This window comes from Ovis canadensis, chromosome 20, assembly GCF_042477335.2.
Source record: "Ovis canadensis isolate MfBH-ARS-UI-01 breed Bighorn chromosome 20, ARS-UI_OviCan_v2, whole genome shotgun sequence".
Classification (NCBI taxonomy): Eukaryota; Metazoa; Chordata; class Mammalia; order Artiodactyla; family Bovidae; genus Ovis; species Ovis canadensis.
The window spans coordinates 32689852-32757874 of record NC_091264.1 but is presented as its reverse complement, the minus strand read 5'-3'; the positions used below and the strand labels follow the sequence as shown (position 1 = coordinate 32757874).

Here is a 68023-nt window from a genome sequence, read left to right as displayed (position 1 = left end):
TATGAATACCTTTCAAGGCAGGAATGAACTAATCTGTGGCCACAGTCCCCCACTCCTCCCCAGCCACACGTCCTAGAGGCTCAGTGCATTTCTATCACTGGCTGACTCCTGTAGGATTTTTGAACTCTGGTGAGACAGCAGCAGTGCCACCTTTGGAGATTCCAGTCTGAGGGAGGAGATGGGAGGGGAGGCTCAGTGTCCGGCTGCTCAGCTCTCCCCTAGGATGTTGCTCCAGGTACCACGCTGTGATGGGGCATTCCTTGCCTTTAGCGTCCCCAGCACTGCCCATAAATGCCAACAGCGCCCTCTAGCTCTGTGACAATATTTGCATTTCCAAATGCTCCCTGGACAGGGGTGTGGTACCACCCCAACAGAGAACTACTGGGTTCCCCCTTTTTGGTGCTGAGGAAATGACTTACACCCCTGTCAGCCTCTTCCTGACGTAGAAACACAGAGACACAGAAGCCAGTGGCACGTGTTGTTCATTGTATTAATGCCCCCCACACCCAGTGAGGGGGAGGAGGGAGGGGCCGTGAAACAGGGGAGCCTGAGCAGGGTGGAAAGCGTGGACCACCTCCCCAGCTGGGGACCCTGGGGAAAGTGTCACTTAACCTGTAGTGAAATATACTTGGAGAGGGAGGAAACTGGAGTAAATCCAGCCACCGAAGTCTGGTTGGGGTAAAAGAAAAACACTTTGAGTGGGGAGGGTGGGCCCGGGAGGGTGGGCCCAGAGGCCTGCTGATGGAGTGAGCCTGGCATCCAGGGTCCATTCCATCAGCAGAGGCCGCAGAGCTGAGTGCAACGGGGTGTACACCGACCCCAGGCCAGAAGCCCTGGGGGGCTGGTGGTGGAAGGAAGTCGGGTTCCTGCAGTGACTCTAACCCCACATAGTTATCTGCAGCCACTGTGGGGTGAGAAGAACGTCAGAAGATGGGAGAGGTGGGGCACGATGTCTGTGGAGAGGGAAGGGTCAGCGGAGCCACGGGTGGGGGTGCCTGAGATCCCTTCCGTGTACCTGGTTCAGGTCCAGGGAAATCTGGCCAGTGTTCTTAGGGTCCATGGTTAGAAAGTACGCTGTTTCGGGGAGGAGGCAAAGGGAGGAGAGTTGGGAGGTGAGTCAGTGGTCACCCATTCTCAACTAGGGCAGAGGTCAGAAAGGGTATCCCTCTCTCCAGCTACATCCCCAGTCCCATAGGGAGTTAATGATAAGGACTCCTTCCTAAAGCCTTGCTCTGAACGACGGCCAGTTCTGAGTGCTCTCCAAATACTATCTCATTTAACCTCTACCGTGGTCCTATGCGGGCAGCACTACTATCTACACTTACAGGCACAGAGAGATACAGTGACTTGGTCAAGGCAACAGAGCCCGCAAGTGGCGGGCTGGGATTTGAACCCAGACTGCCTGCCCTGTGGAGGGGAGTGTTCTGGAGCAGGGCTTCTCATGCAGGTATGTGGGAGAAGGCTGGTGGGCCAATGGCCCGGGGTGGGGCGTGGGCAGGTGCCCGCCTGACTCACTGAACATGGCCTTCAGCCTCAGGAAACAGCTGATGAAGCTGTCAAACTCCATGATCAAGCTGTCATTCGAGTACCTGGCCACCAGCACCTGAGTCACCTTGTTGTTCAGTCTGATGCCTGGGAGAGAGAGGGGTGCGGAAGGAGAGAGTCCAGCCCTTTGGCCGCTGCCTCCCCTATGTTATGTGTTAGTCGCTCAGTCGTGCCCGACTCTTTGCGACCCCATGGACTGCAATCCACCAGGTTCCTCTGTCCATGAGATTTTCCAGGCAAGGATATTGGCCCAGCCCCCAAACCCTGTCCTGCCCCTAGCCCACCTGCTTTCTCAATTGCCAAGCGCATCTCATAAGAGTTCAAGGTGCCTGACTGGTCCTGGTCACACTCTCGGAAGATGTCCTGAAGGGACAGGCAGTTGTGGTAGGGCCGTGTGCAGGGCACAGTGCTTCACAAGGGGTAAAATGCTTCACAACCAGGACCCCCCGTGCCCCGTCCCCCGCTGGCCTACACCTGAGCTCCCATATTCCTATCGCCTGGTGACCGCAGAGCTGGCTCCTGGCACCTTGCTCAGGGCTCTCTGCCTGTATTCTTTATGTTAGTTGCTACCTAGACTCTGCTGGTTATTGAATTTTTTTCTTTTTTTAGCCACATTGCAAGGCAGGGACCTTAGTTTCCTGACCAAGGATCCAATCCATGGCCCCCCCACATTGGAAAATGTCCCAACCACTGAGACTGTCAGGAAAGTCCCGGGAACATTTTGACTATTTCATATGGCAGCCTGTCAACAACTCCATCCCGGGATATCTGTGTGCGTGTGTGTGTATTTGTGTACACGCACATGTCTAGTCAGGGGCTCCTGTTACAGGTTCATCTTTGTTAGACCTCCTAGTCCTCATTCCTCACAAGGACCTCTCTCACCCCCATAAACTGCCCCCTCAATGCCCTTTACCGTCCATTTCTTGATTTTTCTCCACAGGACCTGAAACTCCTGAAGCCCCAGCTTGCCAGAGCCATCTTTCTGAGAGGAGAAGCAGTCAAGGATATCAGAGGAGGAGGTGGGAAGGACATCCCGGGGGCTGGGAAGCAGAGCAGCTCACTGAGGTGCTCACTACCCCACGACTGAAGGGCCCTGTAGGTAACTGGGGTGACGGCCAGGAGAACTGGCATCTTTTGTCACCCCAGAGCCTAATCCCCATCCAGAAGGAGGGCATGGCTGGCCAGAGAGGGGGCCACCTGGGGGCAGGCTCAAGGGTAGGGGCTGGGGCAGGATAACCCTGGGCAGGATGGCCCACTGGACGGGAAGATACATCCAAGAGGTTGATCATGCGGCGGCAGACGTCCAGGCTGAAGCCCTCAGTTTTGAAGGTTTTGACTGGGAGGGAGGGGGCAGAAAGAAGGGGAGGGGTGAGCTGAGTGTTGCTGGGGTGGGGGGAGAGGCAAGTGATTAAGGGTGATTAAGGGAAGGCTTGCAGCGGGTGGAAGACTCACATCTGGAGACCACCTTGTTGAGCAGCTTCTGTAGCTCATACATGCCTATCTCCTTGCCCTAGGAAAGGGGGACTGTAAGCTCTTGCTCTGGCCCCTTCAGCCCCCAGGTACCTCCTTTCAGCACCCCCAGACCTCTGCCTCTCACCTCTCCACCTGCCACTATGTGAAACAAGCGTACGAAGTCCTGGTCTATGTCACTCTCAGAGATGCTCTCCTGGAGGGAGAGGGGTGGGAGAGGGACACGGTCCAGAGCGCTCCTTCACACTCCAACCCACACATACTGCCCCGAACCCCCAACCCCATAGCCTCCCCTCACCTCTTGGAGAAGCTCAGCGTAGTTGGCTTCATCCAGTTCCCTGGGCAGAAGTGGATGAAGGTGTGGAGTTAGCAGGGGTTCAGGGAGACAGGGACTCCAGTGGGAAGGGTGGAGAGGTCATGTGTATCTGAAGCAATAGGGAATGGGTGCCATGGGATTGGGGTTCCAATTCTGACTCTGCTACTACTTTGGACTTCCCTGCCTCGTGCCTCAGTTTCCTTGACTGTAAAATTAGGGACAGAGTGTTGGTGTCGGTGGGGGCTACCGGATGACTGATCCCTGAGCATGACATCCTACAGCTCAGGGTGGGGGGCAGGTGGCCTTGGAGCAGTGAGGTGGGGCCCCTCACCAGGACTCGCTGTGCTTCTCGGTGAAGACCCGCAGCAGGAAGTCGGCGTCCTTGTGCGGCTCGAAGGTGGAGGGGATGATGATGTATTCCCCTGGGGGCAGCTGGAACTGGCTGCTCACCTCCCGTGAATTGGTGAAGATCTCTGAGAAACCCAGGTCCTGGTACTTGACGAAGAAGTCCTTTTTCAAGTGCACATCCTGGAGGTTCTGAAACTGTACGTGCCCTGCAAGTGGGTCTAGGGTCCTCCGGGGGAGGGCAAGGAGAGAGGGACCCCCACAGTGAGGCCCAGCTGGGCAAGGTTAGGGGGACGCTGTCCGGCTGGCAGGTAACTCCAGTGTGGTCGTTTCCTTCCCTGACTCCCACCCAGGGCCCAAGGGGGCTGGAACCCTGACCCAGTGGCCCCCAGACCCTTCACCGAATTCCACCCCTGGCCCATCTACACGAAGCCAGGGATGGGGTGGGTGTCTGCCGGGCATCAAGCCCCTCGTCTTCGGTACCTCCTTTGGGATCTGGGAAGGGAAGAAAGAGGAAGGTCAGATCCCCAGGATGGCTAAGGGGCTCAGGTCCATGGAAGTCAGGCTGTGTGTGTGTTGGTGTTGGGGGGGCGGGGTACTGCTAATAAGGGCCCTGGGACACCAGTGTGGGGAGGCGCGTGGGATCTAAGAGCTGTTAAGTCCCAGCTTTAATAACCTTTCCTTTTGCTTTGGACAGCAAAGTATGGTTTACATCAAGTTTTGCGAAGAGGATATTTTATCACTTCGGGTTAAGGATGGAAAGGAAATCCCCCAGAGGTGGTGAACTAACTCACCCAGTCTCACGCTGCTGAGCAGTTGGAGAACTGGGAAAAAACATGGGGAGAGCATTTTCCATGGAGTGCTAATTTTTCCCAGGAAATTCATAGAAACCCAGGAATGAGCGCAAAGGTGCTCATTAAAAAGGTGCTCTATAAAAAGGTGACTTAAACCAAGATAAATACATTGCTCTCCTGCAGAAATATAGGTTCCTGCAGAACCTTTAATATACTAATGGCCCAGGGGAGCTCTGGGTGGGTGTAGAAAAGGCAGCCTTTCCGGGAGGGGTCGCATCTAACCTTAGAAATGGTTTTGGGTGTGTCTGTTAACCTGAGGGACACACAGCCTAGGAGGAGGGCAGGGCTCAAGTCTGCTTTTGTTCATGATTGAGCATATAGAAGGTGCTCCATGGATACTGTTGACTATGTAAGTGAAAGGACAAATGGGCGTTTCTAGGATTTTGCAAGGCACAGTTTGGGAAACACTTGTCAAGGGTTTTTCCTGGCCAGACTCCATGCCCTTGGTGGGGTGGCTCTGCGGAGGTTTGGGGGCTGTGGGGAAATCTCTGAGCTTGTTGAAACCGGGATGAGTTTGGACATGACCTTGCCTCTGGCTCCCAGTCTCCTTCCTTTTTATTAAAGGCGTTACTATTTGAAAGGCCCTTTGAACAATGCCTGGCACAGAGGAAGTGCTCCTTAAGTGTTTTTTTTTTTTTTTCCTTTTTGTTTACACCTTGAGGCATGTGGGATCTTTGTTCCCAACCGGGAATAGAACCGGTGCCCCCTGCGCTGGACCACTAGGGAAGTTCCTCCTTAAGAGTTTTCTATTTAAAAAATTTGGAAAGAAAACTGTCAGCCCTGCCTTAAAAGCTCAACACACCACTCAAGAAAAGGCCAGGGCAGGGGGTTGAGGGGGGAGGGATAAACTGGGAGATTGGGATTGATATACACACACTACTGTAAATACAATAGGTAACTAATAAGGACCTGGCTTCCCCAGTGCCTCAGCCATAAAGAACCTGCCAGTAATGCAGGAGAGAAGGCAGGAGTAACGGGTTGGATTCCTGGTTCAGGGAAGATTCCCTGGAGAAGGAAATGGCAACCCATGCCAGTACTCTTGCCTGGGAAATCCCATGGACTGTCCACAGGGTTGCAGAAGAGTCAGACAGGACTTAGCAACTAAACACCACCACCAATAAGGATCTCCTGCTCAGCACAGGGAACTCTACTCAATACTATGTAATGACCTATGTGGGAAAAGAGTGGGTGTGTGTCTATATACCACTGATCCACTTTTTTGTATACCTGAAACTAACACAACGTTGTGGGGAGCAAAGAAGAAAGAGCGAGCTAGGGGTGTGGGGGTGGTTGAAGGGAGGGTGTCCTAGTCCTGGGGCTGTGGGGTGGGCAGTGGTCCCGGGGGTGAGGCCACTGCAGGAGCAAGAGTGGCCAGGGCAGCAGCTGGGCGCCCACCGAGTAGATGACGAAGCCGATGGTCTCCAGCTGGGCTCCGTGGGGCCTTGTCCGCCTCCAGTTCTTCTGCATCAGGGCCACCAGGCAGGTGCAGACGGCTTCATCGTCCTCTATGTCGTCATCCTCCTCGGGGAGACAGATCTTAAACTGGGGGTTGGTCCAGAATGTGTCTGTGGAGGAAGCAGGTCAGGATGGCCCTGCCCTTCCAGGGGTGGATGGGCTTCCAGGCCACGTGCCCGCCTCCTCAGCAGGGCCCAGTGGCATCTGATGGACCTTGCCCCTGGGCCCCTGGGCCCGGTTGTGCAGTGGGTCAGTGGCCCATCACCCATTCCCTGCCCCGAGTTCCACCCTCACCCTCGCACAGCCCACCCAGGTAGCTCCGGCAGCCCCCTGCAGTGCTGCCCCTCCGCCAGCTGCCCTCGTAGAAGGTGGTGTGCCAACAGCTCTTGGAGTCCCCAGAGACCGTGTCGGGTATCACGTTGCAGATTTCCAGGAGGGTGAAGTTGCCAAGGAAATCTTGGTAGGACATCCTGTGGTGGGGGGTGCGCAGAGCCATCAGTGGCACACCCACACACACAGACCCCCCCAGAACCTCCCCGTCCAAGGCTCGGGTGCGATGGGCGGCAGGAGGATGACGGGGGCGGGTATGGGACTGACCAGAACTCCCCGTCCTCCTTCCTGTGCAGCAGCTGCCTCTGGACGTCTGGGGCCACCTCCTCCCACTCCTTGGCGCTGGAGCAGAGACAGGTGGGGGAGCAGAGCTCGTTCCTCCCCCAGGGCTCCCCTCACCCCTGAGCTACTTGAGAGTCCTGGTTAGATGGAGAATCTCTCGGTGGCATGGCCTTGCTCCGTGGGGGTGGGGCCTGCGGTGTGCTCTGCCCCTCCCCCCAGAGTGCTGGCGGGCCACCTACTTGTCACTCCAGGCTCCATTCCACTCAATCCGGCCCCAGGGATTCCGGACTCGGATCAGCGTTTCTGTCCTGCCTTGGTAGGAGACCTGGGTGGGTTGTGGGCAGAGGTCAGGGGCATAGGGTCAGAGAAGCTCGCCTTCTCGAGCCTCTCTGGGTGGGGTTACAGGGATCAGACTCACATCCTGGAGGCCGGTCACTGAGTAAGCATGTCCTTTCACCAGCATACCCTGGGTCAAGGACTCCAGTTCATGTTCATTGGTGACCTGCAGAACACAGAGGGCTCGAGAGGAACTCAGGAGCTGGTCAGGGGGACGGGGGGCACCTGAAGACAGGTGACAACTCTCTGAACTCCCTGTTTTAAAACTTATTTTTATTGGAGAAGAGTTGCTTTACAATAAATGTCATGTTCGTTTCAGAGGTACGGCAAAGTGAATTGGCTAGACGTGTACACATTATCCCCCCTTTTTAGGATTTTGTTCTTATTTAGATCTGGGTTCACTTTTCTTTTTTTAATTAAACTTTGCCTTTTCAGGTGCTTGCAGACTCACAAGCAATTTTAAGAAATGATACAGAGAGATCCTGTGTGCCCCACGTCCAACACCCTACAGCAGTGACATCTTCCAAAACTATAGCGCAGGGACATCCCTGGTGGTCAGGTGGTTAAAAACGCGCCTTCCACAGCCCGGGACCAAGGTTCAAACCCTGGTTGTGGAACTGAGACCCCACATACTGTGGGGCAACTAAGCCCACACACCGCAATGAAGACCCAGTGCTGTCCAGATAAAAATAAGTAATTAGTTTTTAAAAACTGCTAAAAAAAAAAAAAAAGCTATACCATGATATCAAGGTTTTTTGTTCTGTTTTATTTTTTTAGCTATGCCATACAGCATACAGGATCTTAGTTCCCCAGCAGGGATTGAACCTGTGTCCCCTGCAGCGGAAGCGTGGAAGTCCCTATAGCACAATATAAAAACCAGAATGAATATGTTGACACAATCTGTTGATCTAACACAGACGCCTCCACTTTTACTAGTATTCATTTGTGTATGTTTTATGTATTGTTATCATATGTATAGTGTTCTGTATCTACCACCATCGTCGCAATACAGAATATTTCCATCACCGCTAACATCCCACATGCTGCCCTATTACAGCCAACAATCACCTCTTATGACCGTCTTGTCTTGCCTAAACTCTGACAACTCCTAATCTGTTCCCCATTTTTCAAGAATTTTGTCATTTCAAGGCCTTCCCTAGGTGGCTCAGTGGTAAAGAATCCATCTGCCAAAGCAGGAGACACGGTTCCATCCCTGATCTGGGAAGATCCCAAACGCCTTGGGGCAACTAAGCCCGCAGCCACAACTATGAAGCCTGTGCTCTAGCGCTGCAGCTACTGAAGCCTGGGAACCCTGAGCTCATGCTCTGCAACAAAGAGAAGCCTCAGTGAGGACTAGAGTGTAGCCCCTGCTTGCTGCAACCAGAGAGTAACTTGCACAGCAATGGAGACCCAGCGCAGCCAAAAATAAATAGATTAAAAAAATTTTTTTTGTCATTTTAACACTGTCATATAAGCAATCATACAGTATGGAACCTTTGGGGATTGGCTTTTTTCATTCAGCAGAATTTCCTTGAGACTCATCCAAGCTGTTGTGTGTGTCAATAGTTCACGTCTTTCTATTGCTGAGTAGCATCCCCTGAAATGAGTTCACTGCAGTCTGTTCAACTGTTCACCCGTTGAAAGACATCTAAGTCATTTCCAGGTTCTGGTTATTACAAATAGACCTGCTTTGAACATTTAGGCACAGACTTTTGTGTGGACCTAAGTTTTCATTTCTCTGGGATAAATGCCCAAGAATGCCACTGCTGGGTCTCACAGTGACCCTCTTGTGTTCAGTCACTCAGTCATGTCTGACTTTTTGTGACACTTTGGACTGTAGCCTGCCAGGCTCCTCTGTCCGTGGGGTTTTCCAGGCAAGGATACTGGAATGGCTTGTCATTTCCTCTTCCAGGGGATCTTCCCCACCCAGGGATTGAACCGAGTCTTTTGCGTCTCCTGCCTTGCAGGCAGATTCTTTACCACTGAGCCATGGGGAACCCTCACAGTGGCACTCTGGGTTTATTTGTTTATTTGAACAAATAGGTGTTGGGAATCTATTGTATGCCAAGTATCACCTGGGACAGCTGTCCCAGGAACAGCTGTCAAAGAGACAAATGAGGTCGCTGCCTTCATGGAAGGGATTCCCTAGCGGCTCAGATGGGAAAGAATCTCCCTGCAGGGCAGAAGACCTGGGTTTGATCCCCCACTCCAGTATCCACTCCAGTGTTCGTGCCTGGGAAATCCCATGGACAGAGGAGCCTGGCGGGTTACAGTACATGGGGTTGCAAAGAGTTGGACACGCCTTCATGGAATATGGAAACTGGAGAAGTTTGGTTATGAATATACACATTAACAAGTATGACAGTTTGTGACTGTGATAAACGTTGGGGGGGAAAATCAAAACAAAGTAGAGAGGAAATCAGGGGTAGGAACAGCTAACAGATTGAGAGGCAGGGAAGACTAGCCTGAGGGAGGAGCACTGAAGTGGAAATGTGAATGAGAAGGGGCTAGTTATGCAGGTATCTGGAGAAAGAACTTTCTAGGTGAAAGCAACAACAGACGCAAATGCCCTGAAGCGAAACCCAGATTGGTTTACCTCGATGGAGCAGCCCATGAGGGAAGACCGCTCTACGGCCTTCCTGAGCATCCTCTGCAGGTTCCTAGGGGGATTCTGGAGTTGGAAGCTCTGTGTCACGCCCCCCGTGAAGTCCTCAAAGCCCTCCACCGTGTTGCCCCCCGACAGAGCTTCATACGATCCGTTCAGCCTGTGGGCACAGAGAAGGCACTGTCTGGGCTCTGTCTGGTTGTAAGCTTCGACCTCAGAGGGGGCAGGGAGGGAAGTGAGGGATGCCCCGCGGTCCCCCTGCCTCTTCCCCTGGTTCCAGGTGCTTCCATCTCTGCCAACGGTCAGGGCAGGCTTGGAGGCCAGGCCAGTCGCTTGGCTAGGCACTCACTTGGCGTATGCCTTCTCCAGCAGGGCACTCCAGAACTCAGTGCGCTCCGCTGAGTGCACAAATACCAGCTTGCCATTCTTTGTGGGCAGCCGGTCATCCACCACTACGTCCATCCACTCCCCAAACTGCCAGATCTGGGGGTAGCAAGGTGGGTGTCAGTGAGGTGTGGGCATCTGTCTGCCCCAGGCCCCTTTCCAAACGTGAGCGCGCGCGCGCACACACACACACACACACACACACACACACACTCCCCTCTCCTTGCAAGAGGACTGTTACACACGTGCCCCCTGGTGGCCAATTCAATGACACACCAGTGACAGAGAGCCCACCCACCTCCAGAAAAGCAATGAAAGATCTGAAAGGCCCTCCAGCCTCTAGTCAGGTTCTGCCATGGCCTCCAGAGGGATCCACCCGCCTTTGGACTTTGGCTGGTCTTTTATATCTGAGGTCTTGTGATTCAGAAAAACTCTTGTGACTTTCAGAAATGTTTTTATGACCTGAGGAATTTGTCCACATGATGCATAAAGAGAAGATTACAAAAATTATGCGAAACTCCCGTGTCATAGATGTTGACAGACAAACACACACATATACATGCATATATTGATACATATATGTGTGTTTCTATTAAGAGAAAGAGAGACAGAGACACAGCGAGAAGCAGGAGACAGAGATAAGAGGTGGAGAATCACAAACCATTACAACTATTTTCTTTGGGGCTTTAAAAGCTTAGCTTACACAATTTCTTTAGTGAGAGGATATTTCTCTAATAATTAGGCAAAAATCTACCCTAATAAATATGTTTGGTTTTTTTTCAAAAGGAAAGAGAAAATGTAAGCTTCAAAGCATGTACTAATTCTCACGCAGCCTCCACACACACATGCACATGCCTCAAACACAAATCAACTCTGGCTTTCAAATCATCCTTCACCTGAAAATGGAAGATGCCAGCATAGTTCTTCTTGAAGCTCTGCCCCTTGGGCACCACGCGGAACAGCAGTTTGGGGTATGCGGTGAGGGAGCCAATGGCGGCCAGCAGCCAGCAATCTCCTGAAAAGACAGCAGGACTGCCCAGCTGCGCATTTCCATGTGTGTGGCCCCGGAGCCCAAGCTGAGGATGGGAACCGGCGGTGGGAGCCCGCACGAGAGAGGCTCTCCTTCACCTAATACCTTAGACTGAGGAAGTCGGAGCACCTGCAGGGACTTTAAAAAATGTGTCCACCAGTCCTTCTACAGCCCTCCCCCCAAGAGCAGAAGGCTAGCTCCCCTTCCCTTCCATGGGAGTTGGATTGTACGCACGCATGCTTTTTTTTTTCTTGGCTGAGTGGCACGTGGGATCTTAGTTTCTGGACCAGGGATTGAACCCATGCCTCTCTGCAGGAGAAGCACAGAGTCTTAACCACTGGACCACCAGGGAAGTCCCTGCAGGTTTGTTTGCTTTTAACAGCAGAACCTGGGGGAGGTCACTGCCTGTTTCTCCTGAGACCAGCTGGGGAAGTCAATCTAGCCTCCCCCTTGTTCTGTCTCAGGCCACTCACTCTGGGGGATGCCAGCTACCACGTGGGGATGCTCGAGTGTCCTACGGAGAAGCTACGTGGCAAGGACCCAAGGCCTCCTGCCCGTGAGCATGCCATCTTGGAAGGGGACTCTCCAGCTCCCGTGAAACCTCATGAGAGACCCTGAGCCAGACCCACCCAGCTCTATTGCTTCCTAATTTCTGCCCCGGAGAAACTGTGAGATGATAGATGTTTGTTGTTGCTTTAAGTCACTGAGTCTTGGAGCAATTAATAACTAATATGTTGCTGTTTAGTCGTTAAATCGTGTTGGACTCTGTGACCCCATGGTCTGTAGCCTACCAGGCTCCTCTGTCCATGGGATTTCCCAGTCAAGAAAACTGGAGTGAGTTGCCATTTCCTTCTCCAGGGGATTTTTCCCAACCTGGGATTGAACTTGTGTCTTCTGCAGGCAGGTTCTTTACTGCTGAACCACCTGGAAACCCCAATAAATAATATAGCACCCTGCTTATTCCCAGACCCAGATGGCAGCAGGTGGGGGTGGAATCTGGCTTAGGGGAGGAGCAGGGAAACAGAAGAGCTGTCTGAGCCTTGGGGTCCCAGTTCCCCAGCCTTAGAAGACACCCCAGGCTTTCCTGCTCTGCACTCACCAAGCACCCCCTGGCAGATGTCAGTTGGGCTGACCCCATTCACGATGAATTGAGGATTGCTTGTGATTTGCTGCAGAGAAGGAAGAAAGGTTTCAGAGAGCCCAAGCCATCCCCTCTTAACCTCCATCCTACCTCCTTGGGGAATGCTGCCTGCTTCTTGGATTCTAGGGGAAACATGGATGGGGGAGATGGGGTGGAGGGGAGAAGCTGGCATAGGTGTAAGCTGTGACAGCAAAAGTCCGTGAGTGACCTTCCCAGGGTCATCTGAGAGATTTTACTTAAGCACTTCCAGAACTGTCCTTAACCCGAATGGAGGTGGAATCCAGGGCAGAGCCAAGAGAGGGCGATGAGGGATTGGAAATTGTGCAAGCAACTGGGGCGTCACTACACGTCCCATCCCCCAGGAGTCCACGCCTCCTCTCCCGGTGCCCACACTGGGCCGTTGCCAGCTGATGTTCTGCACATGCTTGGAGTTGGGTGCCAGTTCCTTGAAGCCTAGTGAAGTGGGTTCTGCAGGGAAAAAGGGGTCCTCGAACAGCTCTCCCCTCCGTAGGCAGAGTGCTCGCAGTTCCTCAAAGCTCTGGTTGTTGTAGTTCTGGGCGTTGTGGTGCTGGCCTACGCCCTTGGCCTTGAGTCGGTTCTGGCTTATGTGGGCCGCAATCCCTCTGTCAAAAACGGTCTCTGCTTAATAATCAAAGGACAAATAACCCATTAAAAATGGACAAAGGAGTCCAACGCTCCAATCTGCTCCAGCCCAGTTGCCTGTCCCGGATCTGGCGCCACCATACCCAGGTGCCCCGTGTGCAACAAGGAGGTGTACTTTGCTGAACGGGTGACATCCACGGGGAAGGACTGGCATTGGCCTGGCCTGAAGCACGAGAATTGTGGAAAGACGCCTACCTTGGGGCGGGGATCAGGTGGAACATGAAGGCAGGCCCTGCTATGCAGCCATGCTCAGACCCAAAGGTTTTGGGCATGGTGGAGCCGAAAGCCACACTTTCAAGTAAACCCAGGTTTTGGAGACCCCTCTCTCCAGCTGCCTGCCAGGCCGCTGCCCTACAGACTGACAGCAGGCCTTCCCCACAGGTACTGGGCTTCTCTGTTGACCCCCATGCCCTCAATAAACCTGGACCCTTGGGAGAAAAAAAATGGACAAAGGATCTGAATCGGGGTCTCTCTGAAGAAGATATACAAATGACCAATAATCACATGAAAAATGCTCAGTATCATTCGTCACTAGACAAATGCAGGTCAAGGTCAGTTCACACCCACTGAAAGTTAAGTGTTAGTTGCTGACTAACTAACTGACTGACTCTTTGGAACCCCATGGACTATAACCTGCCAGGCTCCTCTGTCCATGGAATTCTGTAGGTAAAAATACTGGAGTGGGTTCCCATTCCTTTCTCCAGGGGATCTCTCCAACCCAGGAATCGAACCTGGGTTTCCCACATTGCAGGCAGATTCTTTACCGTCTCAGCTATCAGGGAAGCCTGCTGCTGCCACTACTGCTGCTAAGTCACTTCAGTCGTGTCCAATTCTGCGCAACCCCGTAGATGGCAGCCCACCAGGCTCCCCTGTCCCTGAGATTCTCTAGGCAAGAATACTGGAGTGGGCTGCCATTTCCTTCTCCAATGCATGAAAGTGAAAAGTGAAAGTGAAGTTGCTCAGTCGTGTCCGACTCTTAGCGACCCCATGGACTGCAGCCCACCAGGCTCCTCCATCCATGGGATTTTCCAGGCAAGAGTACTGGAGTGGGTTGCCATTGCCTTCTCCAGGGAAGCCTGCTAGGACAGCTCTAATCCAAAAGATTGGTAATGAGATGTGTTGGTGAGGATGTGGGGAAGTTGGCGTTCTCAGACACTCCTGGTGGGGATGTGAAAGGGTGCAGCTATTTCAGAAAATAGTCTGGCAGCTCCTCAGTTAAACACAGAATTACCACATGATCCAGAAATTTCACCTCTAGATATATATACCCAAGAGAGATGAAAGTATGTTAATATGTCCAGGACTTCCCTGGTGGTCCAGAGGTTATGAATCACCTGCCAACGCAGAGGACATGAGTTCAGTGCCTGGTTCTGGAAGACTCCACATGAGTTGGAGCAACTAAGACTGTGCGGCACAACTAGCGAGCCCGCGCTCCGCAACAAGAGAATCCACTGCAGTGAGAAGCCTGTGTACTGAAACTAGAGACGTGCCCCACTCATCAAAACCAGGGAAAGCCTGCGTGCAGCAACAAAGACTCAGTGCAGCCAAAAATAAATATGTAAATAAAATGAAAAAAATCTGTCCATACAAAAACCTGTGCACAAATGTTTATAGCAGCAGAATTAGTCACAATAGTCAAAACGTGGGGGGAAAAACCCAAATGTTCATCAGCTGATGAATGGGCAAGCAAAATGAGGAATATATAGACGATGAAAAGAAATGAAGCACTGAGATGAACCTTAAAAACACTTGGCTAAGTGAAGACAGCGGTCACAAAGGACTACATATAATATGATTCCAATTATACAAAGTGCTCCAAATGGGCCAATTCATATAGAGACAGGAAATATAATCATGGTTGCCTAGGGCTTAGGGGGTTGCAGGGTTGGAAATTGATGGCTACAGGGTATGGGATTTCTTTGGGGGGGAGAATGAAAAGTTTCTAAAATTGATTGTGGCAATGGTTGCACAACTCTGTGAGTGTACTGAAAGCCATTGACTCCTACACTTTAAATGGGTGAATTATACGGTGTGTGTGTGAATCACAGTTCAATAGAGCTGCTTTTTTTTTTTTTTTTTTTTTAATGATCTCCAGACTGTGCAAACAGACACTGCCTTTTGGGGAGAGGGGAAATAACGGAGAGTCGAGGGCAGGAGGGCAGAAGGAAAGGAGCATCTCAGGGGAGAGAGCCAGTTAGGGAATGGCCCCACGGCTGAGTCTCTGAGAGGAAAAGTCAGGCCGGCTGACAGACCCTGGGTCAGCAGCAGTGGGGGTACCCAGGATCCGTCCTCCTGCACAGGGACTGCAGGCTCTTACCCGCTTCCTGAGGCTTTCCTAACCGTGGACTGATTGCCCTCTGCCACCATCAGTGAACCCCAGGGCAGAGCACGGAGGAGGGGCAAGAGGAACTGAGACCACAGTGCAAGACCCACTCTGAATCTCCAGTCCTACCCCCCGGGCGCCCAGGGATGGTCCTCCCATCTCCCCATATTCTCAGCTGTTTCTGAAATAAGGAAGCACTTAGCGGGAAGGCTGGAAGGATGTGGTCTAAGTTAAACAGAGCCCAGTGGGGCCCGGGGTGAGGGAGGAGCCCAGAGTGAGGAAAAGAAGAGGGCAGCTGCAGAGAGGGGCAGGGGTCCTGGGCTGTCTAGAGGGGAGACCAGATTGGGCCCCCGAAGGGGCACTGCGCTCCTCAGAGGCAGGAGCTGGGGGCTCAGCTGTGCTTCCTCCCTCAAACTGGTCAGGAAGAATTAGAGCAGCTGAGCTGAAAGGCCTGAGCGCCTGCTCTGCCGGGCACACCAGGCCCAAGAGAGGGCTGTGCTTTACCCACAGTTACCAGAACAGGAAGCCGCAGCGCCAAGGTCAGGGGTTGGCCCAAGGTCACAGAGTCAGGGTTGAGGTGGATTCAGTCTGACCGCAGAGCCCAGGCTAGGCTCGTGACCTTCTCGCCACACTGCCCTGGAGGGAGGCCAGGGGACCCAGCACCACCTCCCCTTGCTCGTCAACTAGGGAGGCCACAGGCCATTTGTGGCTGAACTTACCTGATGCCCCCTTACTCTTCCCACCTCCCCAAGCAAGCAAACCCATTCTTCAGTCCCTCATCAATGTCTCCTGGGACTTCCCCGGGTCCAGGAATGACCCCTGTTCTCTCGACTTATTAGCCTGACAAACCCACCCAGGCTGCCCCTGACCAGCCCAGCACCTCGGAGCACAGGCTGCCTCGGTGCCTCTGCTTGGAATCATTCCTGACCCCATGCTCACATCTATCCACTGGGAAGAGTTCTGGCTCAATGCCACCCGCTCGGTGAGGCCACCCCCAGACAGGCCTGTGCCAAGTTGGGACTGCCCTGGTGTCCGACACCAAGGTTGGGGGGTTTCCGGTTGTGGAAGACCAGAGTTGGGGGCAGGGGAGAGAGTAGGTGGGTGGGAATCTGGGACTTATTCCCTTCACCCCTTTTCCCTCCAGCCCTTTCTCTTCCAACCTAAGCCCTCTTTGCTTCTCTTAGGAATGATCGGGAAGCTCCCTCTCCCTCCCTCAGACTAGGGGAAAGCGAAGAAAGGGGTGTGTGTGGGTGTGCGCGCGCATCTGTGGAGTATTGTGTGTATGTGTGGAGAATGTGTGTTTGTGTTTACGTGGTGTGTCTGTGTAGCGTGTCTGTGTATGTGGAGTATGTGTGTATCTGTGGAGCACATGTGTGTATGTGTGTGTCTGTCTCCATGGAGAACGTATGTGTGTATGTCTGTGTCGAGTGTGTCTGTGTGTCTGTGTAGTGTGTGTGTGTCTCTGTGTGTAAAGAGTTATGAGTGTATCTGTGGAGTATATATGTGGGAGGAGGATGTGTTTTTTCTTTTGCTCAGAGATGAAGAGGGTCCTGAGAGGAAGGATGAACCCAGAATTCGTGCTCGTTTCACCGCCAGGCTGGTCCTCACCCAGTGTTGCCATCGCTGGCAGGAGCGGCTGTCCCTGACTTGGGTGGAACCCAGGGCCCCCCAAAGAAGGTAAGTCAGCTCTTTTTCCCCGGGGGGCACTGTCAGGAGATGCTTTGGCTGCCTTAACTGGGGAGCAGGGCGCAGGGGCTGCTGGCGTCCAGCAGGTAAAGGCCAGGGATACTGCTAAACGTGCTACAGAGTGCAGGACAGGTCTTACGACAAAAGTTATCCTGTCCCCAAACGTCAAGAGGGTGGAGGGTGAGAAACCCGGGTTAAGTGAAAGGCCTAGAGCCCCACATAGTGAGGGAAGCCTCTTTGCCCTTCCTCCAACGGGGCTGCCCCGAGGCCTCTGCCCGGCTGCCCCCAAGAGTGGCTGTGCTGAGCTCTTGGGGTAGGGGAGGGGGTCTGGGAGGACCACAGAAGGTGCTGGTGTCCCAGAAAACTGGAGAACATCAGAGAAGAAACCAAGGTGATAAGTCTCCTTAATCTCCCTGGAGCCTTCCCTCAAGCTCATCACCCAGCTGAGAGGTCATCGCTCACTGTCCTGGTCTGCGCTTCTGACGCAGCAGCTAGGCTTGCAGGGAGGCCTCACACACACACACACGCACACGCACACTCCACCACAGTTACCCTCCAAATGTCTCAGGCCCAGGCATGGGCAAGCTCAGACAGACAAGGCTGGCTGGGGGGAGGCGAGGCAGATGGCCAGAGCAATATGTGAAAGCAAGGCGTGGATAGATAGGATGATTTTTGTCCCGGGTGCATATCTTGTCTCTCCCATCAGACCGGGGACCTGTAGATTTAGGGGCTAGGTCATGTCCAGGCTCCTCTGACCTCCACTGTCTCCCCAAGTTTGCTCAGATTCATGTCCATTGAGTCAGCGATGCTGTCTAACCATCTTATCCTTTGCCGCCCCCTTCTCCCTTTGCCTTCAATTTCGGGAAGGGACCCTGATGCTGGCAAAGACTGAAGATTTAGGGACACCACCTTAATTCTCAGAGCAGAGAGTAAATTAAGTAAATGAAGATGTTGTCTAGATTGGGCTTGGGTCTCCCCTTGGCCTACACTTCCCAAGAAGCCTGGAGACCGTTCCCCAGGCAGCTGTGACAGCAGAGTGGCTGGTCCCTCTCCTTTCCCCAACTCAGCGGAGACAAGGAAGTTGTTCTCCTGAGGGTCTGACCATCCATGGCCTGTTCTTTCCCAGACTGGCTGAGGAAGAGGCCCAACTCCTGAGCCTCGGGAGCATCCAGTCTGATGGAGTAGTCAGCCCCAAGGACACAGAGCCCCTTCCTGGGGTGGGGGAGGTCCTCGTCTGCCAGGTACATGAGTGGGACAAACCCCATCAGCGCCTACCTGGAGAGTACAGCATACTGGTAGCTTGTATGGTGCTTGACAGTTGAAGGTTCTGGGGATGGGGGGTTTGCAGAGGACCCCTCCCCCCCCCCAGAACTCTCCCAGAATCCCCTGGGATTCCTAAGTCAGTGGCACGTTTTTAACAGCTGCCTCCTTCCCACTTGTCCCCCACAGGCTGTTGCTGGTACTAATGGCCCCTTTCTATCTGCCTGGTCCCCACCCACCAGTCCAGGGGCCATCTCCCTGTGGGAACAGGAGACCCAGGACTCCCACCCTGGGGGCCACCACCAGGCTGGCTGTCCTCATGCCATCATCTCAGGATAAGTCTGAGTCCCTCCCTCTTTTTCCGTCCAAGACTGACAGGTAGGGGCTGTCCCTGACACCCCAACGGGATCTCTTTTATCTTGAAAGCCTCCTTGATTCCTGAAGCCACTGACGTGGCACTCACCCTGTGCATCTCTGACTTCACATGGTCTTCACTCTGCCTCTCTCTTGTTCTTATAAAGACACCAGTTGTACTGAATTAGGGACCCATCCTTTTCCAGCACGACCCCATCTTATCTAATTGTTTCTGCAATGACCCTATTTCCACATAAAGCCACAGACTGAGGTACTGGGGATTAGGACTTCAATATATCTTTTTGGGGGATGACATTCAATCCATAACATTCTTCTTGGCATGGTTAGGCAACTGGCATGCCTCAGAGCAGGCGAGGGGGTGTTCCTGGCTTAATTCCATGACCCCTGGGGAAAGGGTCTTGTACCACACCAGTCATTTTGGTTTATTTTGGGGTCCTTGACTAATTACTCTCCTTTCCATGTCAGTTTTCTCAGCTGAACTGTAAAAAGTTTGAATGAGGCAAGATATCCTGTCTTTAAGCTCCCATAGCATCCTAAGGTTTTTTTCAATCCTGCCTTAGCTCCACTGTGTCCAGGTTGTGTTAGCTGGGGCAAAGGACATCCTGGCCGTGGGCCTCACACTTTTCATCTATCAATTGGAATAGGGCTCCTCTGAGGACTCCATGACAGGTCCATCTCATTTCACTGAACTTTGAAGATACTGCATTTTTTACAAATTGAAGGTTTGTGGCAACCTTGCTCTGGTCAAGCAAGTCTACTGGGGCCATTATTCCAACAGCATTTACTCCTTTTGTGACTCTGTCATATTTTGGTATTTCGAACTTTCCACTAGCAAAAACATTACGACTTGTTGAAGGCTCACATGATGCCTAACATTTTTTAGCAAAAAAAGTATTTTAAAATTAAGGTATATAGATTTATTTTTATTTTTTTTAGAAATAGTGCTATTGCACACTCAGTAAACTACAGTGTAAACGTAAGTTTTCTGTGCACTCAGTTCAGTCGCTCAGTCATGGCTGACTCTTTGCGACCCCATGGACTGCAACACAGACCCCATGGACTGCAGCACGCCAGGCTTCCCTGTCCAACATCAACTCCCGTAGCTTACTCAAACTCATGTCCACTGAGTCGGTGATGCCATCCAACCATCTCATCCTCTGTCATCACCTTCTCCTCCTACCTTCAATCTTTCCCAGCATCAGGGTCTTTTCCAATGAGTCAGTTCTTCGCATCAGGTGGCCAAAATATTGGAGTTTCAGCTTCAGCATCAGTCCTTCCAATAAATATTCAAGCCTTATTTCCTTTAGGATTGACTGATCTCCTTGCAGTCCAAGGGACTCTGAAGAGTCTTCTCCAACACCACAGTTCAAAAGCATCAGTTCTTCGGAGCTCAGCTTTCTTTATGGTCCAACTCTCACATCTATACATGATGACTGGAAAAATCATAGCTTTGACTAGATGGACCTTTGTTGGCAAAGTAATGTCTCTGCTTTTTAATATGCTGTCTAGATTGGTCATAGCTTTTCTTCCAAGGAGCAAGTGTCTTTTAATTTCATGGCTGCAGTGATTTTGGAGCCCAAGAAAAGAAAGTCTGTCGCTGTTTCTGTTGTTTCCCCATCTATTTGCCATGAAGTGATGGGACTGGATGCCATGATCTTAGTTTTTTGAATGTTGAGTTTTAAGCCAGCTTTTTCACTCTCCTCTTTCACTTTCATCAAGAGGCTCTTCAGTTCCTCTTCGCTTTCTGGCACAAGGCTGGTGTCATCTGAGTATCTGAGGTTACTGATATTTCTCACAGCAATCTTGATTCCAGCTTGGGCTTCATCCAGCCTGGAATTTCTCATGATGTACTCCGCATAGAAGTTAAATAAGCAGGGTGACAATATACAGCCTGTGTACTGGGAACCCAAATTTGTGACTTGATTTACTGTGATATTTGCTTTGTTGTGGTGGCCTGGCACGGAATTCAGTTATCTCTGAGGTCACTCATAGAAAGTGCTAGAACAGTGCTAGACCTAGTGAGCACTTCCATCTCTATCTGTCTTGTCCTCTGGGTTGTGGATGCCCAGGAGGCAGCCTTGCCCCTCACTGTGTCACTGGTGCATAGTAGGTCCTCAGGATGGTTTGATGGAAGGATCAAGGGTGAGACGCCCTTTGCAGCCTCAGGGGACCACTGGAAACTGCGCCCCTGCTGGAAACTCAGCCAATTTCTGCTCATCCAGCAGCTGACTGGTTGGTTTCCCCAATCCCTTGGCCCAGCAGCAGCTCCAGCCCCTCAGGACTTTGGGTTACCCCTGGGGTACACATTTCCCACATTTGCAGGTCTGACATACAGGACATACAGGCAGTCTTTATCAGGCTTTCCACTGTCTGCTGTCCTCGCTGTTGGCCATTTCTTGGTGACAGTCTGCAGGCCCTTGGGGTACTCATTTCTTCCTCCTTCTCTGCCTCCTCTGAGGTCTCCTCTCCCCTCTGGGAGTTGTTTGACTTGCTTTCTTGCTTTCTGGGTCCTCTTGGTGGGCAGTGGGTGGCAGGTGTGTAGGATGCTTCAGGGCCTTAGGAGTCACCTGGTCATGCTCCCTGAGTTTACTGATGAGGAAACAGATTCAGAGAGGAGAGGCAGGTCCCCTGGGGACACACAGCGAGTGAGTGACGGAACCAGGACTGGAGTCCAGGTCCTCTGGCTCTTGTTGTACACACTGTGTCCATTGCGGGCCTCTGGAGGGGATGTGGAGCAGAATGCTCACGGGAAATTTGCTAGAGAAGATGAATTTGAGTTGGATCTTAGAGGATGGATCAGTTTTGAACTGGAGGGTCTGTCTGGGGGCACTACTGGGGAAGGGACAGATGGGCTGGGGGCCAGTTCACTGAGATGCTCAGGAGAACATTTCCAAGATCCCTCCCAGGCTGGTATCCTTGGGCAAACCCCACACCCTCTCTGAGCCTGCATCCTTTCCCATAAAACAAGGAAAACCACACCTGCTCTGTAGGTCCTATTAATGAGCATAGTATTAATTACAGTTGACATTTATGGGGGTGTTTACCTTGTGCCAGGCGCTGGGCCAAGTGGGCACCTGACATATATTATCTCATACAATTCTCACAGCAAACCCACGCCTGACCTCACAGCAAGCTCTGAATGAATGCTTTAAGAAGGATAGAAGTCACTTAGTATAATTTCAGGCACATAACAACCACTTGGTAAATGGCATCAACAATGACAAGTAAGAATGACAATACTTGGTCCCTTCCTGTGGCCTTATTTTCTTACTTTTCCTCCTCCAGAGCAGCCTGCTAAGAATCTGTTTTTGGAAACAGCTGTCCTGGAATCTTCCTCCTCTAGGAAGACTTCCTGGACCAGCGTGGAATCTGTGGCTCTCCCTGGCCTTTCTACCCTGAATTTCTGTCCTATTTGTGTCCATCTTGGTGATTTAGAGTGTAGGCCCGGGTCCCTGTTCCCGTCTGAAAGGTCCCACAGTTTCCTCAGGGCAGGTGGCAGGGGCGGGGCGGGGGGGGGTACATGGGTGCAAGGGGAGGGTGCTGGGGAGGTTGGCATGGTGAACCCTCTCCTCTCCCTGATGGAGATGCCGAGACTACACACCGGGAGTCTCTTGCCCAGGTCATGTGGAGATGCTGATCTTGCAGGTCCTCCAGACCAAGAGAAGATAGTTGGACCCCAGCCACGAGTACAGGGCAGCAACACAAATCAGAGCCTCGGAGCTTTTCATTTTTATTTTAAAGGAAAAAAAAAACAACAACAAAAAAACCAGTGCAAAATCCCATTTTCCAGTGTCAGCCATGCCCACCCCCCACCCCCAGGTCAGTCCCCCTGGCTCAGGGTTGGACTCTTTCCTCCCGCTCAGCACCCTCTCCCCTCTCATGCAACCCCCTAGGGGCTGGAGGTTCCACTTCCCTGGGGTGCTAGATCCCAGCGGGACTTGGGGGGAGGGGAGGTAAGAACTGGAGGGGGCAGCCCCTGGTCCGTCTGCCCCCACCAGGTCTCCAGCCATGGCACCAGGTACCCCTCTTGGCTCTCATTAACCCTTTCCTGATCATACTACTAGCCCGGGGGGTACTGATCTGGGGGAACCCTGTCCACACCCCTCTTTGCCCCGGGGCCGGCTCGGGGCTCTCCTCACTGAGGTTGGGGGGGAGTTCCCGCCCACCCTCCCTCCGTGGTGGGGGAGAGCGGTGAAGTCCCCAGGTTTAAATACCTTAATGAAAGCAGGGGATGGGGAAGGAAGGGGCTTTAGATCTAATAAATTATTAGCGTTTTGTTTTTAGTGTCCGTGGGGGCCGGGCGGGCGGGGGCAGGGCGTGGCCGCCAGGGCCCTCCCTTCCCTTACTGGCGGATCTCGTTCTCTATGAGGCTGTCCTCACAAGACTGGAAGTCTGTGTCCGTGAGGCCGTCAGGCTGCATGAGCAGCTCCTCGTCTTGGGAGGAGGACGACGGGGGCTCGTCCCCCGAGCTCCCGGGAGCCCCGTCCCCGTCAACTTCTGAGTCCTGCAGCACCTGAGCGATGTATTTCTGAAGGAGGAGAAGGGGGTGGTGTGAGCGCGGACAGCGGGGGGGCCCCTGGGGGGAACCGGGAGGGGGTCTCCCGGCCTGTGGGGGAGGGGCAGCAGCTCTCCTTCCAAGGGGACAAGGAGCAGAGCCCCCAGCTGGTGGAACCAGATCCCCACCCCATCCCCGGGCTCTGGGACAGGCTCCCGCTTTCCTGGATGGCTGACAGGACACCCAGCCTCCTGAGGAAGCCATGCTTCCCCCACCCCGCGCTTGGCCGTGGCGGGGGCGGGGCACTCACCGCAGATTTGGGGACAGCGGCAGCATTGGGGGGCCGTCCATTGCTTCTGGGGTCCACGGAATCTGTCTCCGTGTGCTCAATCTTGAGGGGCCCAGAAGAGTCAGCGGGTGAGGGGCCAGGCCCTTGCCCCAGCGGGTGGACTCCGCCCTGGGCCGCCTCCCTGCTCCCTCGTCCCTACCTTGTAGTTGTGGGCACTGAGGTATTTGAAGTGTCCGAAGCAGACGTGGCAGAGACAGACGACAATGGTGATCACCAGGACAACGAATGTGAACATGGACGTCGGGGCTAGAAACCCTGGGTTGGGGTGGGAGGACAGAGAAAGGGCTGCGACCTCTCCTCCAGGCCCCCTCCCAGGGACTTCTGCTCCCATATACTGCGGCTTCGCCCAGGACCCTAGCCTGCGACACCCCCACCCCACCCCCGGGGGCCTGCTCTGCCTGCACCCTGGCGGGAGGGTCTTCTGCCCTCGCCCCGGCCTCCAAGGGTGGGGGTGGCCCTCACCCGTGCGCATGGTGGAGAAGAACAGCAGCCAGAACAGGCAGAGGATGGGCGCGGCCACCACCTGGTTGACAGCGCCCGAGTGGATCTTCTTGTCCAGCTTGGCCGGCAGGTAGGCGTAGTAGAGATTGTACCTGTCTACCAGGTGCTTCAGCAGCATGTACATGAGCCCTGGGGGAAGCCACACCGGCCCTGACCTCGGAACCAGCGCTGCCGGGCCTGCGTGTGGCTGTCATGGCTTGTCCCGGGCCTTTCAAGGTCACTGGAGGGCTGGCCCCCTTCTTCTTCTGCCCCAGGCCCAGCAGAGAATAGAGCCCCAAGCCCCTTGCAGGAGCACGGAACCCCAGCTTCCCCTGCTTCAACCCCCTCACTCTGAAACCCCTCACCAGGAATTCACTGGCAGGAAGCTACTGGTTTGGGTCAGCAAGCACCTTCCTGCATGTTGTCTTTTTCCTATCCCTGACTCTAAACAGAGGAGTGTAAGTTAGGTGGTCAGGTCTCTCTTCCTGGAGGTTGAGGGAATGGGACATTTCAAATGGGGACAAGGTGGTTAGTTTGGGAGTCTGGAGCCTTCAATAACCAGGGAGGGTGGTGAATGGATTAGGGTGTTAGTGGGGGGAAAGGATAGATGAGGGGAATGATGGGGGTGAAGAGAAACTGCTTAATTTTTTCAGAAAGAAGAGGGACTTGCCGAGGTTACAAGGTGCGGCTACAGCAGGGTATTTCCATGAGTGGTAAGGACCCAAACCCTCCCTGAAACCCAAAAGTCTTTCCCGAGTGTACAGGGCTGTGTCCAAGTGTGCCTGTGGATCCTGCGTACAACTGTGTGTGCGTGTAGACTCCTCAGTAGGCATGTGCTCTCTGTCCATGTATACCCACTTGCATGAAGGCACTGGTATGAGGGAATATGGTCGTGTTGGGGACATGTCACCCAGGGGTCCAGCACACTGGCCAAAGCCAGCCTGAGCTGAGATGGCTTTACCCTCCTCCCCCACAGGCTGAGCCCCAGACTGAGCCAGGGACCAGGCGGGAGGCCCGAGGGGCCGGTCTCCCAGCCAGGGCCCTGTCCACTCGGGTGGCCTGCCTTGCTAGAGTGGAGCGGGAGAGGTCCTGGGTCCCCCCGAGCAGGGCCCAGGTCCCGGCGCGGCGGTGCCTACCGAAGGGCACGATGATGGGGCAGGTGATACTGTAGGTCATGACCACCGTGAAGACGCACATCATCCAAGCGTAGGCTGCGCCAAACTGGAACTCGTAGGCCTGATGCTGGGGGGGAGATGGGCAGGAGGGTGGCTCAGGGAGGGGAGAGGAGGGGAAGACTGGAGGGGCTCAGGCAGGTGGCAGGAGGGAAAGGGACAGGAACTCTGGGGCCAGAAAAGAAGCTGGGGGTGGGAAGGGAACCCAGTGTCCAGGGCAGGGCAGGGCAGGGCGAAGCTGATGGAGAGAGAGGGGCTGTGGCTGAGACGGAGGTCAGGGTGGGTACAGTGATGGGGCCTTCGAGGGATGAGGGGCTGGCCGGTTGGTGGGCTTGGGAATTGGATGCCCAGAGCCCTCTGTGTGGGATTAGGGCAGAGGGACCCTGGGTCTAGATCCAGACCTCCCCCAGTTCCCATCACAGAACACTAGATTGGCAGAACTGGAGGGGCCTTCAGGGTTAGCTACGCTTTGTCACTGTACGCAAGGGAAAACTGAGGCCCCAGACGGGAAGGGGGAGACTGAGGGCCACGGAACTCGGCTCCCCAGGTCCCGGCCCCCTGGGGCCCCCACACTCTAGCACGGCTGCTGCAGTTTCCGGTTGGGCCACCAGGGGGTGCTGTGCGCGCCGCGGCAGCCCCGGGCGGCCCTACCCGCTTCACGTTGCGCCTCTCGGCGGCCGAGCGCGCCAGGCAGAGCCGGATCATGTACATGAGCAGGCCCGGGATGCGCAGCAGGTCCATGGCGTTGCCGATAAAGGCGGAGGCAATGACGTAGTTCACGAAGAAGGCGCCGTTGTCCGGCAGGAACACGCATCTGCGGGCACCAGGTGCTCCAGGTCTGCACTCTTGGGGGACCCAGAGGCCCCCCTACCCACTGCCAGCGTGCCAGCACCCCTAAGGTGCCTTTTTCCACGTGGACCCTCCAGCTGAGCCCTCAAAGCACCCATGTCTCTGAGCCCCCTGAATGTGAACCCCCAGATGCCTCCAAAGTAAGTGGAAGATAACCTCAGTGTGTGTGAGCCCAGAGGCGCCCCTAGAACTTGCGCCACATAGAGACCCCTGGAGAGAGTGCTAGAGACCCCTGGAGAGACCAGCGTTCAGGGTATGATTCTGGAGATCTCCACGGCCATCCCCCTCCCTCCCTGTGAGCCCCAGGAACACCCCGAAGGCTCCCTGCCTTAGATCTTAATTCAACCCAGAGTAACCCCCAGAGTGTGAGCCTCCGACACCCCCAGAACTCAGCTCCAGAGACCCTCCCCCGGAAGTCTTCAGAGGGGGGGAGCCCAGGGACCTTTGTCAGTACCCATGACACCCCAAATGTGAGCCCAAGGTGACTACAGATGGCCTAGAGCAAGACCCCTAGAACCTGCTCCCCCATAAAAAGCCATGGCACATGTCCCCCAAGACCCCTTCACAGGGATTTCCAGGGAAGGGACCCCATAGAGAACTGCAGTCACACAGCCTGAGACTTCAGTGGTGTTCCCAGAGCTTGTGCCAGAAACACCCCAAGGTGTGAGCCCCAGAGTCCTCCGTGGTCATTCTGAGTGAGGTGTGAGCTCAAGAGCCTTCCAGAGAGGCTCAAAGGGTTGGCACATGAGACCTTCATGGAGTCCCCTAGGAACCCTCATGTCATTCCCACAGCACAACCAAGATCCCACTATAGACCTTTCCAAACCCCCTGGGTGAAGCTCCAGCTCCCACGGTTAGTCCCAGGATACAAGCCCCAGAGCCCACCATAGAAACCCCCCTGAGTGTAAGCCCCAAAGCCCCAAATATACCCTAAGGGTGACCTCAGAATCCAGAGTGGTTCCCAACATAGACCCTTGGACATCCCATGTATGCACCCGAGACAGCCTCTGGGGGCGACCTTTGGGATGCTTGACCATGATAAAAGCCCCTCTTCCTCCCCACTGCAGGGGTGAGAGCTTTGCTGCACCCTCCGACGGGGGAAATACCCACCCCCCAATCTGGTCTCCTCCCTGGGGACCCTGGTCACTCACTCAAACCGGATGGCTGCCTCAGCCAAGAATTTCTTGTCAAAGAGCCAGCGGAAGAAGAGGTCCAGGCTGGGGAGGGGAGGAAAGGAGATGGAGGTGTTGGGGGCTGGAGTAGCCAGAACACCAGAGGAGGGAGCGTCCCATCCACGAGCTCTGAGGACGTGCCCCAGACCTGGGGCCCCTGGCTGCTCCCCCTCTCGCCGTCCCCCACCCCAGCTCCCACCCCTTCCTCCAAAACCCACCTGCTCAGTCCCAGCGAGGGCAGGAGCAGCACCATGAAGATGAGGAAGGTGTAGCACTTGTGCATGGTGGTCCTGTTCTCACCGGAGCTGGGGTGGGGGCAGAGGTCAGGCGAGCCAGCCCCGTGCCTGCTCCCCCAAGCTCCTGCAGTCCCAGGAGGGTGCCCTGGGAAGGAGGGGGCCTTCCCAAGGTGAGGATCCCAGTCAGCATCCCTCCCCTGCCAGCTCTGGGACTGCCCAGGGCGTGGGGGGTCTGAAGGTGGGGGGCGTACACCCAGGAGTGTCACTATGTGGGTGTAGAGGGGTGTTGTCTCACCGTGTCCAGTGGGCTTCAAAGAAGGCAGAGTAGTAGACGATGGTGGGGAGCAGGGCCGAGAAGCACCACAGCAGCAGGGTGGGGAAGAACTGGGTGATGATGGGGTTCTGCAGAGGGCAGCGGGGAGGATGTGTCAGGTAGGGGTGGTCTAGTAGGCCCAGCTGGCGTGGCTTACCTGCCCCCCTCCTCCACTGAGCCCCGGGCCCCCCTCCCCCTGCCCCCAGCTCCCAGGGCCTCATTGGAAGTCCAGAACATTGCGACTTCCCTGGTGGAAGTCCTACCACACCTTGCAGTGCAGTACCAAGTTCAGTCCCTGATTGGCGAACTAAGATCCCACATGCCTCAGAGGAACTGAAAGCCTGCATGCTCTGGAGAGCAAGTGCCACAACCAGAGAGTCCACATCCTGCAACTACCGAGTCTTGTGCACCACAACCAGAGAATCTGCGCACCGCAACGGCAGACCCCGCGTGACGCAATGAAGCTCCAGCGTGCCACAACTAAGACCCGACGCAGCCAAATGAATAGATAAGCCCAGAACCTCTGGGGGCCAGGGCCATCTGTACAATCCCTGCGTGAACTGTATTAGCAGTTAGCATTTCTGAACACCCACTATGTGCCAAGCACTGATGATGGTCTTTTTTTTGATCATGTACTTTTCATGTATTAATTCTTACAATACTGATATTACCCCATTTTAAAAATGAGTAAACTGAGGCAAAATGAAATTCAATAAATGAGATAGTAAGAAGTACGAGTGGGGGGTGGATTTGAACGCAGGCAGCCTGGGTCTTATCTATCATGCTGTTATCACCCAGTGATTGTCAAAGTGCCGTCTTATGAACTTTGAGGTTCCCAGGAGGCTTGTGGGGGAGTGAGGATGGAGTAGCAGAAGCTTCCCCCCTACTGCCACCACTGCCATCTGAGCGACCTCGCTTTTCCACACTGAGTTTCATGTACAATTTCGTTGGATAAAAGGCATCAGAATCCAAGTTTGGAGGCCAAGGATCTGGTCTGGCCCTTGACGCTTTGGTTGGAGAGATTGAGCGGAGAAGGACTTGGTTTGAGGTCACATGATTAGTTAGGGATGGACCCAGGCTCTCTCTTCCTGGAGAGCCCCTCTAGGTGAGTGTGAACCGAGGGAGGCCTCTCCTGGCGAAAGGTGGCACGGAGCCCGAGGGAAGAGCACAGAGGGGTCTGCAACCCATGGTCATGTGGGACCTTCTTAGCGGGGCTGGGCTGGAAAAGCAGGACAAGAGCTAGACTGGGCAGGGGGTCTGTGTCTTGGCACACAGTGTGGAGGGTTGGGGTGTGGGCCTTACATTGAGGTACTCCACAGGCTTGGTGACGTTGAACTTGTCCATGGTGGTGATGATGATGGCCGGGGTGGTGAGGAAGAAGAGCAGGATGAAGAGGACGACATTGATGACCAGGCAGCGGAGCCACCAGATGAAGCCACGGATGGAGAGGTGCTCCCTGGGAGGGTGGAGGCGTCACTTTGGGGCCGGATGCCTGACCCGACCCCAGAGACACCTAGGACCTCCGTCTCCTCCCGTGCCCCACTGTGGGCCCTACTGGCCCCACGGAACCACGCCGGCGCCATCCCCCTCCGCTCACCAGTAGATGTTCTGGGGGTCGGGGGCGTAGGACACGGTCCAGTTGGAGATGTGCAGGGACTCGCTGCAGGACGAGGAGCGGGGCTCCCCGCGGCACGTGCAGCCCTGGCACTTACACACGTTGAAGTCCTTCAGGATGCTGGGGGAGGGGGGCACGGTTACCGGGGACCCAGAGCCCCAGCCGGCCCCTCGGGGCTGGGGCGGGCGGGCGGGTCTCACATGGCCGTGATGGTCTCGTTGTGGAAGGTGACGAAGGCCATGCCAAGCGGCTTCTCGTTCACTTTCTCCTTCTCCCGCTTGTAATCCTCCTTCAGCTTCTGCTCCAGCTTTGTGTAGTACTCGATGGCCTCCACCTGCCAGGACGGACGAGCGAGGTGGGGCCTCGGTCAAGCCGCCGGTCCCCTCCCTTCACCCAAAGGCCCCGCCCGGAGCCGACTGCAGCCTGGGCACGGCCTTAAGCTCTCCGTTCACTCGCTTCTCCTCACAAGCACCCCGAGAGGTGGGTACAAGCAGCCCTGTATTTACAGATGAGGAAACTGAGGCACGCACGGAGTGATCCAGAAACTTGCTGAAAGCCAGAGCTAGTAAATTCAGCAAGTTGGCCTCTTAGCTGACCTCTCCTGATTTGGGTTTTGAAACCTTGGTTGCTGTAGGTACAGGGAACAGGCCCAACAGTGGGACTACGGCATCCAGGATGTAGGAACAGATGGGAGGGGCTGCCCCTGCCCGCGGTCCTCACCCCAGCTCTGCTTCCTCTGGGACCTCTCGACCTTGGGGTATTTATGTGCAAGGCCTGCTTGTGTGTTTGGGTGTTCCTAAGGTTGTAGGACAGGCCTAACTGGGAGATGCATCCATCTCTGTTGTGACCTGCCTCCCCAGGGCCTCCCACCCACCCTGGCCGGGGGGCCCTGAGGCCTGAGCCGAGCCCAGGATGCCCCATACCTGCTCGCAGCCACGCACCACACAGCAGCACAGATGGCCACAAGGCTTGGGGTTGATCATGGTGGGGACGTTGTCCTTGCTCTGGAGGTTTGTGAAGTAGAGTTTTCCCCGCTCGGCCTTCTTTCTGTGGGACCCAGGTGCCCGGTCACCCACCGCCCAGCTGGGTCTGCTGGAGGATGGGTAGGTGGCCCAGCTCGGAGGTCATGGAGTCCACTCCCCAAGCACAAGAGCCACTGTGCTCTTGGGTTTGCTTAGGGTGCATGGTTCAGACATATCCCCAGTCCAGGGTCTCCCCACCATCCCCTGAGGGCCAGAAGTTCTTCCCATAGCCTAAATTTCTCACACTGTAGCAGAGGAAGGGTACGTCCTCAAATGGGGTGGGGGTGGGGGGGACAATGGAATCCCTTTCTCCAACCTCCAGGATTTGCTCTTTCCAGAGCTAAACTGACAAGCGCTCCAGGGGTAAATTAAAATCAGACGCCCTGGGAAACAACTGGAAGGGGAGCCAGACTCCTAAGTGGCAGCCAAGATGCCCCCTGCAGTGGGCAGGGGGACCTCTGATGTTGCCCTCCCACCCCCAGCCCCACTACCTCTCTGCATCGAGGAACATCAGACGAGCTACGTTGTAACACGGGCGGGCTTCCAGAACCGTGCAGTTGGGGTAGGCCTCCCTGAAACACAGTCCACCATCACGCTTAGCAGGGACCTTGCCCCCAGCATGTCCCCAGCTTTCCTCCATGACCCCATCCCCTTCAAGACACACAGCCCCAGTTCAAGCCCCCTCTTTCTGAGTCTGCAAAGACGACAGTTCCCAAGAATAAAACTTAATGAAATTGCTCCTCCTGTTCATCTGCGTGGGGGGAGTGTGCACGGACCCAGATGAGAGCGCATACTCACAGGGCGCTGGGGACACCACAGTTGTGGTCTGATGCCTGTCTGGGGCTGGGGACTTTACGTGGAGAGAAACTGCCTTTAGTCTTGGTTGTTCTCTTAACCCTGTTCCCAGGAGGCCTGGCGACAGTTCAACACTTAGCCTTGACCATCAGCTGATCCTAACCAGCTCACAGCCCTGGGCGGCAGAATGGTCTCTGGTGCAAAAATGACCAGAGTGCTGGGAGCCAGTGTGAGGAATCTCGCCCGTGACAAGGTCATGAGGAAGGAAGCTGACATACGCAAGGCGTGCTCAGACTTCAGGGGCCCCTCTGGAAATTCCTAAGCATGTACCCCAACAAAAATCTGCCGGTTGTTGTGCTCTGCTTTTCCACTCTTCTGACATTTTCTGGAAAAAGTCAATTCAGGGCTTTTGTCTTCTGCATTTGAAAGAGTGTTTCAATCCAAAAACCCCTCTGACGGCTTTCTAGCCTGCCTGCAGGACTCCGTACAACTGCGCATGTGATTGTTTGAGGCCTCCTGACCGCAGGAGGCACAGGAAGCTGAAAACATCCTAGGAATATAGGAGCTTCCGAGGAGTCAAAATCTTTAGAATAGGACTGATTAAAAGTTTCATTTGTTGAGTCAATGCTTGCTGTTGAATTTTCATATCCTTTATTTTTAGATATAGTTGGTATATAGAAAAACAAGTAGTAGACCTGGTATTAGCAACATTAGATCTTTGAGTTAAGTACCTTCTTTGTTATAACCCACTGCGCCTTTGTTCTATAGAGATGTAACTTTAGCGCTTTAAGGAGATGTAGATTAAAGAAAAACACTTCAGGGGAAACAAAATTAACATTCATTAAGGAAGAGAGCCAAAAAGTGTTAACAAGCCTCTTGGCCAGAAGATAATGTAAATCACCTGAGACCTTTTGTATACAAAATGATATACGGAAAGAATCTGGGTTGCGAACGCTACATAATTTTGTGTTACCCATTGATCTCCATGTTTTATCAAAAGTATAAAAGGCCTTCTGAACAACAAAGGATGGGACCAGTTTCTCGGACCAGCTTCTCGAACTAGTCTCTCGGCCTGGTTTCTTGGGAATCTGGCTCCCCCCGTGTCTTTCTCTCTCTCTTCTTCTCTCCCTTTCCCTCTCTCTGCTCTTTACTTTAATTTCAGGCTGAATCTCCACCTGGGGCGCAGAGGCTTGCCAGGTCTAGTTACTTGCCCTGGCTGTTAAGACCCGCGCGAAAGGGAGCTTAAGGCGAGGCACCCTTAGATATTCAAGCGGGCGCCGGTGGCCCAACGTAGATGGTGCAAATTCCTTGTCTGGAATTTTATTGGTCTTCCGCGTAAACCAAGCTATTCAGCCCTCTTCCTCCACTTAATCTTCCTACTACACTATAGTTTCTTAATCTAATCTTATATCAATCAATAAACAAGTCTTTCCACACCAACGCCGTCCACCCTTCAAATTCCCTGGATCCACCCGGGCTGGACCCCGGCACCAGAGGTTGATCCTGAAACCTGAGATTGACCTCTTAACACTGACCAGAGACTGCTCCTTTATCCTGACCCACTGATGGATAACCCAGACCCAAGACTGACCCTCTAACCATGAGCCCAGGTTGACTCCACCTTGACTTGAGACTGACCAGACTTTCAGAAGCTGGTACCCAGTAGGGCTTGAGGGAGGCTTACAGCCTGCGTGGAGGAATACTTCTGTTTTCATCCTGATCACACACTGCTCTCCCTGAGCCTAATCCCTAATCTAGATAGAGGTCCTGCCTTTTTTTGGTTTATTTAATATTTAAAGAAGGAAATACCAAGTGTTAAAGATGTGGAGACATGATTCTAAAATAACAAGATGGACCTCACAAACCCATGAGAATTTGGGAACTTAAATCTGGGATGGTGTCCTTGAAAGGCACTTCCTAGGAGGCTCCGGACTCTTCCCCTGACACTGGATATAGGATTAGAATTGTGGGTGCATGCTCAGTTGTGTCTGACACATTGCGACCCCATGGACTACAGAGTGTCAGGCTGCTCTGTCCGTGGGATTTCCCAGGCAAGAATACTGGAGTGAGCTGCCATTCCCTTCTCCAGGGGATCTTCCCCACCCAGGGATCGAACCCAGGTCTCTTGCATCTCCTGCACTGGCAGGTAGATTCTTTACCACTGCGCCACCTGGGAAGCCCCCTGATACTGCTGTGGCTCAAACCATTTTAGGTTCATCTTTAGAAGGGCTGTCAGCCCTGTGGCAGGCTAAGTCCTCATTTTCACCCAGCTAATCTCTAATCCCCTAATCCCTCCCACGCAGGTTCCCTGATTTTGCACACAGGTTATCCCCTGATTCTTCTGGGTTAGTCTTCCAATCCAGATAGACCCCAGGCCTGGAACCCAGACCCTGGTGGATACTGACAACTAGCAGGGCCTCCACACGGATGAGGGCTGCCTCCTGCTCAGCACCATATACCCAGGTGCTGGGTCAACAGCCCTCACATGGTCAACAGCCTTCACATAGTAGGTGCTCAATAAACACCCACTGTCCTGTGCTGAATGGATGAGTCAATGAAATACTGCTCACCATGATGCTAAAAACTCCAGTGAGGACTGCAGTCTCCCCAAACCCCCTGCTTATAGCCTGATCAATAATTTTTTTACATTATTTTCCTTTTTTATTTTTACATTATTTTTATTTAATTAATTTATTTGGCTGCATCGAGTCTTTGTTGCAGTGTAGTGGGAGGGCTCTCCAATTACGGTGCATGGGCCTAGTTGCCACATAGCATGTGCAATCTTAATTCCCCAGTGAGGGACTGAACCTCCGTCCCCTGAACTGGAAGGCAGATTCTTAACCTCTGGACCACCAGGGAGTACCCCTGACTGTTAGTTTTATTTTATGTTTAAAAATAAATTTATTTATTTTAATGGGAGCATAATTAACTTTACAATATTGGGATGCTTTTTGCCAATCGGGCTGTTTCCTAAGCAATACCACAGACTGACCCCTGAAACAGCCACCTTGGACTGTGAGTTCCTCACCGCCATGACTAGTCTGGCTCTTCTTTGTCCCCCGGGACGAAGCACATAGTAGGTATACAACAAACGAGTGCTGGATCCATGGATGCTTGACTCACAGGGTTCATTCCCTCAGTGCACAAAGGGCTCTGCTCTAAGGCCACCCTGTCTGAGCCCCCGGTGTCCACCCCATCAGGGCAGCACCCTCCATGACCCCGCCCCCTGCCCCTTTCCCTCCACGACCCCGCCCCCTGCCCCTCTCCCTCCATGACCCCGCCCCCTGCCCCTCTCCCTCCATGACCCCGCCCTCTGCCCCTCTCCCTCCACCACCCCGCCCTCTGCCCCTCTCCCCGCTCCGGTTTTCTTCCAAGCACCCACCCCCACCTGCCAAGGTCATTTCTTTGCCATCTGGTTCTCCCTATTAGAATATAAGCAGACGAGGGCAGGTTTCCTGCCATACCCCCAGGTTCCTGCTCTAGTATGACACAAGTTGCTCAAAAGACACCTGTTTCTGGGACTTCCGCGGTGGTCCAGTGGCTAAGACTCTGCGCTCCCAATGCATGGGGCCTGGGTTCAATCCCTGGTCAGGGAACTAGATTCCACATACCACAACTAAGACCCCGTGCAACCAAATAAATACATAAATAAAAGAAAGGGTCAATTAAAAAAAAAAAGATACTTGTGTATAGACAAGTTACTAAAGGACTTGTCTATACAAGTTGACAGCTGACTCCATTTGGATGGTAACATTAGAGATGTCACTTAATTCTCAGCACACACTGTCCTTAATCTTGACCCAGCCTGCTCCCTAATGCTGAGTACAGCTTGAACTCCAGATGGGACCCCAAATTGTTCTCTCATACTGACCAATGATTGATGAGCTAATTATAGCTGTTGTTCTGTAAACTGTGGGAGGGCAGGACTTGTTTCTAATTGATTTATGCCTGGCACACAGAAGGTGACCAATAAATGCATGTTGAATAAAAAGGAGGATTCACTCAAAAACCCTGGTCACAAACCAGTCATTCGGTAACACAGGGGCCTGGGATCCGACTCCAATCCCATCCTGATCCAGGACAACTGACTGCTCATCCAGGTCAACCGACCTCACTAAATCCTGATCCTCACCAGAGACCGAGCCCTGATCCAGACCACCAATGGCCCTAGTCAGGACCTCCGGCCAACTCCTAATACTGTCCCCAGAGACTGGCCTCTAAAGCTGGCCTCCGCACTGTGAAGCCCTGAGAACTCGATGGTCTTGCACTCATTTCTGTAGTCCCCAGGCCACCACATGGATCTCAGCAGCACCTGAGAACAACCGCTGAGTGGACAGATGAACAGATGCTGTATACAGACTGTTCTGGCCACTGGAAGTGAATTTCCTTCACTTTACTAAGACAGACTTCTGGCTAAAAAGCACCTCAGAGAACATGCAGCCCAGCTCTTCTGGGCTCCCTGAGGATGCACTGAAAACTGAGAACCTTCTCCCTGCCAGTCCGCGTGCACACAGCCTCCAGAACACCATGCACAATTCTGAGAAGGCCACATCCTCAAGGGCCCGTGGACCCAGGGTCAACAAACCATGACCTGGTTCAAGCCAGGAGGAGGAAAGGCCCAGGGACTCACTTTTCAAGTATTTCTCCAGCTCTTTGAGGGACCTGAAGTCCAGCCCAACACGTTGGAGTCAGAATTCTTTCTTAGCATAACCCCCTACCCTGTACCACAGCCCCTGAGCCCCCCAGGAGAGAGGCCCGCGACGATGCTCTTGGAGCTGAAAGAAGGCAAAGAAGGGTCCACGGGTCCTGGGGTTGGGGACAGGGGGAGGAGCTACTCACTCAAAATGCTTCTTGATCTTCTCTGACTCTGCATATTTGGAGATTCCGTTGATGAAGAGAGTCCGCTTCACCTGGGGAGTGAAGGGGGCCAGTTTGCCTTCCTGAGGCTTGACCCTCAGAGAGGGGGTGGGGAACGGGGAAGCAGAGAGGGACAGGTGGGATAAGCAGACCTTGGCATAAGCCAGGGGTGGTGTTTCTAATAGAAATCAGACAGTGAGCAGAGTGAAAGCCCCCTGGCCTCTTGCCCCCTGAGGGCTTATGGGGGTGCAGAGCGGGTACTACTTGCAGATTCTCAGACCCTGAGGCCCCAGCAGGGTGGGTGCATGGAGTGGGTGTTCAGTGCTGGTTTGGGGAATAAATATAGGAGAAGAGGGACAATCACTCCCACAGCCATTTCCTGCCCCAGGCCTTCCAGGCACGGCCTTGCCTCATCCCCCACCCACCTTGGGAGAGGGACCATTCTCACCTCCTACAGAGGAGGGGACTGAGCCTGGGGGAGGTCACTTAACTGGCAGGATGGGGGCTCCTGGGCTGCTGAGCCAGGATTCAAAACCAGCTGGCCTCACCTGGGTGCTGACCACACCTTAGAACTCAGCAGGAGAGTCCCCAAGGGTGGGCTGGGGACGGGCCTGGCTCCGCTGCACTCACCAGGTCATCCTCCTTGTAGCGCATTTTCGAGGTGTGTCTGCGCATGCTGTAGACGGTGAGCAGCAGGTACAGGAAGGCGAAGGAGGTGTGCAGCCATAGCAGGTTGTTCCTGGCGGGACAGAGGGGGGAGCGGGGCCACCAGGGCTGGGAACACTCGCAAACACCCCCAAACCTGCCAGTGTTCATGAAACCCTGGAGGACTTCCCTGGTGGTCCAGTGGTGAAGAATCCGTCTGCCAGTGCAGGGGACACGGTTTGATCCCCGCTCTGGGAAGATTTCACACGCCGCGGGCGCTGCAGGGCAACTGAGCCCATGCGCCACACCTACTGAGCCCATATTCTAGAGCCCACACTCCGCAATGAGACACCACCGCAGCGCAACCGGAGGAGCCCTTGCTCGCCACTAGAGAAAGCCCACACACAGCGACGGAGACCCAGCACCGTCAAAAATAAATAAGCATTAAAAACAACAACCCTGGTACAGGGCCCCTTAGAGACTCGGGTCCTCTGACACCCTCCCAAGGCAGGCCCCACACCCCACATCCTGACCCCAAGACTGTCCCATTCCAACCACACTGTCCCCAGAGGTCATCTCTTCACGCCCTCCCTGCTGGGTACACTGCCCTCTAGACACCACCAGCCAGCCTCCCTGGGAGCCTCTCCTTCTGGCTCCATCCCAAGCCCTCAAGGCCCCACCGTCACCTCTGCAGCCTCAGTTACCTCTCCCCCAAACACCCCCCTTTTTCCTCCACTCCCCATTCCTATCCAGACTCTGCCCACAGACCCAGGCCTCGCTTGACCAGCTTCCCACTCTTACCCTGATTTCAAGTTGGCAATGGTGGTTCTCCCAAAGCTGTAGGCATTGTTCTCTGGGGGGTGGGACGAGGGAGAGGATGACGGAGGGGTCAGGGCACGTCCCCTTTTGTCCCCTCCTCTTCCCACCACAGTGGTCCTGGCCCTTACTGACCCAGCAGGTCCCCTGAGAAGTTGACGGGCAGCACGATGCCTACAGAGAGGACACCCACGGCCACCAGCAGCCCGATGATGTGCCGCTGGAAGGACAGGTAGTGCACGGCATCGCCTCCACATTTGTCCCGGATCTCGTCATCCCTGTGGGCACCGGGGATGTGGTAAGGACCAGTGTGCCGGAGGGGCCATGGCTCATCTGCCCTGGCCCACCCCAGCCCACGTCCACCCTAGCCCTGGCTGATCCGGCAGCAGGATGGGGTTGAAAGAGGGGAGGTGGGGCTCTGGGTCCCCTGTGTCCTGGGAGGGGAGGGAGAAGGAAGTGAGAGGGAAAGGGAGGGAGAAGAAGGAAGGATTCAGGGAGAAGGGGAGGGAAAGAGAAAAGAGAGGAGGAGGAGAGGGATGGGGGAGAGAGACAGAGAGAGAGAAGAAAAACAAGGCACACTGCAGAGAGGAAGAGCAGCAGGGGATGGGGAGAAACGGAGGTGAGAGGACAACCCGAGGAGGGCGGACAAAGGTGGTGGCAGGGGGAGACAGAGGCGGGAGGGCGGAGGGAGGTCTGGGAAGCAGCGGTGCTCGCCCTTAGGCGTGGGGAGCCCTGGGCACCCACGGGCCAGGACGGTGGCGGTGCTGACCTGTCCCGGCTTCCTGCCTCTCTCAAGGCTCACTGCCTGCCTGCCGCACTCTGGCTCCGTCTCCTGACTTCTGCCTGCTGGAGACTGGCTCCTGCCTGCAGCTGGCTGGCTGCCCCCAGCCTGCCTGTTGCCCCTACCCGCTGGCTGCACATGGCTCTGAGGTGGCAGCGTCCGCGCCTCCTTGCACAGGGCGGCAGGGGCGAGGAGAGCTGAGGGCAGAGCAGGCCCCCTAGGCGGGGGAGGGGCACAGGAGACTGTTGGGGGGTAAAGTGAGGCCGGCTCAGAGGAACAGCAGGGGCCTGGGCCTCTGGAACAGGGAGGTGGGTGCTGGCTTGGCTAGGAGCGCTAAGGCCCTCAGAGATGCTGGCCTCTGGACTTGGTAGGGAGATGACAGGTCTGCTGTTTCTCTTTTTCGTTAGAACTTGAAGATCGTTCACTTACTTTATCCTGAAGATGGCTGTCAGCCAGGAACAGAAACCCTGGGGGTACAGAGGGCTGTCAGCTGGTGCTCCCATCCCACCACCCTCCGCCACCCCTGAGCCTCCCTTCCCCCCACCCAGCCTCCCTCCCAGCTGACCCCAACCTCATGACCACTTCCAGGCTGTGGCTCACCTTGTCACAGCTCCCACAGCCCCCAGGGAAACCAGCTCATCCCAGAGAGGGGCAACGGGGGTGCCCGCCCTCAGGGAGGAAGAAGGACCAAGCCCACACGGGGTCACCTGTAGACTCCTGGGCTCAGAGTGCAGGTCCCCACAAACACCCAAGGGCAGCGGAACCAGAGAAAAAGTCCTGCAGTTGTGTGGGCCCTGCAGGGTGGGGATGGGTGGGGTCTGGGGTCCGAGGTCTGGACCTCAGACCTGCAGCTTCTGCAATGTGGAGAGTCTGCAACGTGGCTCCCAAGAGCAGAGGAGTGGGCCATGGTGCCCAAGGTCCTGCCACCTACCTTCTATGTGCTCAGCTGTGTCTGACTCTCTGTGATCTCATGGACTGTAGCCCATTGGGCTCCTCTGTCCATGGAATTTTCCAGGCAAGGATACTGGAGCGGGTTGCCATTTCCTTCTCCAGAGGATCTTCCCTACCCAGGGATCGAACCTGAATCCTTTGCGAATCCTGCATTGGCAGGCGGGTTCTTTACCCCTAGCAGCACCTGGGAAGCCCCAAGAACACCCCAGAGGGACCAGCCCAGGGCCACTGTGAGCTGTGATCTGCTCTCAAGCCCCCAGGCTTGTCTTCAGACAGAGACCCTGCTCAGGGCAGGGTGGGGCTATGTGGAGAAGAGCTGGGCAGAGAGACCCTGACCCAACTTCCTACTGGGAGACTTCCAGGCATAACATGGGATGGGGGAGAGAGGTGCCCTCCAGCCAAGATACAGGACAGTAAGTCTGGGGACCATCTGGACAGCTCTGGCTGGGAGGGGTGACACCTCTGCTTTGTCACTTACCAGTATGAGTCCAATTCAGGAAGCTGACAGGCTTCTTTTGCTACGGGGGCCACAGGAGCTCCTGCTCCCAGGGGCCCCAGCCTAAGCTGGACTGACCAGAGCCACCTTACAGCCTGAGGATTAGAGTTCTGACCAGGGTGAGAGTTCTGAGCCTGGCAGAATGGCAGGTGGCCAGACAGGTAATGCCAGAGTGTTGGGTCTGATCTAAAGGGGTCTGGGGTCTGCTATGCCTCCCCAAGTACATGCCTTGTCTACAGGAGCCCTGCCCCTCAGCTCCAATCTACAAGCAGGTCAGCTGGCCCCGGATTGCCAGGGGCCACCAGCCTGCAACCTCTGAGCAGCACAGTGGATTCTGCATGTTTTGCTAAGCAGGCCTGGAAGGCTCATGATTACTTCCAGGAAAATGTCTAAGGAAAAAGAGGTCCTTAGGATTGCTCACTGGAGAGGGGCACAGAACTCTACTGGGGAAAATGACATTTAGAAACCGCAGATATTCAACCTGTGCTGGTTTGGAGGCTGTCGTGGAAGACAGAGCCTGGAGTTCTGGGTCTGGGTGCTACCTTGTGGCTCTCGGACGAGCATCACCCTTGCTGGGCAGAAGGCCCCACTGCGTAGACCCCTGACTCCATATCACCTAAAGCCAAGGCTGCTGAACCCACGTGCCCTGGAAGAGGGGGTGCTGAGAAGCTGGGGGGAGGACACTCACATTGTCCCTTTGGTCAAAGTCGACGGAGCTGGAGACAGACGTGAGACGCTCATACCGGTCGTGACTGTCCCCGTGCATAGCTGAGGCCACACTGGGGGTGGAGAGACGAGAGATCAGAGAGTGGGTGAGTCTGAGTCTCTGGGGAGCCGGGTGGAGTGGGTGGGCTCCCACTCCAGAGCTCCAGACAAGGCACAGAAAGCGCAGAGGCAGAAGCGCGCAAGAGTGACTGCCCTCTCCCTGCCTCCCTTGAACCCGCACCTTCCCCTCAGGGGCCCCGGGGGCCCTGATGCAGGGATGGGGAAAGGATGGGAGGGTGAGTCTTCATCAGCACCCCGCGACTGTTGAAGGATGTCAGTGGGGGCCCTGCATTTCCGGAGCTGACCAGTGGGGGCCGGGGGAGCAGAGCCCACGCTGGGCACAGGGCAATGGTGGGGGCGCATGGTGATGGGGAAGGACAGGCTGGACCAAGACAGCCCCAGAAGGGCTGGGGGCTGGGGGGCTGAGAGGTGTCCCCCACCCTCCCCTTTCCTGGCCCCAGCAGCTGCCGCAACTCCAATGCCAGGCCTATAGACAGAGACGGTGACGGACACAGAGGGCCGCGCTCAGAGCTTCTCTGGCCGCCCCCCTCCCAGGCCTCCAGAGCGGGTGAGCAGGGAACCCTGGAATAGGAAGAACTAGCTGTTAGGGGGTGAGAAGCCACTGGAGACACCCAATCTTGTCTCTGCAACCAACAGGGTGACTGTCCTGTGGGTTCCCAAGGAAGACGGCTCCTCCACCCCAGCCAACCAGGGTGGCGGATGCCTGCGCGCACAGGGAGCCGCTTCTCCCAGGCCAAGAGCCGGAGGGAGAGATGGGGGAGTACGGCAGAGACAAGCTGGGGAGCCCCCTGCTCTGCGAAGCACACCACCTGCGTTAATCCCAACATGAGCCTGCAGAGGAGAAAACGGAAAAAAGACACCGGCAACGTGGTAGGAAGAGAAGCATGAGAGAGAAGAAAAAGGAAAGCTGGTTTAGTGGGGGCGAGGGGGCTGCCGCCCCACATACTATTCCTGCTCCACTCGGTCTCGCTCCTGCCGCCGGCGCCTGGGGACAGAGAACAGACAGGGTGAGCGGGGCCGGGATGGGTCTCCAGGCACTGGCAAGGGACCAAGGCCCGCTGTGGGCCCCTGTGTCCCCATGCCTGCTCTGGGACCGGTCCCTCTTCATCCCCTGCCCCCACCCTCCCCCACCCCCCCACCAAAGAGGATGAGAGTGGGCTGACACTCCTCCTATCCCTGAGGAGCACGGACAAGTGTATGTACGTGTGTGTGTGGGCATGCGAGTGTGCACACCAGCCTGTGTGTAGGGGTAGGGGAGGGTCCCAGAGCCTTACCTGTCTGCATCTGTCACCAAGGCCAGCCGCCCGTAGTCCCAGGCCACCTTCCGGAGGATGGAGAACAAGAACAGCAGTGCCTGAGGAAGGAGGGGGTGGTTGGCAGGATGGGAGGCCATTCACCCCCTGGACCAGCTAGGAGGGCAGGGTAGAGGGGCAGGATTTTTGTCTGAGAAAAGGAGGACTCCGGGTGGGATGAAGGTCCGAGGCTGAACTTGGGCTGGCTGATGGGGCTTCCCACCTGCAGTCACACGTGGGGAGTCAGGGTCAGGTGGGGGAGTGGTTAGAGTGGTGGGTGTGGGCCAGCTGTGATACAGGGTGTGGTGCCGAGGGTGGAGGGGGGCATGTGGGCACTCACAAGGAAGCACATGAAGTCCAGAGCCAGCACAGTGGGGACGCCCCCGAACGGCAGGCCCTGCAGGACAGTGCTGCGGATGCGGGCGCTGTAGCAGTAGTCCTTGGGGTTGCTGCTGTTGAGGGCCATGGTGCCCAGTGTGGCCAGCAGGAAGGGTAGCATGGCTGCTACTGCCGCATGGTCCTCCTGGGCAGGGGGCGGAGCGGTCAGCCGGGCTCGGCCCCTGCCCCCCTCACGGTTCCGCTCGGGGCTTCGGCAGGGGCGGCGTAGGGAGGGCACAGCGAGGACAGGTCTCCGGGCTGCCTGGGTGGGTGGGAGCTCTGGCCTCTGGAGATAAGGGGCCCAGGAAGGGAGGGTTGAGTCACACGGACTTACTTTCCCTGGCTCTTGGGCTCTGGGCCCAGGGAACTCAGCCTGGGTCTGGACTGGGGCGACCGGTTTTTCTAAGCTGGAAGATGTCTCTGAGTCTCTAGCAATTCACCTCCCACCACCTCCATACATACACACACACACACACACACACACACACACACAGACACACATCCATTCTCTTCAAACACAAACTGGCTCTCTCTGTCTCTGTATCTCTGTCTCAGGCAGCGGGCAGAGCTGAATCTGAGGGAAGATGGGGAGAGGTCTTAGGTCTGAAGATCCAAGACTAAGTGGAAGGGTCTCTAGGCCAGGGGAAGATGGGTCAGGAGCCAGTTACCTGACCCTGACTGTCTCTTCCTACCCCTGTTAGAACAATGGCATGGTTTCATCTGCTCAGTTTTCAACTCAGTTGACCACCTTCCCAGTATAGCTGGCTTCAGAGTGAGATGTTCAACTCTGTCCTCAGAGTAGGGGTCTGAGGATGGGGTCAGTGGGAAGTCCGTTAAAAAGCAGGACTTCTGCATTTGTGCTACCTGTCTCACTCAGCCCAGCCACACCTGTTTACCCTCATTCTTTTTCCTGGGCCATGGCAGGAGCTACACCTTTCTCTCTCTGGTTTCCTCATCTCTCTCCAATTTTCTTTGCATCTGAGTTGTAAGGACTACAATTCCCAGCATGCCCTGCTCCTGCCCCCAAGCAGGGCAGGCTGGGAATGCCGTGCCCTGCAGCGAGATTTTCCATTGATTGGCAAAGGAAGGAAGAATGAGCCGGGGGCCTCTTAACCAGCCCAAGCTCCCTGTAGCCAGGGAAGTGCCTTCTGGCCTGCTACCCTGACACTGCCAGGCTTTCAAGCTTTCAATTGTCCCAGTGGAAGTGGGGGGAGGGGGAGGGAAGGGGCAGCTAGCCCTGATGCCTGGGTTCTGGAAGTGCCTGGGGACCAGCTGGGCAGCGCGCTGGGGAGGCTCCTGGGGTGGAGGAGATGTGTGGGTGTGGTTTCATGGCCCCACCCCCCATCCTACAGGAGGGCCCCTGGGGGCCCCTTCTGCTGACAACACTGAAGCTCTGCTTTGTTGGGGGGGGGACGGGGGTGTCCCCAGGGAAGAAAGGAAACCAAAGAAAGAACAACAAACCTAGGATGGCTGTCAGCAACTCTGGGAGCAAGCATCCCCCAGCCCCCTTCGTGGCTCAGAAAGTTTCCCCTGCCCACCCACCAATCCCAGATTTTCCGCTGCCTCTTCCTAACATTTCAACTGCAGGGCAAGAGGCACCAGAGAAGCTGGGGTTGTCTGTGTGTCTCACTTGGTTCCAGGGAGTCTCTGAAAAGCCTGGGTTAAGAAGGCTAAGGGAATAACTGCCTGTGTTCTATGCCTTCCCTCTTCCTTTCCAGCCCATGTTGCCTTAATTTTTTTTTTAAAATTCAGTAACTATAGCAGGTGCCATGTATAGAGTGCCCACTGTTTCAACAAAGCCACACTGTTCATAAAATAATGGACCTGGGCATCAAACCTAGGTCAACTTCTTTTTTAAAGCCTGAACACTTCAGGGCACCTTGATGCTTTTCCGACATGGCTAGAACAGGATGCTGCAGAAGCTTTGTGAACACTCATTATGTGTTCTCTGGCTAGGGAAACACCAGAGCACTGAGAGAATGTGTGTGTTTAGGTGTGTAAACTTGTGTTGATATGTGTATCTGTGTGTGTGGAGGTGGGGAGCTGGGTGACTACACGGCTGTCCTTGGAAATGAAGAGAGTTATTAGTATCTAAGTGGAGGTGTATATGTGGGTGTGTCTGGGAGCCTGGGTATGTACATATAAAAAGACCCAGGAAAGGTTAAAGGTACATATAGGTATCTTAGGGCTGTAATAATTGGGGAGCCTCTATACTAGTCCCCCCACCTCTAACTCCCAACTCAAACACATTTCAGAAATCGATCCAGCCCACACTTACCCCTGGAGTTACATGCCCCCCCCCCCCGCCCCCCATTCTATCTCCTCCACTCGGAAGAAGGTGGAACATTCTGGGAGCTCCTACATAAGGAAACCCAGCAGAAGAGTAGTGAGGGTCAAGGTCTGTGCTTTAGTAACTGAAGCCACCATGTCCACCTCCCTCTTTATAGTCACAAAGCACTCCCTCCTCAGCTGTACTGCTCTTCCCACCTGCACCCAGAAGTAAGCAGGGCACACTCCCCATCGGCAGGGGAGGAAGCAGGGACTGGGGAGGAGAAGCCACTCACAGGGAGGTCACAGGGCAGGAAAGGGTGGAGCCAGGGCTGGTGGCTCAGCTTGCCAGCTTGCCGACTGGGTTACTCCAAGCTCTTAATTGTGGAGGCGGGGTTGCTGGGCTGAATTTCACCCTGGGCAGCTGCTCTCAAAGCCTTCACAGAGAGCAGCTGAGAGAAGGGAAGAGACTGAGGCAGAATATTTGGGGGAGAGAGGGGCATTTCATCCACTCTACAGGGTTGTCTGAGTCAGTGGTATCCCAGAATTTCTCTGGTCTGACATTGAGGCTTTAGCTGGAAAGGTGTAGGGAGAGTGATGGAGGATTTTATTTCTAGCTCACTGAAGGTTATTTTATCATCAAGAAGTGTGTGCATGTTGCGGGGGGGCAGGAAGCTATAAATTAAAAAATTTTTTTCTTAAAGAGTTACTAGGGAAGATTTAATTTAGGACTTGGGATCATAGGAAGGCAGTGTGGTCTGTTGGGAGGAGATAAAGATGGAGACTAGCTCTGTTACTATGTAACCTGTGCCTCAGTCTTTCACTCTGTAACATATTAGTATCCTCACTCCATCCCTACCAACTTCTGAGAGATGGGCAAAAATGTATCCTCAAGTGAGAATAAAAGTAGTAGGAAAAGAATGCATTTATCAAATATCTATTTAATTCTTATTTTATGCCAGCACTGTTGCAAGTGCTTTACAAATATAGTCTCATTTACTCCTCATCACAACCTTAGGAGGACAATGAGGTTCAGAGAGGGTATATCACTTTCCCAATGACACACAGCTAGTCTGTGATAGATCTGGATATGGACTTAGGCAACCTGGCTCAAGTCTATGCTTTTAACTACAGCACTTTGCGGCCTCAGCTAACAGAGGAGTCACTTCCATCAGGAGGCTGGGGGCTGGGGATTGCCAGTTACAGCTCTGGAGAAATGCCACACCCTATTTCTACCTGTTTGCCTTCCCTCTTGCTTCTAGCTCCCTGGGTTTGTGATTTCGGGTTCTGAAGCAGATGGAGGGGACAGGCAACAGAGCCTGGTGGCTAAGAGGATGGGCTCTAGGATGAGACAGATAATGGCTTCTGACCTGAGCACATTACCTCACCACCCTGGGCCTTGGTTCCCTCATCTATAAATGGGGATAATAATTCAGTCACGTGGTTGTTTTGCAAATTACACAAGATGATTTAGGTGAAGCTCTTAGTACAGTGAAAGGCATAAATGGATTCTTAAAAAAAAATAGCTATTGTTATCAATAAAGTGTGGAATGAAAGGGATTGGTTTAGTGGAGAACTGGTGCAAATCAAAATAAAACAGAACTTAGCATGCCAGAACTCCTCAGTCTAGATGGGCTTCTTGTCGAGATTTAAGGGCTTAGACTGCTTTCAGGACTCAGCCAGTGACTGACAGGGGAATGTTTCTAAACTATTCAAACAAACTGATCCATCCCCAGCAGGCTGGCTGGGGCTGGGGTTTGGGGGAGCACGGGAGGGTGGTGATACACCAGGATGGGTCAGAAGTTCAGAGAGGAGAGCTCTTATTGATCAACTACCAGGCAGGATGCCAGGCTCTTTACCTGTACTATCTAGATTGATCTCCATAATTAATCTTGTAAGGAGGTGGTAGTAAGCATACTTTTTAAATTGACACTAAGGTTCAGAGAAGTTAAGTAACTTGTCAAGGTCACACAGCTAAAGAATGGCAGAGCTGGAATTTGAACCCAGGTCTCCAAGACTGTTATAATTGGAGGGAATTTGTAAGATGTCTAAAAGGGGCTTCTTGGCTACTCACCACCTGCCTTCTGCCTTGCCACATCCCTCCCCTCCCAACCAGAGGCCAAGATCCAACGGGGTGAGCCAACAGCAGGTCCCAGCATGTGCCACCTGGGGCATGCCAGGGCCTGGACCCTCTGGTACCCTGGAAGATAGTCACACTGCCAGTACATGCCTTCTGGTAGCCCCCAGCTGGCAGGGCCACTCCCCTCCTCACAGGTGCCTGGGAGGCAGGACGGGGGGCTCCTCCTCGGGAGGGGCTGGGGATGCAGACTCAGGGAGAGGCTGGAGAGCGGTCTTGGGTACCGAAGTCCTGGTCCTCCCAACTGTGCGCCCCCCAACCCCCTCAGCCCCTTCTAGGAAAGTGGAGTGCTGAGCGGCCAGTCCTCCACCCAAGGGACCCAGGCAGGTGGCAGCACAGAGCCCCAAGGGCAGCCGGCCCCTCTGACCTCTCCTCTCCACTTCCCAAGGGTCCTTATCTTTTTGGGGAAGAAGGCGCCAAAGCTTTGGGACTGTCCACCCTAGGAGGTTAGGGAGGGTTAGGGACAAAGCACACCCCCTCCCCCCAGCAGGGCCTTTGCCCCACTCCGGTTCCGCGGACCAATCCTTTCCCCACCGCACCCTCCAACGCAGGCCCGGGCGGCTCCTGAATGAACTGCACTGTGTGGGGCGCAAGGAGAGGACACGCTCCCGGGGCCAGTAGCCTCCCCAGTCCTCCGACCAGTCCCCAGACCGGCCGAGGGCAGCAGCCGGCCTCGCGCCAGCTCTCGCGAACCCTGCCCTTGCCCGAGCCCGAACCCCCTGCCCCGGGCCGGCTTCGGGGGTACTCGGCCCCTGGAGTCGGGGAAAAGATAAAAAAGACGCCGAGGGCATTGGACTTGGCGACCCTGGAATCCAGAACTCGGGGGCGGGGGCGGCAGATTCCCTACCGCGGCGGCGGGCTCGCGCAGCTGGAACCCCGGAGGGGCGCGGAGGGGACGCGCACCTGGACGGGGCAGGTGGGGAGGAGAGTGGTGCTAGGGGACCGGGGGCGGAGGTCCCACCCGTTGGATCTCTCGAGGGGTGGGGACAGAGGGCGGAGTACCTCTGGACCCCAGGCAGGGGTCGGAGGACTCACATGATAGGCTCTGGATGGTGCAGGGGTTGGGGGCAGAGCGAGGCACCCCTGGGTCCCGCGAGCCCCAGGCACCTCTGGGTCCCGCAGGAGGTTGAAAGGGAGGGGACGCGCAGCTGAGATCGGGGTTTTTCTTTAGGGTGGTGGTGGGATCCTCAAAGAAAAGAGACGGGGCTGGGGAAGGGTCGCGTACTCACCCCCCAGGCGCAGACTCGGCTCCGGCTCCGAGCCCCGGGTTGGGGCGGGGCGGGGCTGGGGGAGGGGGAGGGGGAGTCGCTGGGCGGCTGGAGCTCCGGGCTCCTGCGGCGGCCGCGGCAGTGTCTGGGGGAGGGGGAGCGGGAGGAGGGAGGGGGAGCAGGAGGAGGGGCGGGGCCGCACAGGCCACACCCCCACGCCAGGACACGCCAGGCGCGCGCACCCTCAGATCGCCGCCCTCCCGGCTGGGTCCGCCGCGCAAGCGCAGAGTGTGAGGCCGCGTGGGGGGGAAGGCGGCGCCCGGCCAGTGGGGCCCGCGGCAGGATATTCCTGGGCGGCGAAGGCGGTATGGAGTGTGTCTGAGGGGAAGGGACGTTACGCTCCTGACTTTCTGCTTCCCGTCTTTCTTTCTTCCCGGCTGGAGCCGTGGAGCGCTCCCCAGGGGTGGGTGAGGAAGGGCCGGAGTGCGGAGATCGTGGGCCTTCTAGGGGCAGAGGGTCCCGACGGAGAGGGAGGCCTCTGACCCGGACCCTGCTCCCTCCCAGTGTCCGAGGGCGGCCCCGCTCTCCTGGGCCTCTGAGACCCAGCGCCCCCTGCCCGCTCTCACCTGCTTTTTGGGGGTTGGGGCGGGCTGCCGCCAGGCTTCACAAGGTGGCCTAGGCCGATCAGTCTGGCACGGCTCCTCCGGTTTGTCTTATTTCTGTCTTTCTCCCTTTCCTTTCCCGACTTGGGTCTTGAGATGACTTTGTGACTCTTTTGCCAGGCGCTTCTCTGGTGTGGAAAGTGAGTCCACCGCTTTCACAGTCATGCCGATGAGTGGCTCCCCCGGCTCCAGGGGGTTCCCTGGTTTCTCATTTCACCCGAGGCTGCATCTGCCAGGGATTAAGACTGGAAAGATGAGAGAGAGGGGGTGTGTGTGTGTGTGTCTGCGCGTGTGCATAACTCCTGTATGTTACCCACAAAATAGATGACAAAGGCATAGGAAATACCAACTTGTTTGTTTAACTGTGGGCTCATGGAAGGCTTTCTTCCCTTCAAGCTAGAGAACAAGCTTGCGGACAGAAGGGAAATACTGCTTTACGTGGTGGGTAGTAAATGAACTTTGCCACCCTAAGAGATTGATGGGCTGAATTTATAAAGAGGTTAATAAAATAGCGTATGATGGAGTCACTTTGGGTTACTGGGGGAAAGCTGGAAGGTTGGCAGATACTTGTGGGGTTGCTGGACAGAAAATGGGCACTGCCTATTTGGTTGTGGTTGGTTGGTGTGTCTGCTCTCTGCTGGGTTTTTCAAGGGCTCATTAGTAGCTTGTGGAAGGCACTGGTAAGGTTTACATGCAGTTCAAACTGAATTCCCATTCCAACTGTGCCATTGGTTAGCTGGAAATCAATTTAGTGGCTCATGGCCATCATTTAAGAAAAAGTGAAGTAGAATAGAAAATATCAGTGCATTGTACTTAGGAAGGGTAAGTATTGTTTCTGGACACCTGCTTCAAGTATACACACGTGGAAGTGTGTGTAAGTATATTAGGAGGTGTTATACAATGTGTTTCTGTGTGTCACTAAAGTTTGAAGCATGTTGATTTCCTATGTTCTCCTGTTTGTGGTCTTGCCTTCATCAACCTGAGTTTTCAGTCATTTAAAATTGTCTGTGAGGATGCAGTCAGGACAGCAGGGATATGTAGTAAGGAGTAGGGTAGGTTGGTTTTTTCAGGGAGGCTGTGCTAGAGGAAAATTCACTCTTCACTCATGGAATTATGTACAATGGAAGAAAGAGGATTTTGTTGGAGTAGGAAATGTTACTTAGGAAGGACAGAAAGGGAGATGGGGTTAAGCCATGTTTGGCAGACTGCCTGGTGGGAGGAGTCCTTGTAGGCTTGGATTCTGGGAGCTGTTTTGGGTAGGAGCAAGCAGTTTGGATGACAAGGAATCTTCTCTTTGTGTTGTTGTTTTTCCCTTGTGTAGAACTGTCCATTTTACCCTTAGAGCTTCTTGGATGTGTATTTCCTATGGAACTTTTTACATATTGTGTTGATTTTATGGTTGTAGAGCTGGTGCGATCCCTTGCCGAGTAGCACTTGTAATAGGTATCTGGAAAGTGGAAGTGGAGCCCCTGTTACCTGGTTTGGGGACCCCTGAGGATCACTAGAAGGTATTTCTCATGTATTATTATCTTTTTAATAATGCAGTTAGGTATGTTAACACGTGGTGGATTCCCAATCGATTTCTGCCTGTGCCTAGTTAAGAGTCACCACATATTAACAGAGGAAACATTTCAGAAAGCCCAAAGTGAGAATTGAATTGAGTACACTGTGGAATACAGGAAGAGACAACGGCCAAAATGTTTTATTATTGCTCCTGAATATGAATGGTACAAACCTTCCCTGGAATTCATATTTCAGAAGGGAGCCTGTTGGGCACTGAACACAATTATTTATACTCTCCTCAGCTTTTAGCATCTTACATGATGCAAGAGTCCTTTGAAGCCTGTCTCACCCCACTCTTGTCTTGGTGTTATGACACCTGGACCCACATAAGATGGATTTTCCTGTTGTTTTTGTTACTGGAATAGTTCTTATGGCCATGAAGGGTCTTGGGAGGGTTTCAGAAATCAGGTTACAATTGATCTTCTTTTTTAGAAGCTGACGGTTTGTTCTGGGTTGTGGCTCACCCTGGTGCAATTTTACACGTGTGTTAACAATGACAACCAGCTTGTGTGAGAAGGCTATGATTCAGATCCCAGAAACATTGCTCTGGGTCAAGTAATATGCTCTCTTATGAAAGGTGCCGGGGGACTTCCCTGGTGGTCCAGTGGTTGAGAATCTGCCGTGCAGTGCATGAGACACTGATTTCATCCCTGGTCTGGGAACTAGGATCATGTGTGATGTGTAACAACTAAGCCCTTGTATGGTAACTGTGCAGCCAGATGAATAATTAATTAAAACAAAAAAGGTGCCAGGTAGCCTATTATTCCCCAATGAAACACAGCTCAGAATGGGAAAGTTTCCTTGTCAAAAGCTTAAAAAAAAATCATCTATGTAATTAGAAAAGAGGGACCACTTTTCCATATCTACCTTAAAAGAAAATTATTAATGTATTTGGCTGTGCTGGGTCTTGGTTGCTGCACGGGCTTTCTCTCGTTGTGGTGAGCGACCTTCTCATGGTGGTGGCTTCTCTCATGGCACACAGGTTCTAGGGCGCAAAGGCTTCCGTAGTTGGGGCATGTGGGCTCAGTAGTTGTGGCATGGTGCGTGGGCTTAGTTCTCCAAGGCACATGGGATCTTCCCAAACCAGGGATGGAACCTGTATCTCCTGCATTGACAGGTGGATTCTTATCCACTTCTCCACCAGTGAAGCCCTTCTATGTGTACCTTAAGCTGAAACACACTTTCAGGACTGAGTGATCTTTGACACCCATAGTGTTGCCTTGAGAATCGGGAAGTGAGGCTGTTTTCACTGGTCAGAATCCAGACAGGGATTCCCCGACTTGAAAACAGCCCCTTCTGTGAGTGAAGCTAAAACACTTTCATTTCCATGCCTCCTTGCTCTTCCCAATGACCCCTGCTTGACAGAGTCACTGAGGCCTGGAGAAGTGGATTCCAAGGTCATAGACTTGGCAGGAGAAGAGGGGAGGCAGGGGTGGAGGAGATACCTTTCTTTGGGCTTTTCATCCCACCCCAACCACCCCCCTGCCATTGCCTGCCCATCTGACATCTCCATAAACCTCGCTCCTTGCCACTGGCTTGGTAGAAGTGATTAAGTAGAATTTAACTTTGCCGTGTACAGTTTTCCCCAGTTTGACCATACCAGGAATGTCACAAACTTCTGGAAGTATAGGTGTTTGCACGCCTGTGAGGTGGAGATGGCAGGGGATCAAAGCTAGAATAGATTAAAACCTACATATTGAAAAACCAACTTGAATAATCAAGAACTGTCAGATATTTTTAAGAACCATGATTTTAAATACTCCTGTAACAAAGTGGAACAAACAAATATAGATGTTAATAAACACATAAAGGTAAATAAACAGAGACAAGAACCCTGGAAATGTTTTTTTCCTTTGTGAGTCAGCTTGAGAACTGGATGGAATTCCCTGGTGGTTCAGTGGTTAGGATGCCAGGCTCTCACTGCTGAGGGCCTGGGCTCAGTCCCCGGTCGGAGAGCTAAGATCCCACAGGCTGTGCAACCTCACAGACAAGAACATACCCCACACAGCCCAAGTACTCTTTCTCCTCTCTCAAAGCTGTCACATAATCTTTAAAGTTCAAAACAGTTATCTTTATTTTCAATAGATATCTCCTCTACACACAGCACAGCCTAGGACCAACTCTGAAGCTGATTCTGATACACCTGCAAAGGTGTGAGTTTTCACAGTTGCTACTATCAAGAAGCAAACATCCAGGACTTCCCCAAAAGAAAAAAAAATGGAGAATTGGGGTCCTCATTGGTAGTCATGGTAGAAACAGCACATCAAGCTGTTGAGGGATGTTTGCTTCTTTTGAAAACAGTTGTTGGCTCCGCTGCACGGGCGTGTGGGATCTCAGTTCCCCAGCTGGGGGTCAAGCCTGTGCCTCCTGCAGTGCAAGCGCAGAGTCCTAACCACTGGACCACCAGGGAAATCCTGGATGTTTGCTTCTTGATAGTAGACACTGAAAACTCACACCTTTGCAGGTGTATCAGAATCAGCTTGAGAGCTGGTCCTAGGCTGTGCTGTGTGTAGAGCAGATATCTATTGAAAAGATGGCTGTTTTGATTTTTAATAGATGATGTGGCAGCTCTGAGAAAGGAGAAAGAGTACTTGGGACTGTGTGGGGTATGTTCATTTCTGTAAAGTTTATTAGTGGTTAAAGCAGCACTTTACCTGCTCAGGTATTATGCTGGTGTAGTAGAAACAGCTTTCTACCCTTCTTCCATTCCTAGGACAAGTCGCTTAGCAATTCTGACTTAATTTTGGCACTCTGTTGAACCTTCAGAACTGTTCAGAAACCCTTAGTGGAATCAACCCTCCCCAAACGGTTGCTCTTTGTCATCTGTATCTGTCTTTGTGTTTCTGTTGGGTGCTCGGGAATGAAGTCAGCCAGGAAAGTGATCTGTGTGAAAATACTTTGAGAATTGTGAGATGGTGTATAAACACAAAACTACTGAAAGAGACTCCTTCCCCAGCAAAACAATAATGAGTATTTAAGCAACTTATTAAGAGTAGTTTTTGGTCCAGAATGATTGGGGCGAAACCTGCAGGAGATTGGAGGAGCTGTCTGCATGACAGGGTGACGGGTCCAAGGAGGTCTGTCTCTCTCTCTTTTTTTTTTAATTTGTTGAAGCTGCCAGGCCTCAGTGTTTTCCTGCTTTAATGAAGAAGAACATTTATATCTTTATAGTAGGCAGAGTTTGTCTGTTTTGTGGCTGGACCTTGCATTTAATTTCTCTTAGTGTTTTTCCCTTCTTCCGCTTACTAACAGAATCCCCTTTAAACTGTCATTTGTGATTGTGTTGAGCTCTTTGTTTTCTCTCTCTTCTTTAGAACCCAGACCTAAAGAGGGAAATTGTTTGGGTAGAAACAATGTATAAATGTACATGGATCTGTGATACTAAGTACAATACTTTGCTGATCTTAAAGCTCAAGTAGGCTTCCCAGGTGGCACTAGTGGTAAAGAACCCACCTGCCATTAAAGGAGACGTAAGAGACACTGGTTCGATCCCTGGGTCAGGAAGATCTCCTGGAGGGGGGCATGGCAACCCACTGCAATATTCTTGCCTGGAGAATCCCATGGACAGAGGAGCCTGGTGGGCTACAGTCCCTGGGGTTGCGAAGAGTCGGACATGACTTAAGAGACTTAGCAGGCACACATGCAAAGCTCAAGTAATGGTACTTTCTAGCTTTCTACAAAGCATCCCTCTGCTTTTTTAGTTCAGTCTGTCTGTATTAAAATTAGCTAAAAATGAGCTCTCAGTTTCTAGGAAGCTCCCCCAAGCCAGTGGAAGGCTGAATGAAGGGCACAGGAAAGACCACCAACCCTCCAATATTGAGTCTCTCTAGACCTGGATGGTGAATTGCAATTGCAGGTAAATAGTATTCATTTAACAGATGTTCCCTGAGCTCCATTTGTGTACCCAGCACTGTTGTAGGTCCTGAGCAGGCAGCTCTGGACAGGGCAGGCACCGTTCTGCCATCACAGAGTCCAGTGGGACCCACCCTAACCCGAAGTGATGCCAAGTGAAAAACTCACCTATGTGTCCCTGTGAAATCTGCAGTCCACCTGGACCTTCACAACTGAAGGGAGAGCTTAAACCAGGATGGAAAATAAGCATGACTCTTGGGTTATATTAAGTAATTTCTGTCTCTCTCATCTTCTTCCTCTTGCCCTCCCTGTTCCCCCACCACCAGAGGTTGTGATTCATGTGCTCAACCTGGAGGACAGTACTCCACGCTGATCAGGAAGTGGCCTGAAAAGCCATCTCTGGCACCATAGTCTTCGGAATACTTTGTCTCCTCTGAGTGAGAGTGTAGAGGAGGAAATACCATTGGAGTTAGCTTGCTGTGCAAACACAGGACTCAGAATAACGTTGTTTGTGAAACAGAGCAGTATATATAGTCTGATCCGAAGTGGATCAGGGCCTGTGTCTACAGGATGGATTGTCCTAAGAAATAACATCAAGGTCAGTCAAAGTTGCTGTGAAGTAAATTACTGCCTCCATCACTCCTCCCTGATCTGAACCAGTTGTTCAGTGGTGGGATGAGGTGTTTTTCCACAGTGGGCAGTGATGGCGCCAGGCCCAGGAGATGATTCCAGGGGCCTTTAGACGTAGCATGGGCTCATCCTCCCACGACTAGCACCGTGGGTCTCCTAAAGCCTGTTTGCATGTGATGTGTGGGTTCCTGATAAACAGATAAGATTTCCCTGTGTGGAGCCATGGGTGGGGGAATCTGCCTTTTGGCTACCTCATTTATTTTATTCATTAAATATTTATTGCATTCCCACTCTGTAAGGACCTGCTGGGATTCTTTGCTGGGGTGCTGTGGAGGGGACCACAGCTTTTTTTTTTTAATATACAAATATATTTGGTTATTTTATGCTTTCAAGTTCATAGGAATGCTTACTGCTGTCCACTGGATGTCTTTAAGTCCTTTGGGTCTGGAGGTCACTATCAGCTCCGCCAAAGACCTAGTGAAAAGTCTCTGAATTGGGCCTTTTCTTGTGAAAATGGAGGTGCTCCCTGGAGATGGGAATGTGTTACTCTTGTGTTCGAGGGCAGTACAAATGATCCTCTCTGTGTGTGTGTGAGTCCTGAATTCCTGTAGAGAGTTCAGATACCACGTTGTCAAGATCTCTGTGGTCTCTGAGTTTTGGATAGTGAGTAGCAAGAACTGGAATGTTAAGGGATATCAGCCTTATCTTAAAAAAAAAATCCAAATTTATTCCACGTCTGAGTTTGGTGATGAAAGTTGGAGCCACGGAGTTCCTTGGCACAGACGCCCAGATGTCCTCGGTGTGCAGTAGGGGCGGCAGCGGATGCTGCAGCCTCATACAGAGCTGCTCGGAGGAGGTGTGTTTGGAGCCAGGGCTGCTGAGTTGGGCAGAGGTGAACCCAGAGAGTGGGGGTGGCTTTGAGCAAGGCGCAGAGACGGGCCGGTTGTGATTTGTGTACAGACCGCCCTGCAGGCTTCCGGGAGGTGCCTTGAATGGGAGAGTTTGTTATTCCCAAGGCAGGGAAAATTCTGGGAAGCCTGTAGGCTCCTCTGCACTTGTTGGACTCCCATGAGTACGGTGGAGGAAATGGTGCTGAGTGGAGAGGCTGGGTGTTGCTGTCCTCAGGAGAGGGAATGTGGGTGCAGCTGGGCTCGCTTGGGGGTTCTGAGGAGCTTCTTTCCTCCCAGGAGAGCAAGCAGGGGCCCCAGAGTGAGATGGGGAGGCTTGGCAGAGACTGGACGTAGCATCAACCTGGACCAGAAAGACTGCTTTTCAGAGCTTTTTTTAAAAAAAAAAACACGCCAATTTTCCATTATTGTTCAGTGTGAGGAGCTCTTCTTGCCACCTACACTACAAATTGTCTTCAAAACCTAAATTGGATAAAAGTGAATAAGTTTCACCTGCTGTTTGTCTACGTTTCAGTTGACTCAGCAAGCACTGAGTTGGTTGGGGCTGAGTAAAACATGCCTGTGATAGCAGTATTCCCGATGGAACAAAGATGATCTAATGATCGGAAAAGTATTAACATTTAAATTGAAGTTAGCACGTTAACTCCACTGAATAAGAGAGTGTGGGTTCGGGAAGCCAACTACTGCCGTTCAGATTTCAGCTTTTGTTGCTCCCGGCTGTGCAACTTGGGCAGATTATCTAACCTCTCTGGACCTCATTTCCTCAAGTATAAAGTAGGGTGAATAATAGTGCCCATTTCATAGTTTTGGGGAAACTTAAATGAGCTGATAATGGAAAGTGCTGAGACACTGTGTAACTACTCTACCGAATCCATTTTCATAAAGGAAGCAAGCAGAAAAAGACCAGGTGACCCCCAAAGCTGCTTCTCGCCCCGAGCCCCTGTGTGAAGTGGGCTTTGTACGGAGAGTGAGTCCACACAGTGTGGAGGGCAGACCCTTGGGCCAAAGCTGGGTCCACCTCTGGTTCTGCTTGTGCCCTTGGCTAGTTATGAGGCTTAATGCAAGTCCCCATCTCTCTCTGTTATCTCAGTTTCCTCATCTTCAAAACGGATGTGATATGATGACAATGATGATGGAGAGGGCTGATAGGTATTGAGTGGGCACACTGGACTCCGTGCTTTGCATGGTTTACCTCGCGACCGCCTTGTGAGTAGGTGTTACTGGTGGGGAAACCCCGAGTTACAGTTGGGGAAGCCAAAGCTGATAGTTCCTTGTCCAGGGCCGCGGAGCTGTGAAGGTAAAGCTGGCGTCATCTGATAGTCTTTGATTCTATGTGTCAGTTGTTCTATAAGTTGACCATCTTCTTTTGCATGTAATTTTCTGATCACTTGGGCCACTCCTCCTTGGGTTGTCTTAAGGAAACACTGGAGAATAAGCTTGAGGTTTGAGGTTAAATCATAGTTAATAAGCATTTCTGGAGTGTTTAGGTATTTCTGTGAAAGTAAATAGTGAGTTTTCCCCACCTTTATTAAATAAAATCTTATCTAAGGTGCTTTGAACTTAGGCAAGGCAGAGCTGTGTGTAAATACTACAGTGGTAGAGGCTTTCTCAGCAGAGCTCTTGAATGAGGCCCTCTGTGGCCAAACATTTGGGTGGAAAACAGGCCTGTTTTGCAGCTGGAATTACCAATTGGTTGTAGGTTTTTCTTAAATATTCCCCTCACTGACACCCAGGTATTGCGGAAACCTGGGGATGGGCCATAGTTTTTGGTGCTATGGAGCCACGGGGTTGAGGTTCTGCAAGCTGGCGTCACCAGTGTTGGGCTGCTGTTTACTCTTTTATCTCCACCTTGTTCTCCCAAACCCCACTTTCAGCTGCTGTGTGGGGCAGGTAGTTTCCCTGATCCAAATAGAGACCGAGGTCACTGACTTGGCGAGGGCGTCCTTTGCACTGCTTTGCTAACCCTGAGCTGTCCAGGTGTCTGGCTTTTACATTTGAGGGAAAGGTGATGTGGTGGTGGACAACCTGGGTGGTTCCTCCGGGTAATCTGCTCTCCTCCAAGGAGTGGAAGTTCTGATTTCAAGAGGCACTTGAGTGTCAACAAGGGACCAGTGTCCTCTGTGGAGGATGTGGGAAGTGATCCCTGCCTGGCTGTGTCCCATGGGATTCCTTTCTCCCTCCTGCCTGTGGAAGTGATGTAATGGTGAAGACACTCGCTGTGCTCTTGTGTTACCCACAGTGAGAACTGCTGCGGGCCATTCCAGCCCTCTGACCCCAGTTAGAATATGAATCAGCAAAACTGTTGCTGGAGTTCATCTAATCATCTGCCTATCTTTTAACCACTAAGATTTATATTTAGTGACTAATGATCTTATGCCCAAAGTGCCATCTCCCACACAAGTCCCCAATAGTCTTTCAAACCAAACAAAACAAAAGCCAAATACACCAAACTACTGGCTCTGAGTGAGGACACTGACTTAGAAATAAATCTTTGCCCCTCTCTTTCCCTGCAGGAGTTGCCATCTTGGAATCCCATGGCTTTCCCTAGCGGGCTTCACATAAGCAGAGCATTCAGCCAGCGCTATTTCAGGTAACTTTTCCTAATGAGTTCTTCCAGCTGTGTCTTTGAGTAAGCCTCCCATCAGGGCTGAGTATTGTGGTGACTAGAGTGGCAGTGGATACTCATGGAGGTGGGCTTGGGGTCCGGGCAGACTAAAGGAATAGATGGAGCTGGGGTTTGGGCAGCCTGGGTCGGGGATGGGGGTAGGTAAAGGGCCGATGGTGCTGTTGGGGACGGGACTGGGAATGGACCCAGAGGAAGATGAAACCTCCACGCCTACCAGACTCTTCCAGTGAAAATGCTGTCTCTTGATCCTGTTCTTCCCTAAGTGCATTAAAGCCTTCTCTTTTAAGAATAAGTATCTATATATTTATGTGTATAACTGAATAACTTTGCTGTGCATGTGAAATTAACATGTTGCACTTCAGTTTAAAACATATATATAAGTGAATAAAAGTAGAGAGCAAAACTCTTCTCTTTTTAAAATGGAATATATGTATTTTTACATCACAGGCTTATGACCACTCAAGCATGAGGAAAGTGTGGCAGCCTCCCCCTTCCCGTTTAGATGCTAAGCCAGGGCGGAGAGTGCAGGTTGCATTCCTGTTGGCAAACATGCCTTTTGGCCCTGTTCATGCACTCATTCCGCAAGCGTTTACTGAGCCCTGTGCCTGGGTTTGGTCACAGAGAGATGAATAAGACTTGCTTCCTGCCCTGGCAGAGTTCTCACAGTTGGCCATGGGAGCAAAGTTGGAAACAAATAACTCTAAGAAAAATGTGACCAGTATAATAATAGAGGCTTGTACAGTTCTTTGGAAGGCTCAAGACAGGGGCTGCTAATAGAGGAGGAAGAGGGGGGAAGGGGGAGGAGGCGGACAGAGGCCGCCTTCCTGGAAGGGAAGTGGGAGCAGGCCCTGTCCTGGCCCCCAGAGAGGGCTGTGAGGCTGGGCAGGCTTGGAGAGCTCCAGGGGTTCCCGGCCCTGGGGCTCAGAGCAGACGTGTGAGCGGCAGGAGGTGGAGGACCTGAGAAGACAAGGTACGTTAGGGCCAGGTTGTTGACAGTATAGACAAGGGGAACCACTGAACAGTCCCGAGCAAGGGAGTGGCCTCCGTTTTATATTCTAAAAAGAGGTCTTGGTTGGCAGAGTGAGGTATGCAGGGAGCTGCTTAGGACACGAACATAACGGTTTGGTGTAAGAGTGTGAGCTGCTGGATGAAGGAATTTGTTGATGGGGTGGAGGGGAGGGTCAGAGGTGTTCAGGAGGTGGTGCCAGTAGAGGTTGGATGGAGAGAGGTTTATGGCTCGCGAGCTAGAGTTTCTGGAGAAGCCACTGTCTAGGCAGAAAGCCCACCAGCTGGAGGAGGCTTGCAGGGGAGGCAGTGAGGTCACTGTGGAACTGACTGAATTTGCAGCCTCGGTAGGACGCTTGAGGAGCTTGGAGTGGAACTGCAGGACTGGAAGATAGGCAAGGCCTAGGGCTGGAGATGGAGTTCACTAGTCAGAAACAACAGGGATAGATGACATCGCCCAGGGCAGGCATGCAGAAGGAGAGAAGAGAGCCGTGGGTCACCCCAGAGAACCAGCACTGGGGTCCTAGTGGCAGAGGAAACTAGAATTCCTGCTGTCATCAGGTGGCTCAACAGTAGCCCATTTGCCTTTAATAGTGCTCTTTCTAGTGGGGGGACGTTAAAAGATTGTTAGCTTATTTTCAATTTCTGCTGTGCTGTGTCAAGGGACTCCCTAGGCAGACATACCCACTCGGATCTAATGGTTCCCAGCACCATGCAGATGGGACATCTGGGAGTCAGTGTTTTCAGGGGGAGCAGGTTTTGCAGGCTTGGCAGGGACAAGGCCTGGCCTATAGGTATTCCCTTAATCCTCCGAGGCCTGTTGGAAACCAGAGGCCATGCCGTTCACTGTAACAGAATATTGGGTCCCCTTTAAAACCCACCCAGATCAAGGTCCTGACCCGGCACCAGAAGCTGTAACAAACTTCTTACAGTGAGGGCGCCCCCGGTGTCAGGGCCCTGCTGATGTGCGCGCTGCAAGCCGGGCCTGGCCGAGGCTGCTGCGCCCTGGCCAGCAGAGCTGCAGGCCTCAGACTTTCTTCCTCTTCCACCAGCACCACCGGCAGCCTCGGCGCAATTCAGAAGCTGACGCGGGTGCGCGTGGTGGACAACAGCGCCCTGGGGAACACCTCTCACCATCGCCCTCCTCGCTGCATCCACGTCTATAACAAGAACGGGGTGGGCAAGGTGGGCGACCGGATCCTGCTGGCCATCAAGGGGCAGAAGAAGAAGGCGCTTATCGTGGGGCATCGCATGCCTGGCCCCACGATGACCCCCAGGTTTGACTCCAACAACGTGGTCCTCATTGAGGACAACGGGAACCCGGTGGGGACCCGAATCAAGACACCCATCCCCACCAGCCTCCGGCAGAGGGAAGGCGAGTTTTCCAAGGTGCTGGCCATCGCGCAGAACTTCGTGTGAGCGGAGCCCAGGCACCGGCCGCGGGGGCTCGTGGATGGAGCCGTTCTGAGAACTGTGCCTCTGCTGAGAGGGAGCCCGGGAGTGGTGTCCTGTGGGAAAATAAACGCTTCCATGTACGTCTCTTCCTGAGCTTTCTGGGTGTGGCCGTGCGGTAAATGGCACTGGAACGGCTAAAAGGTGCCACTTGAGATGGTTGGTCTTTGCCCTCAGTAGCCTGTGAGCTCACCCGGGATTATCAGGTGCTGGAAAATTGAAGTACAAGCTGAATGCCAATTTGTAGATAAACAGTAGAACCTCACTTTCTAGCCAGGCAGACTACTTACTTGCCTTCCAGAATGTCATCTCCCTGCGTCAGAGGGCTGGAGGTGCTCAGTAAAGGTGACTGGATTACTGGGTGAGTGTGAGTGAAGCAGGGGACTGATTCCTCCAGCAGACCGTGGGCTCCCAGCTCCGAGAGAACCCGCCCAGCCTTCCTTCCTCCACCACGGGTTGCCCTCTGCTAGGCCCCCACTGCTGCTCTGGGCCCAGAGATGACAGCTGCCTGCCCTGACCGCAGGAAGTACGCTAGCCCTGGTGTTTGCAGAGCACCTAATGGTGGGACTGTGCAGGGGATTCAGTGATAGTTTATCTCCAATTTTTTTTGCTGGTCTCCTTGTGGAGGTTTGGGCGGGGCTCCTTCCATCCCTTCAAATGGAATCTCTTCCATTCATTTCTACAGTCACTCTGCACTCCCATTGCAGGGGAGCGAAGATGCCTCATCCCCACGACGTGGCTCAGAAATAAAAAATAAAGTCACTCCTTTATTCATTCAAAATGTCCTGGCCACTTCTCATTATTAAACATTCCAGCGGCCTCTAGAGGCAGAATAGCCTGATGATTAAGAACACAACGCTCTGTTCCTGACTCCACCTCTTGCACTTAATGGCTTTGGGTAGGTTATTTCACTTCTCAGTCCCTCAGTTTCCTTGCCTGTCAAGTGGGGATACGATAATGGTATTTGCTTGATTGGGTTGATGTCAGACTTCAGTGAGTTAGCACCTCTGAGTGCTTGGTGACCGTAAGCACGTGATAGGCATCAGCTGTTTTCCATCATCGCTGCTCTGCAGCTGCCAGTGCTGGGAACAAGGTGAGGGTGAGCAGAGATCCCTGATCCCTTGGGCAGATCGACCCCGGTCACCTAACGACTCCGACACGCGCAGGTCCCCAGGGGTAACAAGTGCCTGTGAGGGCGGGGTGAGACTTTTTCAGTGGGACCGGAGGCAGCTTCCCCGGGGAGTGGTTGCATTGGCTGCCTTCTGAACGAAGGGGCATTGTGATAGAAGTCAGAACAGCGGTCACCTGGGGGGTGGGGGAGGAGCGTAGACTGCCAAGGTCACAAGGGAACCTTACAATATTGGGGACGTTCTAAATCTAGATCTGAGTGGGAGTCCCATGAATGTACACATCTGTAAATAATTACTGAGCTGTATTTCAGTGCACTGTATGTACTTTATACCTTAGGAAGAATACATGGACAGGCATTAGCTTAGTGAGAGGAGGGGAAAGTGGTCCAGACAGAGGGAAGAGGATGTGCAAAAACCCTGTGGCAGAAGGGACTGGGTAAGTCCCAGGGACTCAAAGGAAAAGCCAGTGTGGCTGCAGCAGGTGAGCAGGAGGGAATGTGGGGAAGGATGGGGCTGGAAGAGGCAGCACTGGCTGGGCCTGGGAAGTCTGCCGCATCCTGGGGGTGCTGGGATACTGGTGTAGGGTATTTAGCAAGCAGGGTTGGGGTGGTGGGAAGGAAGATACAGGAGACTTCCTCTATCTTCCTGTATCTAGCTTGGAAGGGCACTTGCTTTCTGGGGTTGGGCTCACTTCTCCCCCCGCCCTTAGTCAGCAGAATGCATGTTCATCCTTTCATGGGTCTGCAGGGCACTGGCCCGCCTCCCTGCTGATCTCCTGAAGGAGACTGATCGTGGAGGGGCACTTGGGGAGGCCAGAGTGCACCATGATGTGCTGTTGGCCTAGGGTGGAGGAGGGGAGCAGAAGCCTTTAGTAGGTACAGTTGACTGGGCTTGGTGGTGTGCTCGGACGCTGGGGAAGGGCCAATGGGGCCCTGGTGTCCGGCTCCCTTTGCTGTGTGATTGGTCCTGCAGAACGCTGAACTGGGTGCTCGGGGAGAGGCCCAAGGGTGGGGGAGGAGGCGCTTTGGGGGGTCCGCACGGAGGCGCCTCTGAGAGGTGTCCCGCAGGTAGCTGGATGTAAACAGTCTCTTCAGTTGGAATAGCGCTTAGGGTGTGTCCTGAAAGCATTTATGTGGATGTGCATTTTTGGAGTTCCTCACGGTCCTTAGGTTTGGCAGCCCCTGATCCTGTATTTTCCACAAGGACTTGCCTTTCAGAGGTAACGTGATTCCTCAGGGTGATTCTTGCAACTAGTAGCTGGTCTCAAGGGCATATCCAATCAGTGACTTCAGCTCAGGGGGTCCTCCCATGACGTCTTGGGGTCTTTCATGGCTGTGGAGTCCTCGCCGTCTTGAGCAGAGTCTCACCGGCTGTGAGTCTAGGTGATAACTGTCTGGTTTTCCCAGATTCAGTGGCTTCTCTTGGAGCCTTACTAGCTCCGCCTTGACTGCTTGGAAGCGGAGATTGTTTCCATCTTCCTGGTTGAGGTGTGCACCAGTCGCCAGGGCTCCTCTGACCTAGCCTGATTCAAGGGCCTCCGGGTATTTTAGGAGTAACCGCCCTCTTCCTCCGGCCCTCTGGAAGGGCTGTTAGACTGGCTGAGGTCTCTGTCCCACACTGGGACCTGCTTGCCCAGTGGGGAGAGTCTCTGCTGCAGCAGCTGCTACTCAGCAATCCCTTAAGGCCTCTGCTTTCTGGGCTGCTTCTCAAGGGCTGCAGGAGAGAGAGAGACCCCTGTCCTGAGGGAAAGGAAGGGCGGGCTTGTCCTCAGTCTGGCACCACCTGCTCTGGGCATCGCCTTTGCTCTGACCAGGGTGGCTTGACCAGAGCTGCCCTCTAGCTTGGAAGGGCACTTGCTTTCTGGGGTCGGGCTCACTTCTCCCCCGGCCCTTAGTCAGCAGAATGCATGTTCATCCTTTCATGGGTCTGCAGGGCACTGGCCCGCCTCCCTGCTGTTGAAGTTTGCCCAGGTCATTCAAATGACCGTCCTGCCACCCACTCCCCGCCCCCTCCTCCCCCCATGACTGCCTCCCAAGGTGTTCTGTGCTGACCGTGGGAAGGCTGTGGTTTCCAGGGGCCGGGGGCCAGAGCCTGCTCCCTGACGGTGACCATGACGCAGGGCCTCCGGCGCACAGCCCAGAATAGCCTAGGCTGCGCTCTATCCCAGCTGCCCTATCACTTTGCGAACTGGAATCTAATTTGCTGTCCACCCTCCCCACCCCAGTCTCTCAGTCAGTACTGCTTTCTTTGCTCATGAAATATTTATAATCACAGATTATGTTTCCCTATGAGTATAAACTTGCTTTTGTTGTTTTTCCTCCTCCGCCCTTAAGAAGCTGCCTCTGACAAGTCAAAGAGCCTCATCTCTCTGGGTTCATAGACCTCATCCATGAGTCTGCTGCAACATCGCAGCCTCCAGCTCCACCCTCGGGTTGACTCCCTCTGCTGCCCCACTGCCAGACAGACCTTGAACATGGGGGCTTGTGGTTTGGAGACTGGCTTCCCATCAGGCCTGTGCGGCGAACTAGCCAAGTGCCTGGGCGAGTCACCGCCTCAGGGAGCTGGCTCCTCCACTGGTGGGCGTGCCTCCAGGGTCACCAGGCATGGCCCTCACCCCAGCCACCTGGAAGGGTGTGCCCTTGGCGGCAGATGGGGACCTAGGCAAAGAATGCAGGGATCAGCCTGTGGCCATAAACACTCCTGGAAAAATAATCCAAAGCCAACCACCTCTAGCAGGGATGGTGAGGCCACATCACTGCCTGGATGGCAGGCAGTCCCTCATACCCTCAAGCCCAGCCTTGCTTTAGTGAAGTGGGGGGATTGGAGGGGCACTGGTGGGGAGGACCTGCCAGAGGCCGGCCTCCTCCCCTCTGCAGGGGTGGGGCCAGGGCATGGCCGGGCCTCAGCTATCTCAACCTCCTTGGCCTCTCTGCTCCATCCTCCTATTGCCTTTCTTGGCCTCATGTCCTCTCTCAGCTGCTGAGAATTCTTGTTTTTGATGAAAATTGCATGATACTGGAATCAGATGATTAACTGAAATTCAAATCTGTCCCAACAGCTGCTTTTCTTTCCTTCCCCTAATTTTGTAATTCAGTCTTTCAACAACAAAAAAAAAATTTCAGGATTTCATTTTATTGTTTCCCACCTGCAGGTTAGTTCCCCTCAGTATTTTGGACATTTGCTGAATTGTTTTTGCCAAATGCTTGTAATTTCCCGAATTAGTTGGACTTCTAGGCTCAAAGTGAAAATGAGTTCGCTTCTCCATTTTTACCATCAAGCCAGTTTCTTTATGATTTCTTAAAGCCAGTGGTTTCCAGTCAGATTCAGTGATAACCAGCTGTCACTTGCTTAATATTATGACAGGCTATCTCGTAAGACATACCACTAGCTTTTTAAAATTTTATTTTTATTTTGTTGGCCACACTGTGCAGCATGTGGAATCTTAAGCTCCCTGACCAGGGATTGAACTTGTGCCCCCTGTCTTGGAAACGTGGAGTCTCAACCCCTGGACAGCCAGGGAAGTCCCTTTTTTTTTTTTTTTAAAGGAAGTGAATTTAAACTTATTTTGAGAATTTCATCAGAGCCCTTGGATAATTGGGATACCCCTGGGTATTATGAAACTGTGATTGGCAGTTGATTTTAGGGCAAATATTTACATGACAAATAGAGGCAACTCTCGGTCAGTTGAGACTGATGATCTGGTGGGCGGGCCATCAGAGCCACCCTCCCGGCTCCCTGCTTTGGGCTCCTTGTTGATTTGTCTCTCCTGAGAAAGAGGAAAGAGCGAGACCTTCTCTCCCAGTGCCGGCCTTTCCTGGGGATGCTGTGCCGGGCCTGCCAGGATTTCCCAGGCTGGGAGTGGGCGGTGGCGCCCCAGCCCCACAGGCTCACCCAATGCCCTGCCCAGCTGGCACGTGTTCATGTACTGTACTGGCACTGTCCTTACCCACTTACATTGACTCATCGGTTTGCTGCCGGTTCTGGTTAAAGGTTTGCTCATGAAGAAGAATGAAACCCTTGCTTGAAATGAGATTTTAGAGTTGTCTGCGAATTTTGTTTCTCCAGGCAGGGTCCCCACAATAGACAAATGATTAAGAATCCTTGCATGGGTGCTCGCTTTGCAGCACATAGACAAAATTGGAACAAGACACAGATGTAGAGGGTAAAGTTGTGGTACACAGACACAAGTGGATGCTAAGGGGAGAGGGGGGAAGTGGGATGAATGGGGAGATTTAAGACTGACATGTGCACACTGCTGCTGCTGCTGCCGCCAAGTCACTTCAGTTGTGTCTGACTCTGTGCGACCCCATAGACGGCAGCCCACCAGGCTCCCCCGTCCCTGGGATTCTCCAGGCAAGAACACTGGAGTGGGTTGCCATTTCCCTCTCCAATGCATGAAAGTGAAAAGTGAAAGGGAAGTCGCTCAGTCATATCCGACTCTTCGCGACCCCATGGACTGCAGCCCACCTACTGTGTATAAAATAGTTAACTGTTGAGAACCTACTTTACAGCACAGGGAACTCTGCTTAGTGCGCTATGGTGACCTAAATGGGAAGGAAATCTAAAAAAGAGGGGGGATACACACACACACACACACACACACATATATATAGACACACCAGGGAAGCATATATATAGCTCAGCTGGTAAAGAATCTGCCTGCAAAGCAGGAGACCTCGGTTTGATTCCTGGGTCAGGAAGATCCCCTGGAAAAGGGACAGGCTACCCACTCCAGTATTCTTAGGCTTCTCTGGTGGCTCAGATGGTAAAGAATCCACCTGTAATGTGGGAGACCTGAGTTTGATCCCTGGGTCAGGAAGATCCTCTGGAGGAGGGCATGGCAACTCACTGTGGTATTCTTGCCTGGAGAATCCCCATGGACAGAGGAGCCTCTTGGGCTACAGTCCACGGGGTCACAGAGAGTTGGACACAACTGAGCGACTAAGCACAACACAGTGTGTGTGTGTGTGTGTGTGTGTGTGTGTATATACTGATTCACTTTTCTGTATAGCATAACATTGTAAAGCAACTATACTCCAATAAAAATTTTAAAAAATTACACGGTTATCCATTTATTTGAACAGTGTTTGCTGCAAATCTGCTGTCCAATAGGCTTCCCTTTGTAATGAATTAAATTGCTTTTTAGTAGGTAACTGCTTGCAGAGTGATACCCCACTTAACGTACATTTTTTCTTTTGTTACACATAAAAATTGATTTTAGTCTTACCCGTTCCCTTTATTTATAAGATGTATTTATGGTTTTAAAAAGTCTGATACTGAAGCAATGTCAGTGCTTCAAGATACCTGAATCATGATATCTGATATCAGTGTCATGATATCTGAAAGAAATTACCAATCGTTGTATCTAAATGAGGAGTATATGTCGACTGTACTATTTTTTCAACTTTTCAAAAATGCTAGGGATAAAAGAAATAAAAAGGAATGACTTAAAAAAAAAACACAAAACCTGAAGTCTAGGGACTTTCCTGGTGGTCCAGTGGTTAAGAATTGGCCTTCCAGTGCAGTGGGACACAGGTTTGATCCCTGGTTGGGGAACTAAGATCCCACAGGCTTTGGGTAACTAAGCTCTCTCGCTACGGCTGCTGAGCCCACGTGCTCTGGCACCCTGGCGTCACAACTAGAGAGAAGCCTTTGTGTCATGACAGAGAGCCCGTATACTGAAACCATGATGCAACCCAGCCAAAAATAAATAAATACTTTGAAAAAATTTTGGGAGGAGGAATCAAGATGGCAGAACAGAAGGACGTGGAGACCACCCTCTCCCACACACAAAAAATTCTAATGAACACCAAACCCGTGTTCCAAATGTGTTCGCGTTGGCTGGGACCCAGGCTGGCCCTGAGCTGTGGCTCTCTGCTGGCCCATGGGGATGGGATGGTCCTGGCAGCAGGAGCTGTGGCCACCAAGTCCACGCACAGCTGCTAACATGCCAGCTGCTAGCCTGGCCAGTCCCACCTCCCTCCCTGCCCTTGGGCCAGGGCTCAGGTTGTATTCTATACGAATACGGCTATAGTATTTCTTTTGTTCTTCCTCGTAAAAAATTTTTTTAAATAATTTTAATTGGAGGATAATTACTTTACAGTATTGTGGTGGGTTTTGCCATATATTCACATGAATCAGCCATGGGTGTACATGTGTCCCTCATCCCGAACCCCCCTCCCACCTCTCTCCCCATCCCATCCCTCTGGGCTGTCCCAGTGCACCAACTTTGAATGCCCTGTTTCATGCATCAAACTTGGACCGGTCATCTCTTTCATATATGGTAATATTCATGTTTCAATGCTATTCTCTCAAATCATCCCACCCTCACCTTCTCCCACAGAGTTCAAAAGTCTGTTCTTTATATCTGTGTCTCTTTTGCTGTCTCGTGTATAGGGTCATTGTTACCATCTTTCTAAATTCCATATATATGCATTGTTATACTGTATTGGTGTTTTTCTTTCTGACTTACTTCACTCCGTATAATAGGCTCTGGTTTCATCCACTTCATTAGAACTGATTCAAATGCATTCTTTTTAATGGCTGAGTAATATTCCATTGTGTATATGTACCACAGCTTTCTTATCCATTTGTCTGCCAATGGACATCTAGGTTGCTTCCATGTCCTACCTATTGTAAACAGTGCTGAGATGAACACTGAGGTACACTTGTCTCTTTCAAT

The 68023-nt window shown here is 53.2% G+C and overlaps 3 protein-coding genes and 1 pseudogene across 32 annotated transcripts; 2 read left to right on the top strand and 2 right to left on the bottom strand.

The window, feature by feature from the left end:
- Positions 1–472: 472 nt before the first annotated feature.
- CAPN11 (calpain 11) lies at positions 473–12837 on the bottom strand. The gene is made up of 22 exons (XM_069562751.1): positions 12788–12837; positions 12485–12716; positions 12052–12121; positions 10819–10937; positions 9888–10021; positions 9530–9698; positions 7016–7099; positions 6837–6922; positions 6583–6657; positions 6295–6455; positions 5926–6095; positions 4160–4171; positions 3663–3874; positions 3314–3353; positions 3143–3211; positions 2998–3055; positions 2817–2881; positions 2459–2527; positions 1830–1908; positions 1516–1632; positions 1016–1074; positions 473–904 (listed from the first exon to the last, which is right to left on the bottom strand). Exons 1-22 carry the CDS (start codon positions 12835–12837, stop codon positions 878–880), a joined length of 2157 nt encoding a protein of 718 aa, XP_069418852.1. The 3' UTR covers positions 473–877.
- Positions 12838–12841: 4 nt separating this feature from the next.
- On the top strand, positions 12842–13058 carry LOC138425744 (cysteine-rich protein 1 pseudogene; annotated as a pseudogene).
- A 9058-nt stretch (positions 13059–22116) lies between these two features.
- TMEM63B (transmembrane protein 63B) lies at positions 22117–48411 on the bottom strand. 9 transcript variants are annotated; one of them, XM_069564609.1, is made up of 24 exons: positions 48140–48411; positions 41863–42186; positions 41505–41584; positions 41177–41215; positions 40133–40223; positions 38427–38464; positions 37352–37494; positions 37202–37253; positions 36386–36494; positions 35738–35808; positions 30595–30675; positions 30005–30128; positions 29282–29415; positions 29064–29201; positions 28769–28922; positions 27449–27555; positions 27136–27222; positions 26897–26962; positions 25548–25710; positions 24861–24966; positions 23707–23874; positions 23384–23499; positions 23206–23286; positions 22117–22928 (listed from the first exon to the last, which is right to left on the bottom strand). In XM_069564609.1, the coding sequence occupies exons 2-24, from the start codon at positions 42019–42021 to the stop codon at positions 22743–22745; spliced, it is 2493 nt and encodes an 830-aa protein (XP_069420710.1). In that variant the 5' UTR covers positions 42022–42186; positions 48140–48411; the 3' UTR covers positions 22117–22742. The 9 variants fall into 9 exon arrangements, with proteins under 9 accessions (XP_069420710.1, XP_069420709.1, XP_069420708.1 ...); XM_069564608.1 differs by having other exon boundaries at positions 41863–42045; XM_069564607.1 differs by lacking the exon at positions 48140–48411 and adding an exon at positions 47535–47697 and having other exon boundaries at positions 41863–42045.
- On the top strand, positions 47731–60294 carry MRPL14 (mitochondrial ribosomal protein L14). Of its 22 annotated transcripts, none has more exons than XM_069564619.1 (5): positions 47765–47878; positions 49581–49683; positions 53483–53594; positions 57642–57718; positions 59812–60294. In XM_069564619.1, exons 4-5 carry the CDS (start codon positions 57663–57665, stop codon positions 60176–60178), a joined length of 423 nt encoding a protein of 140 aa, XP_069420720.1. In that variant the 5' UTR covers positions 47765–47878; positions 49581–49683; positions 53483–53594; positions 57642–57662; the 3' UTR covers positions 60179–60294. The 22 variants fall into 22 exon arrangements, with proteins under 22 accessions (XP_069420719.1, XP_069420730.1, XP_069420720.1 ...); XM_069564625.1 differs by having other exon boundaries at positions 47849–47976; XM_069564626.1 differs by lacking the exon at positions 47765–47878 and adding an exon at positions 47918–48219.
- Positions 60295–68023: the final 7729 nt, after the last annotated feature.

Coding starts and splice junctions, on each gene's coding strand:
- CAPN11 (XM_069562751.1), bottom strand. CDS start 12,837: ATGGTGGCGCCAGATCCGGGACAGGCAACTGGGCTGGAGCAGATTGGA. Junction 9,699..9,887: donor CTGGAGAAGGCATACGCCAA/GTGAGTGCCTAG, acceptor CTGTGCCCACAG/GCTGAACGGATCGTATGAAG. Junction 3,212..3,313: donor ACGCTGAGCTTCTCCAAGAG/GTGAGGGGAGGC, acceptor CTCTCCCTCCAG/GAGAGCATCTCTGAGAGTGA.
- TMEM63B (XM_069564609.1), bottom strand. CDS start 42,021: ATGCTACCCTTCCTGCTGGCCACACTGGGCACCATGGCCCTCAACAGC. Junction 23,875..24,860: donor CCCCATCATCGTGCCCTTCG/GTAGGCACCGCC, acceptor GGCTTCCCCCAG/GGCTCATGTACATGCTGCTG. Junction 22,929..23,205: donor CCGCTGTCCCCAAATCTGCG/GTGAGTGCCCCG, acceptor CTCCTCCTTCAG/AAATACATCGCTCAGGTGCT.
- MRPL14 (XM_069564616.1), top strand. CDS start 54,903: ATGTTAAGGGATATCAGCCTTATCTTAAAAAAAAAATCCAAATTTATT. Junction 55,077..57,641: donor TACAGAGCTGCTCGGAGGAG/GTGTGTTTGGAG, acceptor CTTTCCCTGCAG/GAGTTGCCATCTTGGAATCC. Junction 57,719..59,811: donor TTCAGCCAGCGCTATTTCAG/GTAACTTTTCCT, acceptor CTCTTCCACCAG/CACCACCGGCAGCCTCGGCG.